The following is a 64,519-nucleotide window of genomic DNA, read 5'->3' on the forward strand; positions in this document are numbered from 1 at the left end:
AGCTGCAGGATCGGCTGGATGGATGAGCCTTCCCTAATGTGGTCACACCCACTGCCCAGTCCCCCAGCTAAGCTCAACTCTCCCAGGCTCTGTGAGTCTTCCCTTCCCTATCCCCGCCGTGCTGTTCCCTGCCACCCAGCCTTACCCATAGACATCTGTGTGTCCTTCCCGAGTGCTCCACCGAGTGTTTCAGCTTCCTCAGCCTCAGTTCCTGAATCTGCCAAATGGGGACAAAGCAGTCAGCCACTCCGCTGTGCTGAGAAGTGGACATCTGCTAAGATTCTTAAGACAGGCAGTAGCCACCCCTGGGAAAGTGGGGTATCAAGCAATTTCACGGCACACATGTGCTGTTGGTTCCCCAGGGCCCAGGTGTGCACTGGTGGTTGGTGGTGAGGCAGGAACACTGGGTGTGGCCACCAGCCAGCGGATGCCTTTTTCCTGTTATGGCTTTGAGGACAACGAGGTAACATGAGTTAGCCCTGTAGAGGCTGCACTGCCGTGACAATTGTGTGCTTTTCTCTTTTTCACATTTATTTTATTTGAAAGGCGGTTATGGGGTGGGGGACAGCGGTGGCACAGAAGAACAGAGAGATCTTTCATCCACTGTTCACTCCCCAGAGGCTCGCCACCACCAGGGCTGGGTCAGGCTGAAGCCAGGAACCATAGGCCTGGAACCTGGAATTCCACCCTGGTCTCCCATGTGGGTGCAGGGGCCCAAGCATTGAGCCACCTTCTCCTACTTTCCCAGACACACTAGCAGGGAGCTGGATTGGAAGTGGAACACCTGGGACTCAATCCGGTGTCTCTGTGGGATGGTGGCACTGCCGGCAGAAGCTTCTGTAGCTGAACCACCACGCTGGCCCCTCATCTGCTTCTTTTAGTTCATAAAAGTCCCATGTCCAGGGCTCCTTCTGGCCTCAGGCCTCCTGGGACTGTGGTCACCTTGATCAAGTTCCAAACCTCAGATCCAGAGGACCGCCCCTTCTCCCCCCTGCCAAAGCCTCTCTCCCCTGGTGTCCAAACTTTGCACTGAGTTTCCTGATGCAGTTCGGCAAGGCTGTGTTAGCCCAAAGGTCTAGAAGACTAAGAAAACCCACCGCCGGTGGTACCGTGAGCAGGAGGACTGGAGCGTGAGCAGGGCTCGGATCTGGGGGGTCCAGAGTCCTGCTGAGAGCCCCTCCTGTGCCAGGCTGCCAGGCCCGCCCATTGGAGCTGGCGGTCTGGGAAGGGAGACAGGAGTGTGGACATGACACCCATGGTCTGGCTGGGGGCCAGCGGAGGGAGGGAGGGAATAACTGGGGGTAGAACCCCTCCTGCTGGCCATGCTGCAACTGACCTCAGGCCTGTCCCCTTCCCACCCCCTCACAAGGCCCTGGAGCTGCTCTCTGAGGGCCATGACTGGGAAGGCGGGAAGCAGTTCTGGGAAACACGGCCTCCAGGGAATGGGCACGAGGGTGAGCAGGGGCGGCCCCAGCCTCACGTGCACAAACAAGGCCTCCTCTTCCCAGGACACCCCTGCCCTGGTGAGCCCAGCTCTTGCCCGACTGCCTCGTCCTTCGGGGCCTGTCCAGGAAGCTGCGCTTGCTGCCTGATTCCTGCAGCTCTCAGGGGCCAGAGCTGGGGCAGCAGGGCCTGGTCCTGGCCCAATCCGCCTCCTCGCACCAATTTCCCCTCTACCAGGGGAGGTGGCGGCCCCGGCTCCTGTGGCCTCAGAGCTACAGCTCTAGAGTTGGTCTGACTGTAGCTCAGGGACCAGGGTCAAGTGCTGAGCCAACAGTGTGCCCACAGGGCAGCCAGATGCTCACCTGAGGCCACTTCAGTCATTCCTGGGCGATGTGGGTTGTTGAACTGGGCATCCGGGCCTGAGTCTGGGACTTGGCTAAAAAGAGAGGGTTTTCCTGGGGAACCCCTTCCCCTAGAAATAATCTCTCTCCCTGACAGCTTTGGTCAAGAGCAACCACCCCAGGCCTGGCCATGGGAGCTGAGAGTTGCCTCTGGATTTTTGCCTCTGGCTTGCTGGTGGTCCCTGAGGGCTCCTGCCAGAGACTGGGCCCCCATTTCCCTTTCCTGGCCCAGACTCACTGGCTTTTGTCCCCATCTCAACACTACCAAGAGGGACCCTACAAGATGGAATCAACTCACTCACCTAGCAGGACCCTGGGGTTTCAAACACTATTGGGCATCCAAAGCCACACAGCAAGTACAGAGGTGCCAGCCTTCCAGGAAGGGCAGGGGTATGGAGGAGATCCGGGCTTACACTGGCGGGGCGCACATGGGCTGTGCTCCCTCCAGGTGGAGTTTAGCTTCCCCTGCTTCAGGACCCCCTGGGCTTTGCAAATTCATTCTCAGACCCACACGCAGGCCTAGGCTGCACCCCTGCTCCGAGGCAGGAACCAGATGCTGCCACTTTGGTGGGTGTTCAGAATTCTGGAGCCTGGAACTCTCCAAGGCAGAGGCGGCTGGAACAAAGAGCTGCCTGGGGGTGGGGCCCCGGCTGAGGGAGGCTCCATGGTGGGAGGACATTCCTGTGGGTGCCTCCCCTCCCCCAAAGTCAACCTGCAGGTGGGAGGCGCAGGTGCACCGGGGCTCGGGTTTCATGCCCGGGGACACTCCTTCAGCACTCTCTCTGGGGACAATAAAAGGCTTCTTTGGGCCTGGAAGTCCCACGTCTATAAAAGAAGCCCTGTGTCCCAACATGTTTGCTCCAACCCGGCTTATAAAAGGGAAGGAATTAACTGACAGATACCCAGACAGGCAACACGGTGGGGGGTGGAGGTTGACCATGTGACCCTCTGGCTGAGGGCCTTCCTGGGTCTGAGGGGTGAGGAGAGAGAGGCAGAGCTGCTGGGGAAGGGTGGTGCTTAGACTGCTGGGATGCAGGCAACCTTGTAAGAGGAATGCGGCCTTGGCGTCAGGCAGTCTGGGTTTATTTATTTAAGATTACATTTTTTAGGGGTTGGAGCTGTGGCATAGTTGGTAAAGTCACCACCTGCAACACTGGCAAACCACATGGGTACCAGCTTGTGTTCGGGCTGCTCCACTTCTGATCCAGTTCCTTGCTAATACTGGGACAGCAACATAAGACGGTTCAAGTGATTGGGTCCCTGCACCCATGTGGGACACCCAGAAGAAGCTCCTGACTCTTGGCTTTGGCCTGACCCAACCCTTGGTCATTGCACTCATTTGGGTAGGGAATCAGCTGATGGAAGATCTTTTCCTCACCCCACCCTGTAATTGTGACTGACTTCCAAATTGATAAATAAATGGTCAGGGCTGGGCCAGGCCCAAGTCAGGGGCCCTGAGTTACACGTGGGTCTTGCATGTGGGTGTGCAGGGGCCCAAGCACTTGGGCCATCACCTACTGTTTCCCCAGCTGCATTAGCAAGGAGCCAGATTGGAAGTAGAGTAGCTGGGACTCCAATATGGGGTACCAATGTTGCCAGCACGGCAGATGCCAGCTTAATCCACTGCGCCATTAGGCCCTGATTGTCTGGATTTAACCCCCCCTCTGACCCTTTGTGGCTTTGTGACTTGGGGCTACAGCTGAAAGCCTTCTGTGCCTTGATTTTTGTCATCCAGAAACTGGAATTGATTGGAAGCTGCCTTACCTCCCTCCCTGCTCATCTGATCTCCGCCTCACAGCAGCAGAGGCCTAACTGCCCAGCCATGCGGTGCTCTTCTGTTACACTCTGCAGCTCATGGCCATCTCAGCAGTGCCCTCCCAACTCAGAGATGAGAAGCTAGGCTTGGCTGGGACTGCAGTGGGGTCGGTGGGACTCCAACGCCCCATCGGACACAGTCCTTGCGGCGATCAAGTCTCCTGTATCCAAGTTAGAGTTGCCCGGATTTGAGCCCTGGCCCCAGCTCTTCAGTCCAGTCGCTACTGCAGAATCTGGCAGGCAGGCAGCAGTGAGGTTCCCTCCCTGCATACCAGCACCAGCTTCAGTCCTGCTGCTGGGCCAGAGAACCAAGGAAATAAATAAATGCAAATAAGAAGAGCCTGCCTTTGTTGGGGGTGGGGGGGCGGATTCAGCACCCTCTCTCAGCCTTCTTTTTTTCCAGGTTTAATTTGTTTGAAAGGCAGGGTTACAGAAAGGCAGACAGACCGAGGTCTACCTGCTAGTTCTCTTTCCAAATGGCTCTAAAGGTCAGAGCTGGACTCATCCAAAGCCAGGAGCCAGGAGCTCTGCTGCTGGTTTTTCTCCAGGCACATTAGCAAGGAGCTGGAGAAGTGGAGCAGCTGGGACTTGAATGAGCAAGTGGGATGCTGACACTACAGGCCGCAGCTTAATCCGTAAAGCCACAGTGCCAGCTCCGGAAATCACCCGACACTGTGTCAGAGCTGGCTAAGGTCCAAAGAGGGGTCCTTTGACCCTCTCAGGGACAGTAGTGCGGCATATCTGCTCTGCCTCATCCCTCCTGATGTGGCCCTGCAGGTTGCATGCGCTCTCAGGGCCTCAGTCTTCTCATCTGTGGAATGGGAACAGTGATCCTGGCTCAGGGGGTATGGGAGGGTGAGGCAACATGTGGCTGGGTGTAGTGGTAGGAGGGCACCAGGTCACAGCAGTTTTGTACCCACACTTGGCAGTGTGCCAGCTGGAGATGAGAAACTGCCTGGCCCCCACTGGGCCACTGGTGGCAGCCGTGGAGCAGGGGGTGTCAGAGAGGAGCTCCCCTGGGCTGCCACGAGTGATATGCTGAGGGACAGGGCAGGGGGGTGGAGAGAGTGGCTGGGAGGCACAGGACTGGTAGTGGGCATTCTCCAAGGGTGAGGTCACCACCTGTTGCTCCCTAGTATGGGCAGCACTGAGCCAGCTCTGGAGGGGCAGTGGCAGGGTCAGGGCCAGGTCATGGGGCCCAGCAGGAGGTCCTCAGCCTGCCACAGCCTGCCACAGCATGGTCCCCTCCCATGGCGGTGGGTGCTGGGAACCTTACCTCAGGAAGCCTGTTGTTTCCTGCCTGGGGCACAGCGACGGGCGGGCAGGAGGTGGGGTCAGGGACCACTTCAGGTAGCCACCTCGGAGGAGCTTTCCAAGGTGCCACTTCGTCACCTGCAGGTGGTACAGCCGGGGCTCATGCTGAGAAACCCTACCCCAGAAGGAAAGCAGCGAAGCTAACAGGCTCTGCAACCAAAGCTCATCCAGCTCACATCTGAGCTCTGGCGCTCGGAGCCTCAGTTTCCCCATCTGTAACACAGGAAGAACATTCACTCCCAGTCCTTCTTACCACCCGTTCTCCTGATGTGAAGACCGAGCCCCACTACGATGAAGCAACCTGCACCAGGTACGCAATGGCAGGTGGCAGAGGCAGGCTCTGAGCCCAGATTCCTGCTGTTCCCACTTGGACATCACTGGACAGTGCCTGGTGGTCAGTCCCCCATGTCAAACGGTCTCTGAGAAGTGGCGAGACTGAACTCCCTGGCATGACCTATGCCCCATTTCCAGGGGAGCCACAGACCCAGCCCTGGGGTGCTGGCAGGGGCCAGGGTCACGCAGTTCCTCTCTATTGCCTGGAATAGCAGCAGTGTGCCTGGAAGCCGACCTGCTGCCAGCATCCTGCCGGCCCGTGGCTGTGGCCCCAGCATTGTTTTCTGGGCCTTTTGCAGCTCAGAGACCTCACTTGAGGGATTTCCGGCAGCCTGGCCAGAACCACCTTCACTTTCCGGTGGCTAGGGGTAGGGATGGGCCCTGGCTGGGAAGGGCAGTGCTTGGTCTGTCGCTGCTGGCCCTCCCAAGAACAAGGGGATAATAGGCTGGTGGGAGGTGAGACACAAGGGTTTGAATCCCACGCCAGCTACAATCCTGCAGTCCTGACTCGGGTGTCCTACGGGGGAGGGGGTGGTGTGTGTATATTAAGTTCCCAGAGGGTGTGGCCAGTTTCTCTCCCATGTCCTGCATAGAAGGGTGCCTACTGGTGCCCACCATGCATTAACCCCAAATGCCTGCACCATCCAGTGGGGAGCCATCCCTGCCTGTAACAGCATTTCAGCCAATCCACGGCTTCCCTTCCCTCAGTGAGCCAGGAAGGACCTGTGCCTGGCAAGGGAAAGGGCAGAGTCCCAGGTGAAGTGAAGAAGCGGCAGGGCAGAGGTGGGCCTGTGTGTGGGTTAGTTTTTGCCCTCTTTCAACACCAGCTCCCTGCTGGCATGTGTCCTGGCAGTCAGCTGACACTGGTGGGAGACCTGGGATACGTTCTGGTCTCTGCCAGGCCTACCTAGCTATTGTGAGGATGGGGTGGGTAGGGGTGTTCGTTCACGTCCCAGCTGCTCCACTTCCCATCCAGCTCCCTGCTTGTGGCCTGGGAAAGCAGTGGATGGCCCAAAGCCTGGGGACCCTGCACCTGCGTGGGAGACCCTGATGAAGTTCCTGGCTCCTGACTTTGGATCCACTCAGCTCTGGTCATTGGGGCAACTTAGATAGTGAACCAGCAGGTAGATGATCTCTCTCCTCTCTGTCATGTCTCTCAAAAGAAATACATCTTATAATAATAATAGGATTAGCAAACTGAAGCTTCTATCCCCATGAGGATGGACGAAGCCAGGTCTGCACCCTGCAGCTAAGGGGGGGTGGAAGCCAGGTTTCCTTGCCCGGATTGGCCATCCCTTGGCTGTTCTGTGCCTTCCCCTGCAACCCCTCCTTCAGGCCTGCAGGCCGGCCCACCATCGACGTTGACAGGGTCACCCCTAGGAAGCTGTGCTGGGGCTAGTGACTCACCTCCCTGAAGGGCCTCATGGCTCAGGGCCTGCCAATGGGGTCGGGGGCGGGACAGTTACAACCTCTGTCAGGGTTCACCTTGGCTCCGTGTGGGGCCTTTTAAGGAGAAGTAGCAGGCTCCTCACGGCCTCAGGCCTGGAGGGGCCTCCGCCTGCTCTTCACACCCACCTGGGGTGGGGCGGCCAGGCCCTCACCTGGCAGGGCCCTTTTTAAGATGTGACCTTGGGCAAGTCAGTATTTCTGGACCAATCACTTCACCTGACAGGGAAACAGTGCTGGCCTCACGGGAGAGGAATGAAGTGAAGTAACGCGTGCAGGCGGTGCTTGGCAAGCTGGCCTTTTAAGGAGTGGCAGTGGGTGCAGTGGGCAGGGCCCACCTCCGACTCCCTGGCAGATGTTTTCTACAGTGATGGGGACAGGAAGAAGGAGGCAACGGGGATGCCCAGTGGCAGATACCAGCTTCTCCTAGCCTTGAACCCCAGCCACCAGGGTGTGGTGACCTTGCACCTGCTGGCAGCATCTCACATGCAGATGCTGGTGCCCCATGATGGCAGGGGGCGGGGAGAGTGGAGCTCTCGTGGGTACTGCTCAGCTAACATGTGGCTCGAGGCTCCTGCAGGGCACTACCAAGGACTTAGTGTATGGGGAGCCACCACTTGCTTCAACAGTGTTCCCAGCAGCTGTCCTGAGGCAGTCTTAGAGATTCTCCCCACCCTGCCAACACCCAGCAAGACACCAGAAGCAGGGCGTCGGTGAGGCCAACACCCATACAGCAGGCATAGCATCCCCGAGGCCCAAGTGCAGCGGTCAGGATGGCCCTGCTGTCAGGGCTGCAAGGCTGGTGGGGAGGCGGCACCTCCTTCGGGCTGCTGAGCCAAAGCAGCAGCTGGGCTCTGGAGAGAAGGCAGGGCCAGGGCCTGGCTTGCCTGCCACTACCCCAGCTGCCAAGGGGGACAGCTGAGCAGCGGGGGTGGAAGCCAGGCCCTGTGGTCATATACAGGCCCTCAAGTCCCAGGCACCTGCTGAGGTGGCCAGGAGTGACAGTGGAGGGCATTCTAGGAGACCTCAGGGAGTCGGATGTGACCGCCATCAGCTTGTTTCTTCAGCTGGGTAACAGGACATACTTTGGCCTTTCTTGGGGACTGAAGGCATCAGGACAGTGGCTGCCACTGATAAAGGTGTCAGTAAGCATAAGGGCTGGGTTCACCAGCGGATGGGGCAGCGTGCACTCAGAGCCCAGACAGAACGCCAGCTGCAGGCAGCGTGGGGCCTGCTTTTCACTGTCTGTCCACAGTTGGCCTTGCAGCCCTCTGGAGACACAATCTTGGCTCCTGCCCCAGCATGGGTTTTTGTGGATGGAGGGCTAAGGGGCTGGGGCCTGGACCTTCACAGCAGGAGGCAGCAGGGATCACATAAAGTCCTTTATTATAGACCTACAAAAACTGAAGAGTGCTGGCGACTAATCTCCCTCCCGGGTCCCAGTCCCTTACATCAACAGCAGCAGAAGACAAATGCAGCAGGTAAGCTAGACTGGGGCGGAGGGGGGCTTCTGCTCAGAAAGGACCAGGGACACCAGGATGAGGCGTCTGCCACCATGGCCTGGGCCTCGTGGTGTGGCCTGGTCACTCTCCAATGGGAGAGCTGCTATGGCAAACTCTACAGGAGCAGACAAGAGAACAGGGCTGGAGGGCGCAGTCCCCACGCCTCCAGCTGCTGCAGTACCACTCCCAACGGCTGCCAGAGCGGTGGGCCAACTAGGGAGCACAGGCCCACAGGGGTCAGTCAGGGAGGATAGGGGCCAGCGAGCAGGACCCCTCCGTGCCTGTCAGCCGATCAGCTTCTTCAGGAAGGCCTCCAGCTGCTCCTCATCCTTGATGCCCACAAACTTGTCCACCACATCCCCATTCTTCATGGCGAGTACGGTGGGCACAGCGGACACCTGGCAGACAGCAGGACAGGGAGCTCATGTTACTGGGAGGTGGCCTCCTCTCTGCCTCTGTTCACCCCATATCTCGGTGTGGGGTGCTGGAGAACACGTCACACTCCACCCCGCGGGCTCCCAGCAGAACCCTTCCCTCCCAACCACACGGCTGAGTCACTGGAGCAGTGGTTTGGCTGCACTGACAGACAGGGCAGATGAAAATAACCCAGGCAGCTGCAGGAAGGGCTGGGCTGGCGGAGATGCAGCCTGAGCCCTCTGCTGCAGGCTGGGCTGCTGAGATCTGCCGGAGCTTTGGGATAGGATCAAAGATGTGCAAGGGAAGCAGGAGTGTGAGGTGGAATAGTCAGGAGCCCAGGCCATCCCGTCACCCCAGCCTCAGGGTCCCCAGAGCAAGCACTGACACCAGGGGCTCTGGAGGCTGCAGGAGTTGCTCCAAATCGTATCTCACCATGACTGTGTGCTGCCGAGTGGAAGGCAACCAGTGGGCCCCAGATGGTGGCCACGGAGGGCTGCAGTAGAAAAGTCGGGCACTGGGCCCCATGTGCGAGCAGTATGGAAAGAACGAGGCACCAAAATAAGCTTGCCTTCAACCTTACTTCCTGCAAACTTATGGAAACGCTCTTGCACCTGCTTGCTACCTGGACAATTAGCAGACCCAGAAATCACTGACTGTGGGGCCGGCCTGGTGGCATGCAGGCTAAGTCCCTGCCTGTAGTGCCGGCATCCCATAGGGGAACCAGTTTAAGTCCTGGTTGCTCCATTTCTGACCCAGCTCCCGGCCAATGCACCTGGGACAGCAGCAGGTCTAAGACCTTGGGCACCTGTACCCACTTGGGAGAACCTGATGAAGCTCCTGGCTTCTGACCAGTCAAGGTCTGACCATCGTGGCCATTTGGGGAGTGAACCAGCAAACAGAAGATCTCTGTCTCTCCTTTTCTGTAATTCTGTCTCCCAAAGAAAAACAAAATTCTAAAAAAGAAAAATCACCAGGTGTTTATGGACAGCGCATGCACGTGTGTGTACGTGTGTGTGTGTGTGTGTGTGTGTGTGTGTGTGAGATGGGGTTCGACAGCCGATGATGATGGGCCAGAGGCAGAAGGGAAAGCTGCATTCCTAGTGGATGAGACAGGCGCCCAACCTCATCAGGGCCCACGTACAGATGACACGGAATGCAGATGGGGCTACAGCCCACGCTGGCACTGCACCCTCCCTGCCACCTGGGCTCCCTGCCTGGCATTCAGGAGCCCGAGAGAAAGCCAGCAAAGCAGAGCTTCATGCGGACGGGGGTCTGCCCATGCACACACAGCTGGAGCACTGGTCTTGGGAAGCCAGACCCAGAACGTCTGTGATTTGTATATCTATCAGAGATGCCCCCAGCCTTAGTGGGCATTCCAGGGACAAACGTGGGGCTGACACCATCCCTGCCCATGTCGGGGCTTTAACTGGTACAGGCCGATGTGCGGTTCCCCATGGGATGCTGTCCTTGAAGTGCCAAGAGACACAAAACCAGCTTGAGACTGCAAGCTGCTGGGTCTCAAAGAGCGGTATCGTCCGCCCCCTAGTGGTCTGTGCACGCAGCTGCGCGCCTCCCTGGGAGAGCTCTCAACTTGGCGCTTGCTGTCCTGTTTCTTTTTTTTTTTTTTTTAAGATTTTATTTTATTTTTATTGGAAAGGCAGATATACAGAGAGGAGAGACAGAGAGGAAGATCTTCCGTCTGATGATTCACTCCCCAAGTGAGCGCAACGGTCGATGCTATGCCGATCTGAAGCCAGGAGCCTCTTCTGGGTCTCCCACACGGGTGCAGGGTCCCAAAGCTTTGGGCCGTCCTTGACTGCTTTCCCGGGTCACAGGCAGGGAGCTGGATGGATTAGAACCGGCGCCCATATGGGATCCCGGGGCATGCAAGGCGAGGACCTTAACCACTGCGCCACCGCGCCGGGCCCCTGTGCCGTTTCTTTATGAAAATAAATGTGTTGGGCCTGGGTTCATATCCCGGCTGCTCTGCTTCCCTTCTAGAATCTCTCTGCTTGTGGCCTGCAAAAGCAGTCGAGGACAGCCCAAAGCCTTGGGACCCTGCACTCGCGAGGAAGACCTGGAAGAAGCTCCTGGCTTTGAATTAGCTCAGCTCTGGCCATTTGTAAGCTTTGGGGAGTGAACCAGTAGATGGAAGATCTTTCTCTGTCTCTCCCTCTCTCTATAAATCTGCCTTTCCAACAAAAATAAATAAATATTTTTTTAAAAAGTGTTATGCTCCTATGCAAGAGGCACTCTTACGGTATGCTAAGCAGGACTCTTGGTTCCCCATGGTGGTTTTCCCTCAAGAACCGTACGTAAGGGAGTGCTTGGCACAGCGGTGTAGCCTCCACGTGAGACGGCCACATTCGGTGTCAGATTGCGTGGGCACACCCCGGCTGCCCTCCAGTCCAGCTCCCTAACGGCCACCCTGGAAGCCAGCGGGAAACGGCTCAGGGATGTCCCGTGGAGACCTGGGCAGAGCGACAGGCTCCTGCTATCAGCTGGGCCTAGTCCTGGCTGTTGAAGGCACCTGAGAAGTAAACCAGCAGACGGAAACACCACACATGAGATGATCCCATGTAAACCTCTGCACATACAAGTACATGTGCAAACTGTGCTGGCAGCAGGTGGGCAGTAGATACGCTGAGAATGGTTTTTTTTTTTAGATTTATTTTCTATTTTTATTGGAAAGTCAGATATACAGAAAGCAAGGTCTTCTGTCTGCTGACTCACTCCCCAAACAGCCACAATGACTGGAGCTGAGCCGATCCGAAGTCAGGAACCTGGAGCCTCTTCTGGGTCTCCCACAGGGGTGCAGGATCCCAAGGCTTTAGGCCATCCTCAATTGATTTCCCAGGCTACAAATAGGGAGTTGGATGGGAAGCAGGGCCGCCGGGATTAGAACCAACATCCATATGGGATCCCAGCGCATATTGGAGATGAGGACTTTAGCCGCTAGGCTATCACACCAGGTCCCAGGAATGTTTTTTTTTTAAACAAAGTCTTTTCTTTGTCTGCTGATTCACTCCCCAAATGGCCCCAACAGCCAGGGTTGGGCAGGCCTGAAACCAGGAGCCAGGAACTCCACCCCCAGGCCTCCCATGTGGACAGCAGGGCCTAAGCAGCTGAGCCATCATCCAATACCTTTCCAGGAGCATTAGCAGGAGCTGGATCAAAGGTGGAACAGCTGGGACTTGAACACCCAACCGGGAGGGTCAATGCTGCGGACAGTAGTTTAACTATGTCACAGCGCCGGGCCCCGGGGGCTGCATTTTCAGGACAACAGAGGTCTAGTCCCCTGTGACTGAGGGGATTCTGTCAAGTTGGAGCTGTAAGTGCGCACGCTCCCAGCCAGAGGCTGGCACGAAGCTGGCTGTTTCAGAATGCTGCAGGGATATCTGGGCTGGGACTGGCTTTCTCCTCCACCCAGGAGGAGCAGGAGGAAAAAGGAAGATGTGGCTTGGTGTGCCTGCCAACACTGCCTTAAACGGAGACACAAGTCTGAGGGCCACGCTCTTCTGCACTGGGGAACAAATTTGGCCTCTTGTCAATTCCTGCTGTGTGTCCTCCTGCTTGGTGAGACCACGGGGCGGCGGCCCCTGGAGACTTCCAGGCAGGAGGCTGGGTGCAACTGTGGTCTCCCCTCACCTTCCCACAGCCCTCGTGACATACCACCAAGCTCCGTGTCCCTGCCAGGTCTCCTCCCATCTCACCCCAGCCCAGGCCACGCATCTACTAGCAGAGGACAAGGACAAGCAGGGCAATGGCACAGCTGCTGGCAGCCTGACCCTCGGCTGACTGCAGAACAGAAAGGCAGCGGTCACGGCCAGTTGGTCGCCTTCACCTGCTGCCTTGGCCTGTTCTTGCCCTGCAGGAGCGTCCCTGAGAGCTGGCCGGTGGGGAGGGCTGGGGTGGGAAAGGCTCAGGCTTTGCCGTCTGTGACGTCACATTGTGCTGCGCCTGCACCCATGGACACAGAGTCGGACACAAGCATGGAGTCCTGGCAGGGTGAGGAGTGTGTACAGCAGCACGAGGAAGATTTCAACACCAAATGTTCGGTGGAAGCTTTCAGGGAGAGGAAGGTTCCTGGGAGACCCACACCTACACAGACTGTGGGCAGCAGTGTCTGCAGGGGCCAGGGTGGCACAGGCATGGGGTGAGCAGGTGGGGCAGCGACAAGAGCTGCGTGTGACTCTGCTGGAGGGGCATGCCAGGAGGCATCTGTCCTAACCCACCGACTGGGCAACACCTAGTGAACCCTAACTGAAGGCTTGGGGTGCCAACTGTATGACACAGGCTCCTCAGCCTTGGAGGGGATGGCTGTGCCCTGATCTGGGCACAGCAGGACGTGGGAAATTTCTGGACTGCCTTCTCAGTTTTGCTGTGACCCCAGAACTACTCTAAGGAAAATGGAATCTTAGGGCCACGGCTGCTGCAGAGCAGATAAAGCCATTGGCAAACCACGTGGCACTGGCAAACCACGTGGGCATGCCTTCAAGTTCTGGCTGCTCCACTTCCCTTCCAGCTCCCTGCTGATAAACCTGGAAAGGCAACTGAGGAAGGCTCAAAGCCTTGGGACCTTGCACCCATGTGGGAGACCTGGAAGAAGCTCCCTCTCTGTATATCTGACTTTGCAATAAAAATAAACAAACATGTAAAAAAAAAATCGTGGGCCTGGCGTGGTAGCTTAGTGACTGAAGTCTTTGCCTTGCACACACAGGGATCCCATGTAAGAGCTAGTTCGTAACCTGGCAGCTCCACTTCCCATCCAGCTCCCTGATTGTGGCCTGGGAAAGCAATAAAGGACCTTGCACCTACATGGGAGAACCAGAAGCAGCTCTGGGCTACGTATCAGTTCAGCCAGCTCTGGCCACTGTGGCTGTTTGGAGAGTGAACCAGCAGACGGAAGGTCTTTCTGTCTTTCAATAAAAATACATAAATCTAAAAAAAACAAACCAGTGCCACATGCTGGGCCCTCCTGCACCAGTGGAACCAATCCGCCGTGGGGAGGGAGGGTCCTGGTGACTCTGTTGCTAGGACATCTGCACAACTGAGAGCCAGCGCAGTGATCCGCTAGGAGGCGCTGTCCCCTGAACTGTTAGCTGCGGCTGTACGCGACAGCATAGCAGAAAATTTCAGTGAAAAAGTCCAGCAGCACTGCCCTATGAGAGGACAGTGGGAGGCCAGGTGACCTTCCCCTGTCACACGGCTACATGTTTGCATCTTAAAGGGCACTCAGACCTCATCTAAGATGGGAGGAAACCAAAGGATTACATTTTTTCCCTTAACAAGCACTGGGATCCCATATGGTGCCGGTTTGTGTCCTGGTTGCTTCACTTCCCATCCCGCTCCCTGCTTGTGGCCTGGGAAAGCAGTGGAGGACAGCCCAAAGCCTTGGGACCATGCACCCGCTTGGGGGACCTGGAGGAAGCTCCTGGCTTCGGATCAGTTCAGCTGTGGCCCCTGTGGTCATTTCGGCAGTGAGCTGGCATTACAGCAGAGTGAGTTAAGCCACTGCCTGATACTGGCATCCCATACTGGAGCACAAGTCCCAGCTGCTGCTCTGCTTCCCATGCAGCTCCCTGCTAACGCACCTGGAAAGGCAGCAGCACACAGTTCAAGTGCTTGGGCCCTGCACCCATATGGGAGGCCCAGATGGGTGGACTGCCTAGCTCTTGGCTTCGGCATGACCCAGCCCTGGCCACTGCAACCATCTGAGAAACAGACCAGTGGATAGATTTCTTTCCCTCTGTCACTTTTTGGAAAAATGAACAAAATCCAGAACAGTTCAAGGCAGGGAATCTGAGTGAGGAAGATGGTGAGGTATGCAGGGGGCCGGGTGGAGGGGAGTTGGCGAGAGGCACTTTACCCCAGCGGTTTAGCTGCCTCCAAGCAAGCACATTCGACCCCTGGAAGGGGTCTGCGGCCTTGGCAGGAGCCATCCAGACTGTTCTGTGGAGGTCGGGGCAGAAATGACCCTCCTGGAAACAGGTATGCAGGAAGCAAGGCAGGGCAGGTGGGGAAGGGGTGGGAAGAGGCCCTGGGGGTATTTTACATGCTTTGCCATGGGGCTGCCGCAGGGCTTGGGCAAGCAAGGAGGCGGAGGCCAGGAGATGCAGTCCAGTGGCCTTCCTGGGAGACATTGCAACAAGTGACCGGTGGACAGGGTGGGTGAACTGCCCTCCCTCCCCAGGCTGGCCACAGGACTTTGGGCCCAGGGCTCACCTCCCTGTTCCCACAGGTAGCTGTGGCCGTGCTCCCAGGGTGGCAGATGGACAAGCAGAGGGCAAGTAAGGGTATCTAGATGGTCAGACTAAACCATCAGCACATTTCTCCCTCTGGGCCTGTGTGACCAAGTCCCCAGGACAGGGGCCCTCAGTGGCCACCAGCAGTGCCACACGTGCTTCTAGTCAGGGCCAGCCCCTGCCCAGCTCCTCCAGGGAGCAGCAAGCCAGGCCTTCCTAAGTCCTTAGAAGACATGGCCCCAAAGGAGGATGGAGGGAGGGGTAGACCAGGGCATGGCAAGGAAGCCGGAAAGCTGGTTTCTCTCGCGAAATCTTGAGTTGCAAATTATTAGCACGTGGTCTCATTTCTTCACAAGGTCCTGGCTTTGAAGAAGGCCTCACTCTGGCCAGGCTATCCTGGACCCCACCCCACCTTTCCCCAACTGCAAAGGTCTCCAAGGCCAGAAGGATGCTCCCACCCCACCCCAGGCTGACATCCCAGCTCCAGGCACCAGCTCCTACTGCTTGAGAGCCAGTGGGCACCCCTCATACAAGTTCAGGGTCTCTGTGTTTCAGTCCGCCCTCCCCGAAGGCTCCTGGACACACCGGCGTGTCCCTCGTCACTCCCCAAAGCTTTCACTCCAACATCAGCTTCTTAGCCATGCCCTCCCCACCCCAGCCCTTACAAATAAGCCATCTTCTTCTGCTTGGAATGTGTGCACAGACTCCACGAAGGCTGAGTACCCCCAAAGCCACAAGTGTGATCTATGAAATGCTTCAAAACCCCAAACTGAGTGTCAGTGCTGCCCAAGCCTTGGGGGCATCAGGCACGTGTTAAGGCACTGCTGGCCACGCCCACATCCCACACTGCACTGCATGGTTCAGGCCCAGGCTAGTCTCCTCATGCCCTCCTAGTGAGAACTGCCTGCTGGGAGGCAGTGGGCGTTGGCTTGAGTGTTAAAGACTACCACCCAAGGGGAGCTTCAGACCGGTTTCTGCACTCTGGCTTGGCACTGCATTGGCTGCTGTAAGTGGACCAGTGGGCGGTGGGGAAAGATCTCCCTGTTTCTCTGTGCCTTCAAATATTTAAAAAAAAAAAAGTTTTGGGACTTCATAGCACTTTGGATGCCGGATTAGGGTCAGTGAGCTGGAGTCCACAGAGAATCAAGCCTGTTTTACTGGCACTCAGTCACACCCTCTCCAGCTGCTCTCTGCTGCCAGGAGTGCCGAGGGGTTGCAGCAGAGGCCACGGCCCTGCAGTCCCTCCTGTCTTGAGCCACCTGGTCCCCGACTGACGGCTGATGTCAGCTACCAGAGGGGAATGGGCAGCTGGTACAGCTGCTGGGAAGCCTGTCTTCTGCATCTGGCGGATGTCCACCCTGGGAGGTGGTGGGTGACAGCTCAAGTAGCGGGGCTCCTGCCATCTACGCTGCAGCTGAGGACTGAGTTCTGGGTCTCGGGCACATGTGCAAAGGGCTCTGGATTCCTCCTGAAGCACTCCCAAAGCCTTCCAGGTTCCCCGTGCTGGCCATCAGCTGGTCCCCGAGACAACAGCTACCTGCGGGCTACCTGGACCCCGCCCCACCGGCTCCCCCTCTGCCCCGTACCTCATACTCGATGGCGAGGTCTGTGTGATCATCTATGTCCACCTTGGCCATCACCACCTTCCCTTGCTGCTTGGCCACCATCTTCTCTAACCTTGGCCCGAGGATCTTGCAGGGGCCACACCACCTGGGAAGGGAAGGGGCATGCAGTCACCAGGGGGCTCTGCCCTCCCTCGGTCCTGTTTGGACATTAACCGGCCATGTCGACATCCCCAGGAGCCACGGGGCAAGGTTCACAGACGCCTGCCTGTGTCCTGTCATTCCCACGGAGGTGTGTCCACTCACTTCTGGTCACAGACAGTGCCCGGCTTAAGAGTGTTCAAGCTGATCTGACAACTCTATGATGATGAAAAAGGAACACACTCTTGCACAAGCCACATTTGATCCCTGCCCTGTTCCTCGGCTAGACACGTGACTGGACGTTGTGGCGCTGGGCTGCGGCAGCAGATGTGGCTCCCAGTCGCGGGAACAGGCCTGACACTCCACAGGACACCGTGCTGCTGAGCCACGCTGCGGGTTAGCCAGAGCCAGTGTGTTTCTGCCTTTGAGATTTTCAACTAATGGGGCCGCCTGTGCCGGCAGCAGGTGGGGCCTCCTCCACTGGTGGCGCCACCATCCCTTGGATGCCGCACTGCTGATCCAACAGCCGGTTACTGTGCCTGGGAATGCTGCAGAGGCTGGCTCACGTCCTGGGGCCCCTGCAGCCAATGGGAGATCTCTGCCTTCCTCTCTGTGTAATTCAGGCTTAAAAAACAAAAAACACTATTTTCTTGGAAAGAGGAATCGGGGCGGGGGGAGGGGGCTGGCGCGGTGTTGCAGTAGGCTAATCTTTTGCCCTGTAGCGCAAGCATCCCATATGGGTGCCAATTTGAGTCCCGGCTGCTCCACTCCTGAGCCAACTCCTTGATAATGGTCTGGGAAAGCAGCAGAGTGCTTGGGACTGGACACTCGCTTGGGAGACCCGGAAGAAGCTTCTGGCTTCAGCTTGGCCCAGTTACGGCTATTATAGCCATTTGGGGAGTGAACCAGCAGGTGGAGGATCTCTGCCTCTCCTTCTATCTGTAATCTTGCTTTTCAAATAAACACAAATAAATCTTTAGAACAAAAACAAACACTCCAGCATGCAAGGCCACAGGTCCTACTCCAGCAAGGAAAGGAAACACAAGGACACACAGCAGGCTGCCGAGGGGACCCGGTGAGAAAGAAACGAAGGCTGGAGGAGTTGTCAGAGACTCTGCCCAGACAGTCCCCCAGTTGCTCACTCAGGCCACGCTACGCTGGCTCCCCTCGGGGGACCTCATCCTAAGGGCTCCGGTCAACATTTTGGCAGCCAGGTCCATAGAGACTAGAACCAAAGGCCAGGCTAAACAAACCACAAGGTCATCAGCTAAAGAGAAGCTTTTGCCTGCCTGCTCGGTCACCACTGCTGTGACACCCATCACGCTGTGCCAGTGAGTTCATGCAGGTCTGGGGGCGACAGGCGAAAGTAAAATCCACTCATTCATAGCGCCAGGTGTTGGTACCCGCTGACACCCAGGTGGGCCTTGGGAAGTGCCAGAGAAATGCCCCCTAGCAGGGACTGGGGGCATAGTCAGTGCTGAGTGAAGCTGACAGCAGGTGGGGCCTCGGGAAGGGCCAGAGAACAGAAACACCCCCAGCAGGGACTGGGGGCACAGCCAGTGCCGAGAGTGAGGACTGGGTCTCGACGCCTTTGTAACGGGTCTCTGTATAAAAAGCATCAACCAGGAGTTGGCGCAGTGGCATACCCAGCAAAGCTGCCGCCTGCAATACCAGCATCCCATACGGTCACCAGTCCTGGCAGCTCCACTTAGATCCAGCTCCCTATTAACGTGTCTGGAAAAGCAGCAGAGGGAGCCCAGGTTCTTGAGCTCCTGCACCCACATGGGAGACTTGGAAGACGCCCTGGGCTCCTGGGTTTTGAATGACATAGTCCTGGCTGTTGGGGGAATTTGGGAAGTGAACAGTGGAGAGATCTCTGTGTCCCCTCAAACACCTCCAAAAACTCTGCCTTTCAAATCAACAAAAAGTAAATCTTTTTTTAAAAATTATTTTGGAGAATGAATCTATCTGCTGATTTAATCTTTTTTTTTTTTTTTAAGATTTATTCTATCTTTATTGGAAAGTCAGATATATAGAGAGGAGGAGAGACAGAAAGGAAGATCCTCCTTCCAATGGTTTGCTCCCCAAGCGGTGGCAATGGCCGGAGCTGAGTCAATCTGAAGCCAGGAGCCAGGAGTCTCCTCTGGGTCTTCCACACCCATGCAGGATACGAGGGCCCTAGCCATCCTTGACCACTCTCCCAGGCCACAAGCAGGGAGCTGGATGGGAAGTGGAGCTGCCAGGATAAGAACCAGCATCTACATGGGATCCCGGTGCATTCAAGGCGAGGACCCCAGCTGCCAGGCCATTGCACCGGGACCAATAAAAATAAATCTTTAAAGCTCCCTAGCGGGCACTCAGTAAACACACGAGTCCGATGCCGGACTCCCGCAGGGCCCAGTACTCACTGGGCATGGAAATCCACCACCACGGGTGTCTCGCTGTTGACCACTCGGTCTTGGAAGTCAGATCCATCCTGGATGTTAAAGGTGGTGGCGCAGACACGGCTGGTGTGGAGCGCTCGGGTGTGGCTGGGGGTTACTGTGTAGCTACCACCAGGTCTGCACGGTGGGCTGTGCAGTACGCCCAAGGTGAGGGACACCTGCCCACTCTGAGGGGGCCTCCTGGGGGTGACAGAAGCCAGGAGCCTCCTCAGGAGAAGTCGCTGAGCCATCTGTAAGGACAAGAGGCAGGCGGAGACAATGTTACCGGAGAAGGATGGGACGGCCCTGGGTGGGGGCTAGGGAGGGCGCAGAGCTGAGGGCAAAAGGCAGGGAAGTCACAGGTTTCTGGAATTCAGGGAGGATGGAAAACAGCAAGCAACCCGGAAGCACAGAAACACGGAGCTGGCAGCCCAAAAGGACTCAGCTGGCATGGCCGGGGCGGCCCCACGGCACCTGTCCCTACTACAGGGACGAATTCGAGGTTCAGTGGGCCCCGGGCCAACCCAACTAGTATATGACAGTCAACACTGGACCCCAAGGCCGGTTCTACGGACCGCTCTTTTAAAAGTGCCTCAGTGGGGGAAATCTAGTAAGTTAACAAGAGGTTGTCGGAGGATCAGAAACCGGGAACCTCAACCATTCCAGGAGGAACTAAGAGGCTCAGGAGTCGGAGTGTGGCGGGAATCAAAACACAAGGCACACGTGCGTGGAGGAAACTGGGCTGGCTCGGACTGCCTCAGGGGCCCGAACGCCCCGGAAGGCCGGGTTCCCCCACCCGGGGCCGCTTCCCGTGCCCCGCCGGCCGCCGCTTCGGGCCTTCCCCGGGACTCCTACCTCCTCGGGGCAGCGCGAGCGGAGGGACGCCCTGCCCAGCCCACCCCGCCCGCCAAGGGCACGCAGACGTCACTTCCCTGGGCGGAGCTTCACGTCACTTCCGCGAACAGAAGACACCCTTCTTCCGGGAGCACGGCCTTGGCAGGGCGAGTGATTTTTTTTTCCCGCCCAAGGAGGCGGGGACTCTAAGAGGAACGTACCAGGGGCAGGGCTTCAGGGACACGCCGGAAGAGGCGGCCGGAGCGGACCGGGGTGGGACCGGAAGAGGGCCGGAAGAGGGAGAGGGGAGAGGAGGAGGACCAAGAGGAGGCGAGAATCGAAGGTAGTTGGTGGGGCCGAGTGTGGGAGGACGGCTTGGACTTAGGGCTGCGACTTCGATGTCCCCATGCCCAGAGCCAAGCTGGATCCCAGAGGATGTCCAGGAGATAAGCGTCACACCGAGTGTCTTCGTCGAACATTCTGGGGAGAAGTCAGAGAATTTCATACGTCAGAGTTGAATGGCCGAGGACACAGAGGGCTGGCTGTCTGCGAGGCTGGTATCCCCCGTCAGCACTGATTTGGTGTCCCAGCTGCTCTGCTCACGATCCAGCTCCCTGCTAATGTGCCTGGGAAAGGCAGTGAAAAACGGCCACGTGGGAGACCCAGATGGAGTTCCAGGCTCCTGGCGTCGACCTGACCCCAGTCCTAGCTGCTGCGGTCACTTGAGGAGTGAACCAGCAGATGGAATCCATCCTCTCTGTGTCTCTACCTTTCTTTCTTTGTAACAATGCCATTCAGATAAATAAATGGTTTGAAACAGAGAGTCCACCTGACAGGCCGAGTGCACCCCCCAGGAAGGAATTGAAAGCTGTGCACAGCCTGTTTTCAGACCGGGGCTACTGAGGAAATAGGGGGCTCGGGTCTTCCTGCCACTGCTGCTGCACGCCACCCTCTTCTGGAAGGAGGGGCTTGCTGGGTGGGAACTAGGTGAGATTCCTCCTGGCAGAGAGGGTTCTGCTGGGCGAGTGGGTGCACCTCCTGAAGGTTACTGTGGTGTAAGCGGAACTGTAATTCCAAGTCACTGCATCCCTTGCTTTCGTGGGTGCCTCATTTGTCTTAGAAGTGCATCCACATGCATTTCTAGCTTCCTACCGGACAAGTGTGCCTTGCACTTCCGTTTCCACTGCTATGCCAGTCTGCGGGTATCCGCTCTAAAGTTGGCAGCAATGGCTCTCACATCCCTGCCTTTCTATTTGTGGCTCCCGTGCTTGGGAGGGCTCCCCCTCTGACCTCCAGCTGAGAAGGGTCTCTGGTGACTCAGCTACCTTTAAAACCAAGTTGTGTTTATCTCATTAGTTACATTTTATCTGAAAGGAGGCAGAATCAGAGAAGGGAAGATCTTCCATTTGTTGCTTCTGTTGCCACAGGCCCCTGAGTGCCAGGTCTGGACCAGGCTATGTCCAGGCAGAGGGGCTGGCCGGGACCCCAGGACTTAAGATGCCATCACCTGCTCCCTCCTGGGGTGTGCAGTAGCAAGAAGTGAGATCAGAAGCAGACTAGCAGGACCCCAGCATCTCAAGTGGTACCCTAACTGCTGCAGGGAAGCCTGCCTTCCCTCGTGGGGGTGGACCCGTCTCTGTAGCCTGTTAGTCACTGCACTCATTACGGGGTATTGATCCTGTCTGCCCCTTTATTATTGGTGCTTTGTTGTACCACAAGTCCCTGGAGTCTATCTCTGTCTTGTTCCCTCCAGGGCCTGCTGTAGCCCTGTAAGGGGTTCTGTGTTTATTATTATTTTCACAAATGAAGAACAGTGACTCAGATAGAATCTTCTGATGGCAAATTCCATTTTCTCCATCACGTGGCATGGCCCTGTTGTGGCCTGAGTTACTGCTAGGGTTGCTTTCAGTGTAGCTTGGCTACGTGGTGCTGCGAGCTGGTCCCTGCCCAAATGGCCTCTTCACAGCATGCTGCTGGGCTGCTCTGCTGGAATGGGGTGAGGGGAACCCTCAGAACAGGCTGCCATGTCAACCTTCTGCTTTTATTATTGAGTGACCATTGCAGGCAGAATAGAGGGCAGAGCTGGACAAATGTGTGGCCCCTACACCCTGCCTGTGCCCTGCCTAGGACTGGAACCCAGAGTGCGGTTGCAGTTTCCCTGATGGCTCTCTTGGTGTATCTGGGCCTGGCACAGTCAGATGCCAGCTGGTGAGGCTGCTGCCACCCTGCAGGTTTTTATATCCACTTTCCAGTGGATCTGGGATTTCCTGCCCGCCACCCACCCATCCATCCTTTTGAGTCTCACCCAGCTGTGGTTTTACTTCAGCTGGCCTCAGACTTCCGACCTGAGAAGTGGGAAGAATAATACCCACTTCCTAGTGAGTCTGTGAGGTGCAGGCAGGGCTCAATCCACCTCATCTGTGGAGATCCTTGGCCTCCTGTGGATGGGGGGATAGTCTGTCAGAGGGGTACATGGAGAGCCCAGTGTGGTTTCCTAGTGGCCTTGCACGTGCCAGGATTTCATTTGGGTGCTGGTTTGTATCCTGGCTGGTCCATTTTCCATCCAGTTCCCTGCTTGTGGCCTGGGGAAGCAGTCGAGGACAGCCCAAAGCCTCAGGACCCATGTGGGAGACCTGGAAGAAGCTCCTGGTTCTTGGCTTTGGGTCAGCTCAGCTCTGGCTGTTGTGGCCACCTGGGGAGTGAATCAACAGAAGCTCAAGAGCCCCTTCCAGGTCTCCCACATGGGTGCTGGATGGGAAGTGAAGCAGCTGGGACATGAACCAGCGCCCATATGGGATCCTGGTGTGTGCAAGGCAAGGACTTTATTTACTAGGCTATCACATCGGGCCCTAAATAAATCTTTAAAAAGAAAAAGGAGGGGTTCATGGAGAAGGCCGGGCCCTCAGCATCCTGCAGGGGCTCCCCACCAGGAGGCAGTGGCACTTCTGTGCAGTCCGTGCTCACCTGGCCTGGCTCTGGATCCATCAGGCACAGGTGCCCGACAAAGGGAGGGAAGTCAGGCTGACTGAGGATTAAGTGTCTATTGCTTCATCTTGCCAGTAAGGCTCATTGCAGTTTTTTAATTTTTTTTTTTCCAGAAGTGGGCCAGGAGCCATCACAGATTCACAGTCAGTTTAGTAGGTTGTAAATCAGCTTTTCTAAAACCCCCACGGGCAATTGAAGCCATCTGGGTGTGCTGGAACAGTACGGCCTGGAGCAGCACCTGTCACTAATGTGTCTGCATGTCCCAGGCCAGGATAGGAAGCGCGTATCTCACCGTGGCCACTGCTGTATTGTACCAGGCGGTGACTCTGGCTCTGTGGAACCTACAGCCCTATGGAAGGCTGTGACCATACACTCTCCCTCTTGCCAAGGGGAAATTGCAGCCCTGAGAAGTAGCTCATCAGGATCACTCAACCAGTAGAGGAGGCCAAATCTGAATGGCTCTGTGCTGTTCCCAGCCCCCAGCATCTGAGCCACACACGCTGCTGCCTCGCCAGCGAGAGCAGATGGATGACCCCATTGCAGGCAGGTGCAAACCCTGTGATCTGGGCAACTGGTGGGCAGCGGCTATCAGCCGAAGTGCCACATGGTGGCGCTGTGGCTCTCGCAGCCTGCTGGCAACCTTAGGTTGGCCCCAGGCGTCATAAGGAAAAAGAAGGGATGGCCCGAGGTCCTAAGGTGGCTTTTCCACCTTGAGAGTCATTTACGGACTATCGTATTATTTTTTAAAAAGATTTATTTATTTGAATGATAGAGTTACAGAGAAAGAGCTCGTTCTTTTGCAGATTCACTCCCCAAGTGTCTGCAGTGGCCCGAGACGGGCTAGTCAGGAGCTTCATTCTGGTCTCACACCAGGTGCAGAGGCCCAAGGCCTTGAGCCATCCTCTGCTGGTTTTCATATCCCAAGCCAAGGCAGTGAGCCTGATCGAAAGTGGAGCAGTTGTCACAGGATGTGATTAAGAACTTGCATTTTCTAATATATTGGTCACTCAATACCATGTCAATTAACTCCATAATGTTGTAAATTGTTGTTGAGGTTATGTTGTGGCTTTTCATTGGAGAGGGTGATATTCTGCCAGCTCTATTTTTAGACCAGGAATGGTCTCCCAAGGAAACTGTTGAAATTATCTGGACAATAAGAGGCTGGACTCTATGCATGGTTCATGCTTGCAATGAAGGAATCATGACTGGATATGAACTGTAATACTGCAACAAGGTAGAGGAATGCAACATGGGGGGAGGAGTTGGGGGAATCCCAGAGCCTATGAAACCATGTCATAAAGTGAAATTTTAAAAATAAATAAATAAACAAAAATAAAGTGGAGCAGTTGGAACTTGAGCCAGTCCCCATCACTGCAGGCAATGGCTTAGGCTGACACACCACAGCACCAGCCCCATGGGGTTGTTTTATTTTGCACTGTTGCAGAACAGTGAGAAGAATGGTTTGCATTTCCAGTTCCAAAAACTGACTCCCCCCCTTGCTGGTGTGTATCAGACAATCACATCACGTCCCCTTGATGGGCAGGGCTGTGAGGTGGGGGCAGGTGTGAGGGTGAGGATGAATCGTGGCCCTCCCGCCCACCTTGGTCCCCAGATACCCTCAAGCTGGGGCTCCCCAGGCATGATCAGAATCAGCTTGTGTCTACCTGGGGCTAGAAAACCAGGCGGGGACCCCTGCAGGCCAGGTGGTGGCTCCCCTCCACTTTGTGAGAACTCCAGGCCTCATACAGGGCCCAGGCCCACTCTGCCTCTTCCCCAGGTCTGGCTTTAATTCTGCTGAGCAAGTTGACTGACGAACTCTCTGGCTTCATTCCTTGCCCGTATGTGGTTCTAACAGCTATACACTAGTTCAAAAAATTTTTGCACCAAAACATGCTTCTTAAAAACATTTGGAGCCGGCACAATGGCTCAGTTGGCTAACCCTCCGCCTGCAAGCACTGGCATTTCATATGACCACTTATGATCCAGCTGTCTGCTTATAGCCTGCGAATGCAGTAGAAGGTGGCTCAGAAACTTGTGACCCTGCAACCACATGGGAGACCCAGAGGAAGCTCCTGGAACAGGGAAAATCATCAAACTGTGACTGTTCTGTGACTTGGGAGCCTTTGGAAATGCAGAACCAAAGAAACAGGGAAATCCGCGTGTTCCTCACGATCGATCGAATGGTCATGAACTAGGAGGAACTTAGCAACGCCTGTTTGTTCAGATTCTTCCTGGTGTCCTTGAATGTCCTCCGCTCCAGAGAGGGGGCAGGGTCTTTGGGGAAGGGAGAGGGAAGCTCAGCTAGAACTTCCTCCTTCTGATGTTGGCTCAGTTTCCAATGTGCCATGCTCTGGGGTGGCACATTCTCTTGCTTGGAGTTCAGTGAGACTGTGTAAACTAACATATGTCTTTTTCTGTTTAAAAGTGTGGTTATAGGCCCAGCACAATAGCCTAGCAGCTGAAGTCCTCACCTTGAAAGTGCCGGTTCTCATATAGGTGCTGGTTCTAATCCCGGAAGTCCCAATTCCCATCCAGCTCCCTGCTTGTGGCCTGGGAAAGCAGTCGAGGACGGCCCAAGGCCTGGGACCCTGCACCCACATGGGAGACCTGGAAGAGACTCCTGGCTCCTGCTTTAGATCAACTCAGCTCAGGCCAATGCAGCCGCTTGGGGAGTAAACCAGCAGACAGAAGACCTTGCTCACTCTCTCCTCTTGTTTGTATATCTGACTTTGCAATAAAAAATAAAATATATCTCTTTAAAAAAAGTATGTGGTTACTCCATTTGCAATGGAGAAAGACAGAGGGAGAGAGTGAAAGATCTTTCCTCTTCTGGTTCATCCTCTAAATGCCCGAAATAGCTGTGGGTTAGACTAAGGCAAGGCCAGGAGCTGCAGCGGGGTCCCCCCACGTGGTGGCAGGAATCCAGGTGTTGGGGCCTTCCTCTGCTCCCTCCCAGGGTGCCTTAGCAGGAAACTGAATCAAACCAGCTCCACCCCTCCACAGTGGGGTGCGGTGTCCCCAGTGGTGGCTCACTGTGCTGGGCACACACACCTGCTCCTCACAGTGGTCGCTTTCACAAAACGTGGGAAAATTGAAGATGTTATTTCCCCAAAAGACTTTTCCATGACCTCTGTGGTCTTCGGAAACGCGGCTTACACATGGGAGGCATCTGCTTATGGTCTCCCACCTCTGAGGCCCTCACTTCCCAAAGTTTTTACTCACATTGCATCGTTTTTATTGATCTGTATTCAAATGTATTGCAGTCTTTCTCTGTCATCCGCAATATGGTGTTGTACCCATCTAGGGAAAATGTTAATTTCAGATATTGCAGTTTTTAAATTCTGGAATTTCCATTATTTAGATGTTTGTTTTTGGGGAAGATTATTTGCATTTATTTGAAAGGTAGAGTTACAGAGAGAACGGGAAAGGCAGAGACAGAAGACCTTCCATCCACTGGTTCACTGTCCACTCCTGAAACAAGGAGAGAGAAAGATGTTCCATCCGCTGGATCACTCCCAAATGGTCACAATAGCTGGAGCTGAGCCGACCTGAAGCCGGGAGCCAGGAGCTTCTTCCAGGTCTCCCACTTGGGTGCAGGGGCCCAAAGTTTTGGGCCATCCTCAACTGCTTTTCCAGGCCACAAGCAGGGAGCTGGATGGGAAGCTGTGCCCATATGGGATCCTGGTGGATGCAAGGCGAGAACTTTAGCCACTAGGCTAATGTGCTGGGCCCACCTGTCCAGTTTCTGCCCCATTTGGTCCTCCCATTGCTTTACCATTTGTACCCATTTAGGTTGGAAGATAGATGCATGCTTATCCAGGGTTGTTCTTGATGAGAAAGCTTGCTCTGGTGCAGTTCCATGGGGTAGCGCCCCCTTATGAGAAGCAGAAACTGGGTGCCTGGCAGCGCTCAGCACAGGTGTTTGAGTGGCCTGAGAACTTCCTCAGCACGTGCAGGGCACTCCCTGATGTCACAGCAGATGGCACGTCCCCAGCTTGGTGCCACAGGAAGCAGAAGTTGGCAGCAAGTTTCATGTCCTTTATTTTTTGCTTCCTGTTCCCTCACACATGCATGATCTGTTGCCTAAACTTAATGTTCCCTGCAGCTCATAGCTTTTAAGACATGAAGTTGTCTCTTGCTGAGAATTTGATGAACTCTTTATATATCTGGACAAAAGTGATTGCTCTCTGGAATTTCCCTCAGACTTTTTGGCTGAGCCAGGTGGAGGCTGGCCCCTCGGCTGAGCCAGGTGGATGCCGGCCCCTCGGCTGAGCCAGGTGGAGGCCAGCCGCTCAGCTGAGCCAGGTAGAGGCCGGCCCCTCAGCTGAGCCAGGTGGAGGCCAGCCCCTCGGCTGAGCCAGGTGGAGGCCGGCCCCTCGGCTGAGCCAGGTGGAGGCCGGCCCCTCGGCTGAGCCAGGTGGAGGCCGGCCCCTCGGCTGAGCCAGGTGGAGGCCGGCCCCTCGGCTGAGCCATGCCTGTGCAGCGCAGTGCTGGGAAGGAGCAGCGGCTTTGGGGGGCAGTGGCAGGCATGCGTTTGTCATAGAGCGTTGGCCTGGGTGAGTAGATACCCAGGACTGTCCTCAAAGGGAAGAGTGGTCACCTTGTCAGGAGCGCATTTGACTTCTGTTCTAGAATCCAGGGTTCGTATAGTTGTTCTCATGTTCATAAGGGTTTCTTGGCCCACTCTGTGCAAGGCTGAGAGCTTTCCCAGAGCAGAAACAGACCTATGTAAGAGCAGGTGCCGGTACTGGGCTGTACGTACCCAGCTGTTATAGTTGGTAAAATCAGAGCTCTACCGTAGTTTAGACTGCAAGATTACTGAATAGGCTATTTCTCTCTCTCTTTTTTAAAGATTTATTTGATTTTTATTGGATAGGCAGATTAGAAGAGAGAAGGAGAGACAAAGAGAAAGGTCCTCTGTTCTCTGATTCACTCTCCAACTGGCCACAAGGGCTGAGGCTGAGCCGATCTGAAATCAGGAGCCTGGAGCTTCTTCTGGGTCTCCCATGCAGGTGCAGGGTCCCAAGTTTTGGGCCATCCTCTGTTACTTCCCCAGGCCACAAACAGGAAGCTGGATGGAAAGTGGAGCAACCTGGACATGATCCCATCTGGGATCCCAGGGTTTGCGAGGTGAGGATTTAGTCACTAGGCCATTGTGCCAGGCCCTATTTTGTCTTTGTATTCTTGCTTTTTTTTTTTTTTTTAATGTGTAGAGTTCAAAATTTCAGTCTTTCACTGGAATTTGTCAACATAAATTTGCAAAAATTCTTCGCCCATAATAGACGTACACTAAAGGAGCTTTCAAAACATAAGTTCTTTTTAAAAATTATTTTATTACTTTATTTATTTGAAAGGTAGAATTACAGAAGAGGTAAGGGGAGGAGAAAGAGAAAGAGGTCTCCATCTGCTTGTTCATTCCAAAACAGCTGCAATAGCCAGGGCTGGGCCAGGCTGAAGCCAGAGGCCAGGAGCTTCTTCCAGATCTCCCACATGGGTGGCAGGGGCCCAAGCACCTGGATCATCCTCTGCTGCTTTTCCAGGCACGTTAGAAGCGGCTGAAGTGGAGAAGCTGGGACTTGAAGTGCTGCCCATACAGGATATCGGTGTCACAGGTGGCAGCTTCACATGCTGTGCTGCAATGCTAGCTCCCCAAAGGAATGTTTTTGGTCATGACATGAACCCAGCGAAAGGAGCTTGCATGTTAAGGGTTTGATCCAGGAGTCTGACGCAGGTGGTTAATGCAGGACTTAGTGTCAGGGCTCTCAAGCAGCTTTTCTGCCAATTCCTGATGGTCACCCCTTAGCTCTCTTGTCTCAAAGACAGTGCCATGGCCACAAGCGTCGTCCAGTGCATCTGCAGCCCAACGAGTGTCTGCCTGCATCAGCTTGTCTGCCTCAAGTCACAGGACAACCTTGTCTCCCTCCCTCCTTCCCTCCCTTCCTTCTTTCCTTTTTGAAAATTTATTTATTTTGAAATCAGAGTTTCAGAGAGAAATGGATGGAGAAACAGAGAAGAAAGATCTTCCATCCTATAGTTCATTCCCCAGATGGTCACAACGGCCAGGACTGGGCCATGTTGAATCCCAGAACTTCATCCAGGTTACCCACGTGGGTAGTAGAGGCCCAAGACTTTGAGACTTCCTCCACTGCTCTCCCAGGTCACAAGCAGGGAGCTGGATGGGTGGTGGAGCAGCCGGCACACAAACTGGTACCCATATGGGAAGTCAGCACTGCAATGTGGAGGATTGGTCCATTGAGCCATTGCACTGGCTGGGGCTGCTTTATTTCATAACTACAAAGAGAGACTGATGCCCACTGAACATTCTGAGATATTCCAGCGTCACAGCTCCTCTTGGTAGGGCTTGGTCTGCATTCTATGCACGTTCTGATGGAGTAGACCAACTTGAGACTGGATCTGGGACGGTAACGCCTTGGGTGAGAATGTGAAGGCAGGTGACAACCCTTTTGGCAGATTTTTCCATGAGCACTGGGCCTGGAACTTTCTTCAGCAAACCAGTCTTCTCTACGCAGAATGCAGGAGGCAGTGAGAGAAGGTAGCCGGCTGCCCCGCCCACCGCCTTACTGACGCCCAGCGGCACCTTCTGTGTCTTCGCTTCAGGGTTGATGGGTTGGTGGTGTGTTGGGGTGACGGGCTGAAGCAGTTCCTATATTTGCCCATCAACTTCACTTTGGAGACTTACATCCTGTCTGGGCTGCCAGATTGAATTAAACGCTTTCTGAAAGCCCGCAGTCTGGTAAGACGTCAGTATTTTTATCATCGTTAAAAAAGCAGCAGCTGCAGAGAGAGGGTGCAGCCTGTGGCTTGCTCCCCAGGGAAAGATCTGATTGGCTCTGGGACTTCTCTGGGAATGGCAGAGGACCGAGGGTCTGAGGCTGAAGCCCTGCAGGGGTCAGCCCTGCCCTACTGCCACATATCAGGATATGGACCAGGCTCTGTTTCTGGGGCCCTTGTCATGTGTAACTAGCATGTCATTTCCCAACTTCTGTCTTTCTGGTGACCATCACACATCTATATAAATCTAAGGATTTTCTGATTTCTTATTTTTTAAAAAAAAAATATTTGTTCTTATTGGAAAGGCAGATCTTACAGAAATAAGGAGCTATATAGAGAAAGATTTTTCCATCCACTGGCTCACTCCCCAAAATGGCTACAATGGCTGGAGCTGAGCTGAGCTGAAACCAGGAGCCAGGTACTTCTTTGGGGTCTCCCATGTGGGTGAAGGGTTCCAAGACCTTGGGTCATCCTCAACTGCCTTCCCAGGCCACAGAGAACTGGATGAGAAATTGAGCAGCCAGGATATAAACTGGTGCCAACATGGGATCCTGACACCTGCAAGTGGAGGAGTAACCAATTGAGCCATTGCCCTGGACCTTTAAACAAAGAAAGATATTCATGGGCCCAGCACCGTGGTTTAGTGGCTAAAGTCCTCGCCTTGAATATGCCGGTATCCCATATGGGCGCCGGTTCTGATCCCAGCAGTTCCACTTCCCATCCAGTTCCCTGCTTGTAGCCTGAGAAAGCAGTTGAGGACAGCCCAAAGCCTTGGGACCCTGCACCCGTGTGGGAGACCTGGAAGAAGTTCCTGGCTCCTGGCTTTGGATCGGCGCAGCACTGGCCATTGCAGCCGCTTGTGGAGTGAATCATTGGATGGAATATCTTCCTTTCTGTCTCTCCTCCTCTCTGTATATCTGACTTTGTGATAAAAATAAAATAAATCTTAAAAAATAAAAAGATATTTATTTGAAAAGCATGGTTACAGAGAGGGGAGAAGGAACAGATAAACAGATCTTTCTCCAGCTGATTAATTCCTCAAATCTGGGTGCCAGGAAATCAAGGATTTGAACCATTCTTAGTTGTCTCACATTAGCAGGGAGCTGGGTTGGAAGTGGAGCAGCCAGCACAAAAACTAGGGGCTCATAGGAGGTGCTGGCTTTGCAGGTGATGGTCTAACCAGCTGTACCCCAATGCCAGCACTTCTTGTCACCTGGGGTCTGAAGGATGGAGACCCACAGGGCCGTGGTGATGCTCATGACTGCCACCTAGAGGATGGTGAGATGACTGCACTTCCTAAGGATCGCACCCCTGTCTTCCTGGGTCCTGGCGGTGAAATGGGGGTTATAATACCCACCTGTAGTGAGGATTTGGGTAGGACAGTTACATAGCGCATGTATTAGTGATCTATTGCTGTGTGGCAAGCTCCCCTGCCCCCCAACAAGCCTTATCTCATAGTTCAGCTGGCTGATTCTGCCCCAGGGTCTCTGGCAGGGCTGTGTTAAAGGTGCTGATGGGGGAGGGAGGGTGGTCACCTCGGGTCTGTCCCTGCCAGCTGGGCCCCCCTGCAGTATGTGTCACTTCACCTCCCTGTATGTGGCTCTGCTGTTTTCATAACCTCCCTTGGAGCAGCTGGGGCATCCCTTCTGCTGCCATCACGGTTGAGAATTGAGTCCATAGCAACCAGACGGGGACCCGGCTCCTCCCCCTAAGGCGGAGATGTCAAAGCCTGTGTGCTTGCATCTTAGGACACTCACGGCATCCGGTTCTCGGCACACAGTAGGTGTGCAGCGTTGGATGTCAGGCAGACATGCTGGCCTCCCGGGTTGCCAATTTCCAGGCTCCTGATGTTATGATGGACTGGAGAGAACACCCAGATTTACACACACACACACACCTTCCACTTAAAATTTTTTTATTTTTATTGGAAAGCATATAGAGGAGGAGAGACAGAGAAGAAGAACTTCTGTCCGATGATTCACTCCCCAAGTGACTGCAACAGCCAGAGCTGAGCCGATCCGAAGGCAGGAACCCAGAGCTTCCTCGAGGTCTCTCACGTGGGTGCAGGGTCCCAAGGCTTTAGGCCATCCTCAACTGCCCTCCCGGGCCACAAGCAGGGAGCTGAGTGGAAAGTGGGGCTGCTGGGATTCAAACTAGTGTCCATATAGGATCCCGGCGCATTCAAGGCGAACACTTTAGTCACTAGGCCACTGTGCTGGGCCCACCTTCCACTTTTTATCACTTGGGAGGGAGGATTTTTTCAGAGACCTTGGCTGTGCTGGATTGGTCGACCTAGGACAGGCATACATGTGGTTTCAAATCCACTTCTTCAGCGGGGGCAGTTGCTGCCTCCCTGCCGGGGAGGAGAGTAGTGACCTGGGAGGTGACAGTGTGTGAGTAGCAAGGACCAAGCAAGCACAGCACAGCTCCTGGCAGGAATCCCCAGCCCACTTCCAGAGATGTGAAAGTTGCAAGAGATTACTTTTTAAAAATAAATGCATTTATTGTACCAGAGAGTAATCACACATTTTGACAAAAGTGTAAAAGGAAACAAGGACATAGCCATTGTTGACATCTTGTGACATTTCCTTTCCAGTTGCCCCAACAGTTTCCTATTTTTAAAAAATCTAAGATTTTATTCTTATTTGAAAGAGTTTCAGAGAGGAGAGACAGATGAAGATCTTCCACTCACTAGTTCACCCCCCAAATGGTCTCAATAGCTGGGGCTGAACCGACTGGAAGCCAGGAGACAGCAGCTTCCTCCAGGTCTCCCACGCGGGTGCAGGGTTCCAGGGCTTTGGGCCGTCCTTTACTGCTTTCCCAGGCCACAAGCAGGGAGATGGATGGGAAGCAGGGCAGCTGGGCACTCAGAGGGATGCTGTCACCATAGGCAGCAGCTTAGTGCACTGCACCGTGGCACTGGCCTGTGGTTCCCCGTTTTTACAGGGTTGCACTTAATCCAAGTAATGGCAAGTACAACTTCGTGTCCTGCCCTTAGCCTGACTTCCCTCCCCCCTGCACACAGGTGTCACAGCCATTCACCAGGCATTGTAGAGCCATGTAACCATCCCTCAGGAGACAGTTAACTAATTTTCACTTAAAAATTCTTTCAATCAGTCCTTTTTTTAAAAAGCATCTGTGTGTCATACTTTCAAAGTTTCTTTATCTGAAAGGCAAAAAGAGTAAGACTGAGACTTCCATCTGCTGCTTCATTTCCCAAATGTCTTCACATCTGGTTCTGGGACAGGCAGAAACCAAGTGCCAGAAACTCTGTCCGGGTGCTTGAGCTCAAGCCCCCAGGGTGAGCCTGAGCAGGGAGCTTGGTCAGACGCCAAGGTGGGACTGGATCGCACCCGGCCCTCATTTGGTGCTTTGCAGAATAAGTATTCCTTTGTTTATTCTGCAATTACTTCCATCCATGCAGCTTAAAAATGAATCTTTTTCATTGAACTCGTCCTACCAGTCCCATGTGGGGGCAGCTGGGTGCGCCTGCAAAGGCTGATCCTGCTGCCCGGGAACCTTGTTGAAGCTTAGCAAGTCCTCCTCCTCGGCCTCAGTGTCACGCGGCTTCAGGTGACCCCCTGCAACTAAGGCTGTTGTCCAAAGCACACAGCTAGTTCTCTTTTCCCCGGTTGCTTCTTTCCCATCGTATGCGATTTCATTTTAATACTCGCCTGGTTCACTCAAGTCTCCCTCACACCATCACTGTGTGAAGCTGACAGGAGCAGGAATTCCTGAAATCTGGCTATGGCTGGGAGAGGAACTGGTCCAGCTGTGGTGCAGAGGTCAGCGTGACTCATTGTTCACAGACAGTATGGCCTGGGCACAGGGAGGCTGGCCCTGAGGCAGTTTCAGGGGAAACTGCTCCAGGTGGAACAGTACGTGGAGGTTGCTGGCAGCTCCAAGCCAGGGGCACTGGTAGGAAAACATGGGAAGGACCACCTGGAGGGCACTTGGCTAAGGCAGCAATGATCTTCATGGGAAAAGGGAGTTCTCTGAAACCAGCTAAGTCAGGTGAAGGAGAGCAGGGCTGGCCTCTTGTCTCAGCCCAGAGAGGTTGGGAACACACCTTGCATCTGCTCCGGGCTTGTGAGGGCTCTGCGGGGCAGGCGGAGGCCACCTGCTCTAGTGGCAGCACCTCAAACTCTGACAGTAACAGGTGTGTGGGAGGGCTTAAGTTGTGGGTGCAGTCCTAACTAAGAACTGTATTAAGCGATGCTTTACCTTTGGTAAAGGTAGGTTGGGGCAGCAGCATGCGGTTTGGCCTCTAATTGGCCTCTAATCTGCTCACGGCGGGCAGTTTAGTAGTCGGGGATCAGGGCGGAACATTTAACTGTAGAAGTGCAGCCTTGGGCACATTAGACCAGGCCAGAATGTGACACTGAAGACTCCCACCCCACACGGCATGGCTGGGGGGGGGAGCTGCAAGGTTTCCATTCCCCACAGCTGTAGGGAAGGAGAGCAGGGGTGCTCCCAGTAGAGTGTGGGGCCCAGGAAGCCTGCCTGTGTGCGGAGAATTCCCAGCAGATAAAAGGGCCGGAGGGTAGCAGTCACCTTTCACCCAGAGCCCCGGGAAATCAGTGGCTCTGACCATCTTGTGTATAGAAGTGCTCCCCCCTGGCCTCCTCAGAGGAGACACAGACATGCTGGGAGCCAAGGGCCTGGGGTCAGGTTCACCGTTGCTGTCCATGTGGTCCCCCGTGTCTCCTTGCCCCCGGATAGTGCACACTGAGGCCAGCGCACACCAAGGAAAAGCAGCAGGAAAGCTGTTCAGAGTGCTGGGCGGAGCAGGTGGGACGCAAGGCCTGGCCAGGGATGGCAGGTTGCAGGGGAAGTGCAGGGAACCCAAGACGCCGCAGACAAGGTGGTGTGGGGTGGGTAGGTGTGATCCTGGGGACATGGCAGCTCCGAGCTCCACTGCTCAGGGAGAAAGCTGCTGAGAGGAGACCACAGTCAGGACTGTGTGACAGCCATGGGCCCCACGATCAGCTGCACAGCCCCCTGGGCACCACAGCTTAGTCCAGGCCCTGTCAAGTCCAGCAGAGGGAGGACCAGCTGCCCACCACGACCATCTTGGGTGAAGCTTTGCTTTCCAAGGGCCTGCCAGCGATCCTTGTGATGAAGAGCGTGTCCACCTGTGAAAGGCTGCAAGCGGAATCAAGGCCATCTGGAGAGAAGGGGAGGAGCGGGCAGGCCCTGGGAGGGCACAGGACGGAGGAAGGCCAGCCTGCTGCATGGCACCAGTTCAGCAGGTGGTGTGCAGGCTGTGGAAAGCAGGCAGCCCACACCTAGCACAGGTGCTTTCCTCCCATAATCCCCAGGGCTGGGGAAGGCAGGGGAGCCCGCTGCATGGCCTTGTCCCAGCCCTTACGTGCCCTGTAGGCTGCTGGGTGCAGGTGCAGCAGGCGGTGTGTGGTCTTCAGCCATCACACCTCGGTGGGTGGTGCAGGGAGCTGTGGGGGAAAAAGGGTTGGCTGTGGGCCTGGCTGCAGAGCCCAAGGCCAGGGAAGGGACAGTCAGAGCTCCTCCTTGTTGCTGTGAAGGGATTGGACCAGCGTCCCTGCAGTCAAGGAATGACCTACTGGCCCGGGGTTGGCAGGCTGCTGACCATGGTCCTTCAGGTGCTGGCTGGCAGTGGCATAGTCCCGCAGCAGCCCGCTCTCCACTCCGTGCCGCCGGAGGCTCTCGGTGACCATGAGCCCCTGCTTTCTCATGTACCCCTGCTGGCAAAAGGGCGGCAACTTCTGGCGCGTGAGGGCAAACAGGAAACATGACTCTGGAGGAAAGCCAAAGAGGAGAGAGAGAAGGGACCGTGTCAGCCTGGGGTGCGGGAAAGAGGAGCTGCTGCCACTGGGGCAGGGGTCGCCAGGGGTCACTTCATCCAGGACCCTCCAGCTCTCAGGAAGCAGGAGCTCACTACCCCGTATGTCTCCTGCCTAACCTCAGGTCGTCATGGGTCATGAACCTCCACAAGGCTCCAAAAACAGGAAGCTGGCTGGCTGGGCATGTTGAAAGTGAAAGTCAAGGATCCAAAGGTGAGCCGATGGCATCGGTGATTCTCAGAGACCAGGGACCCGCGTGAAGGCCGGGCACAGAGCCTGGGGTGCGGGCCCCAGGAAGCCAGCACTCTCCCACTGGAGCACGCCGCCTCTCCCTGCCAGGTCTCTGGGTCTAGCTGTCAGATCTCTTCCACTCTGCCAACTGTCTTTTCATCTTTGTCTTATGTCTTCGCTGATCTTGACACCGAGTTTCTAATTTCTAGTTCTTTAAATAGTTTCCAGAAGTTGTATCTTTTTCCGAAACTACCTCATTTTGGTAGTTTCTGTTCCTTCATTTTCAATAATCTTTTTAAATTTCAACGGCTACATCAAACATACTTATATGGAAACAAACGCACATTGTGAAAAAACTGCATGGATTTCAAATGTTTTACGTGAAAATAAATTTCTCTTTAAATACTATTTTTCCATGAATCTCAAAACATGTTTCAGAGGCAGACACAGAGGAATCTATCTATCTATGGGTTTACCCCTCAGATGCCCATGACAGCTGGAGCTGGGCCAGGCGGAAGCCAGGAGCCAGGAGCTTCTTCCAGGTCTCCCACCTGGGTGCAGGGGCCCAAGCACTTGGGCTGTCCTCTGCTGCCTTGTAGCAAGGAGCTGATGTAGAAGCAGAGAACTGGGACTCTGGTGCCCTGCTGTGGGATGCTGGTGTCCCGAGGAGCATCTTAACCGGCTGCAGCACAATACCCACGCCCGGACCTGTGTCTAAAGGTCAGTTATCCAGAGAAGTCTTCATTTGCTTCTGGGAATGCCTCCCCTGAGCAGGGTGAAGACTGGCCCCAGATGTGCACAAGTTGTGGCTGGAAATCCTCCCCCTGATTTTCTCCCTGCTCTCCCCAGGGCCTATCAGCCTTCACCCAGCCTCCTCCTGTGGAGGTTTTCTGCCTCCATGTTTGCCAAACGGCAGGCAAGCTTTATTTCAGGGCCTCCCATCAGATCTCCCAGGCTGCGGCTTCATCTTCTGATGCCAGGGGCTGACCGATGAAAACTCAGGCGAGGGGGGGTCAATGGTGTGGCGCCACAGGTTAAGCTGCTGCTTATGACACAGGCATCCTATATCTCAGGCGAGGGGGACTGCTTGTGACACAGTCATCCTATGTCAGAGTATGCGTTTGAGTTCCCAGCTGCTCTGCTTCCGATCCTGCTCCCTGCTGATGATCCTGGGAAGGTAGCAGAAGATGCTCCAAGTGTTGGGGACCCTACCAGCCACATGGGAGAGCAGGATGGAGTTTTCAGCTTGTGGCTTTGGCCTGGCCTGGCACTGGTTGTTGTAGCCACTGGCAGAGTGAACCAGAGGAAGAAGAGCTCTCCTGTCTCCTCCCCTCCTACTCTGCATCAAACCATCTCCTAGGTTCTAGCCTCCAGGCAGGTCCAGCCTTGGCTGCACATTTTAGCTCCCTGCAGTTCTTTAAGAGGGCCCACTGTTCAGCAGTGGGTCCCTAGGCTGGCCTAGAACCAACTGTCTGCACATCTAGTGCTCCACCTTGCAGGAAACAGCAGGTGGAGTTGCACTTCTGGAAACAGGTCCCAAGATGCAATGGGGCTCAGCCTCTGGCTCAGGGGTTTCTGTTACCTGCATAGAAACTTCGGAGATCCGTGTCCAAACAGTTCTCCAGGAAGCGCCTCAAGGGCAGGACATGGCCAATGGGGGCTGTCCAGTCAGTCAGGAAGTCCTCCACGACGTGGTGGATGGCTGTGGGTCGCGGCAGGGGCCACTGCGCAGGGCGGAACCTCACCTCTTGCTCTGTTGGGGGACAGGGGAAGGACACAGGGAGCAGATCACCGCCCAGGGGCTCGGCTTCCCATCCTGGAAGCCCCTGGGTCTCAGGTCCACCCAGGGCAGCTCCTGCATCCTGCACGGGCTGTGGTCAGCTTGTTCAAGGGCTATGCACTATGAGAAAGAGGAAGTAGGCTTGTTTCTGGTGGTTCAGGGCTGCTGTCCAGCTGATCCCCAGGCTGAACGCTCTGGCCCTGCACTGTGGTGTCTGAGCTGAAACACCCTTTGGCTGGCATTTTCCAGTAGGGTGGCCTCCTACCCACGGTCTGACGATCCCTGCACTGGGACAGCAGACTCTGGCGGCCGCTGTGACTCTGGTGAGGTGCCCTTTCCCGGGGGAGCCCCTGTGGAGACCACGCCCTCCCACCCAGCAGCCTGGCCAGCTCCAAGGTCAGAGTCCTGCTCCCTAGGCTACAGCCCGTGTGCATGATCACGCTGATCCTGACAATCCTGCAGTCAGCCCCACCGTACAGCTGAGACTCCTAAAGACGAAGTCGTGATCCTGGGTTATTTTGAGATCAGCAGCTCCATTCCTATCAGCGTCAGTGTTCCAGCCACCTGTCCCCAACCACCCACTGAGGTCAGCCCCCTGTGGGGATGTCACAACACGGCAGTCCTGAGGGCGACCACGACACCACGCTGGACAACACCTGGATGCAGCAGTGGGCTGGAACCAGCTCTCTCCACAGCCAGGGCAGGCTGGCTTACCAGTGGGAAGATGTCTGTAGTAGTAGACCACGGGGTGGAGGAAGTTGGACTGCCAGGCGTCCTCCGTGTGACCCACGGAGCGGTCATAGAAGAAGACGTCCTTCTCGGGGCCAGAGAAGTTCCTGCCATACTCCATGGTGACGACGAACAGCCCATGCCTCGCCTGCCTGCCCGTCAGGCTCTCCAGCTGCGCCAACATCTGCACAGGTATCTCCTCCAGGTATTCAAAGGCTGTGGCATTCCTGCAGGGAACAGGGAGGGTCAGGCCCAGGCGCGAGGCAGGCAGGCAAAGGCAGAGCTGGGCATGTGGCATCTCGCCCTCCCAGAAGTGCCCGTGGAGTTGGGCCAGTGCGGACTTGCATGGGCTCCATGTAACTCCCTTGACTGCTCTGTGGTAAGCCTGGCCCTCTCTGACCCATGTGTGACAGCTTCCAGAAAATTCTGTGTGGCTTGAAATAGAGACCTGGGCAAGAGTGTGTTGGGGGGGGGGGAGCTGAGGACTGCAAAAGAACCCCTAGGGAAGCTGGGGATTTAGAGGGCACAATTAGCACTTGGGGTCTGGCCTGGAGTTAGAAGTGATGCTGCAGGTGCTGGGAGCTGAGTAGGGCGATCTCAGTGACATTTGTGATGTCATTGCACCCCTCTGGTTGCTGGGGAGAGCAAGACCACCGGTCATAGGTGTCACACACGAGCAGACAGCAGATGCCCAGCGTTGGGAGCAAGGCAAAGAGTGGGGCTAGCAAGGACTGCTCCTGTTCTAGGCGTTACTAAAGGGGTAACCTCATGACCTGCCTGGTCCGCAGGTCTGAGTGTCCAACAGGCCCTCAGGGCTGAGCCCTGTGGTGGGGCTCACACATCCCTGGGCTTGGTGTACCGCAGCCTCAGGTCAGGCCGTTCCCTGCTCTTGCTGCCACTTGCCCCCGAGGTCCTCACAGATCTCTACCTCCAACCCTCTTCCCTGGGGCTGTGCGCTGTGCCCTTCTTGGGCACGGCCTGTCCTGTGTGCTCTGCTGGTTATTGCTGGAGTGATAAACATCGTGAGCAAACCGGTGCTGGCCCGAGTGGCTCAGTCCCTTCTGCCTGGCAGTCTCCCAAGTGCTTGTTCTCCTTGCTTTCTGCAAGGCGGACCTTGTTACTCCACTTTGCTGATGATGTCAGAGAGGCGTACTAACCTTTCTGGGGTCGCACAGTAGGACACTCATGGCCAGGACTCTGCCTGCAGACCGGGTGGTATTGCCCTACCCCACCTCCCCAGAAGGAACCACCAGGCTGTTTTACACTGGGCAGGGGGTGTGCCAAGGCTGGGCAGGGACAGGTTACTCACTCTGTCAGCAAGATGACGTCGGCCAGCACCCCAAACATCTGGTACAGGCCGGATGCCTCGTTCATGCGCCGGAGCAGGGAGCTGGTCAGCTGTGTGATGGGGAGTCGGGTGGCGGGCCAGGCCACGCCGTGGTGGCGCTGCTCCAGGAGTCGGTGCACAGCACGTGCTGAAAAGGCCGGAGACAGGGAGAGGCCACCCTTCAGAGCTGCCTTTTGTTAATCAGTGGGTTTAGGGCCTCCTCACCTTCCCCCACACCGGCACTTTCTTGGAGATTGGTGAGAGAGGGCAGGGAGAGCAGAGACTGTCCCCAGAGCAGGACTCGGACACTGTTTTGTGTCAAGGAAGGACCAAAAGGGTAAACACGAGGATGCTTCATGAAAAGATGCAGCTGCAAAATGAACCCTGGGGCCTGGATGGTGTCCCAGAGGGTTAGGCAGACCATGGTGCCAGCATCCCACGTGAGTGCAGATTCAAGTCCAGCTGCTCTGCTTCCAATCCTGCTAAGGCACCTGGGAAAGCTGCAGAAGACGGTTCAAGTGCTTAGCTCCCTGCACCTGCATGGGAGATCCAGAGGGAGTTCCTGGCTCCTGGCTGGCCCTTGCAGCCATTTGGGGAGTAAACCAGAGATGGAAAGTCTGTTTCTCTCTCTGTGACTCTACCTTTTAAGTAAGTAGTTTGTTTTTGTTTTTTTTTAAGAGGCAAGTTTTGGTGTGGGCATTTGGGGTTAGCACACCCCTTTTGCAACAGGGGCACCCCGTATCTGAGAACCTGGGATTGAATCTGGGCCTCACTTCGGTTCCAGCTTCCTACTGATGTGCACCCCGGCAGGCAGCAGGGGGCGCTCATGTGGGAGCCCTGGATGGAGCTCACAGCTACCAGCCATCTGGGAACTGAATGGGTGGTTAGGACCTCTCTCTGTGTCTTGGGGAGGGGAAGGGGGTGAAAGAGAGGGGGTCAAAAACAAAACATAAATGAAAACCAAGAGAGGATACTTTTTTTTGGATGCATGGAAAGTTGAAATGCATGCACAGCTTTTCCAGAGTGTGCATTCCTAGAAACTTTTGCAGGGCCCTGTGTACTCCTTGCTTCAGGAACCATGCATCACTCCAATTTGCCGCTGGCATGGAAGCAGGTGTGGACAACAGGTGCATGAATGGGGATTTAGGACTCAGGCCAGACTCGCCCACCCTGCCCAAACCAGCCATGCGGCCTTGCTCCAAGATCTGGTCTCACAGTCCCTGCTTCTCCTGGAATCTCCCATGTTGCAAGTCTTTGATCGCTTCCTCTTTCACAGCCTGGGCCCCATCTGCTGTGAGATGCTCTGTATGTCCAAGCAAGGATATTAAAGTTGCTGCCACCTAAAGCCATATCGCAAGAGGGCTTTCTTCGTAGCTGGGGCTGCCACAGACAGCTGCGGGATCGGAGTACTGCCTGCAAATGCTGGATCCCCTCCCCAAATTCAGCAGCAACACCCCAAGCTCTCCAAAGGCAGCTCACAGGAGGGAGCATCCAGCAGGCCCCTGCTGCCTGGAGATGTGCACACCCCGGGGGCAGCAGGAGTAAAGCTGTGGCTGATGGCAGGTGTGGAGACAAAGGAGAGGACGGAGGAGGTCTCAAGTGCACCTGATATGCTTTGGAAAGCAGAGAAGAGACGCTGGGGCAGGAGACGGGGAGGGGAGTGGAAGCCACAGAGGAAGGGCCAGCAGGGGAAGGGAAGGGGCTATGTGTCAAGGACAGTGGCTTTGACAGGGGCCGTGGCAAAGGCAAGAGGAGCAGCCAGCTCCGGGGAAGTGAGGCATGGCTGCCAAGGGACTTAGGAGGGGCAGGGCGTGGCTTCTATCTCTGACTTTTTCTCCTGTCACTTTTCTCTGCCAGGTGATCCTGGGTCCCTCTTTCCTTGGGACTTTCTCAACTGACGGTTGAGTAAGACACAGGTACAGCTCACTGTGTGTGTCCCCTGTCCTTCTGCACACACAGCCCACAGGCAGCCTGGACTTAGAACTTTCCCAGCAAACCTTCAGGAAAACTCCCTATCGCCAGCCCCTGTTACCCAGATGCCTGCATCTGCCCAGCACTGTTGCTTGATCCCTCTCATGTCCTTAGAACTTGGCTGCTTGTTTCCGGGCCCCAGTAACAACACAGGTCATTCTCTGTGTGGCCAGTGGCTGTCCCAGCCCACTCACCTGTGTACCGGAACCCATGGATGAAGCCCCCGGCTGACTTCCGGTAATCTACAGAGTGGCTGGCGGTGCCTAGGACGAAGAGCCCGCGGCTGCCTTTGGCCTCGTAGCTGGCTCTGATCAGGGGGTACTTCTTGCTGAACTCACCCCCCGAGGACAGTCTCAGGGACCTGGGAATGACATGGTCACTAAGAATGGTCATCAGTCCCTCTGTCCTCTACACCTCAGCAGGTGGCACCGTCAGCTCCACTGAGCCCAGGACGGAACTGGGGCTTGGGTCAAGGTCGTGGCAGGGCACAGCCAGGACTGCAGCCTGACTCAGGGTTGGGCTCAGCGTGGTCCCGCTGCTGAAAAGAGGAAGTGGGCTGCTCCTTGTCTACCTGTGTCCTGGCCCCAGGGTGAGTGAGAAGCTTGGAGGGCAGTGTTGACAGCAAGCCTCACTCGCTCAAGACCAGGCCCCTAGAGAGCAGGTCTTCAAAACAGAAATGATAAATAGTCTTAGCACCTAATGTTTCCCTGAGCAGGTAGCATACACCAGGCACTTTTCTCTGTGCCTGCTCACACATACCTGTGAAGCACGCATGGCCAGCCCCCATTGTAGAAATGAGGAATGTGGGACACAGCGTGCTGGAGCCCCTGGGGTGTGGTGAGCATGCACTCTGGGCTGGCCCTGGGCTGCCATGCCTGCCTCTGCACCTGTCTGAGCATGCTCGCCTGGCACATCAATGGAGACTCAAGAGGTGGCTACTGCCCATGGTCAGTACCAGATGGAGCAGCTGCAGTGGACAGGAGTCCCTATCCCAGGCGGGAAACTGTCCCTCCATGTCCTGCTGCCATCTGCTGATCAGCCACCCTGCCACCCTCCTCCAGAGAAGGCAGAAGGGGTGGCCAGCGCTCCCCGCCCCGCCTCACCCAGCTGGACTCACTTATTGAAAATGGAGAAGTCAAAGTTCCAGCCCAAGCATCGGATGACTCGGTCGTAGGCAACGCGCATGGCGAAGTTGTCGTTGTCATCCTGGGGGAGGGTGATGGAGTCGGCAGTCTCGTTGGCATCGGCTTCCTCCACAAAGAACCTCAGGGTCACGTGAAACTTGCCCTTGTGGTCCTTCAGGATGGCCAGGTCCGTGAGGTCCGACTCCAGCAGCCCGTCCAGGGACTTGAGCTGGTAGGTGTCCAGCAGGCCGTTGTTGATGGCTCTGGGGGTGCATGGGAAGGCAAGGGGGGCGGCCTCAGAGGACGGCAGCGTCAGCGGGCAGGTGGAAAGCCCCGGCAGAGCGGGCCCTACCTGAGGTCCCCGACGTAGTGGGTGGCCCAGGAGAGGCGCACGCGGGAGCGGCTGAGCATGTGGATGAAGTTCGTGACCCCCAGGATGTTCTCGGCTGTCTCGAAGGCCGCATTCCCACGGCCCAGGATCAGCACGTTCTGCCCGGCAAAGTCCTCGGGGTCCACCGAAACTGACTCGTAGCCCTCCAGGTGTTCTGAGCCAGGGAAGTCCACCTGGTTGGGGACCGACAAGCCGGTGGCCACGAATAGGACTCTGCAGGCGGGCACACAGGAACAGTGGGCAGCTCAGGAGGGGAGCGTCACCTTTTGGAGCTCCCCACACAGGAGAACATTCATGCATTCAATCACTGGCTGACCCCAGAGTACCCTCTCTATCTGGTGAATCCTTTTCCTTCATACTTCCCTGGGCTCATGCTCGCTGCAGGTGGGCAGAGGAGGGAGGACAATTCTCATAGAGCAGGTGGTGAGACAATGAGCCAACTCTCCACCTAGTGTCGCCCCAGGGCAGACAGTGCCATTCTGGCTGGCTGGGCAGAGGCACACAGCTGCTGGTCACGTGTCCTGAGTGCCTTGTGGACCGCCTCATTTACACCTCCTCCTGCTAAAGCCACCCTGATTTGGTGTTATGGGATCTGGCAAAGCCATGCTCTGAGCACAGGCAGGCTGGCATTCTAGGGCTTGCCCTTATATCTCTGGTGAGGGTGACAATCTGGTGAATGGCATGTCCACAAGGTGGCTTTAAACTAGAATAGGCTGTGGGCATTGGGCACAGCAGTTACAGGGATATCTGTGCCCCATCTCCAAGTGCCTGGGTTTGAGTCTCGGCTCCACTTCCGATTCCAGCTTCCTGCTAATGTGCACCCTGAGAGGCAGCAGGTGATGGCACAAATATTTAGGTTCCTGCTACTCATTGTGGGAGACCTGGCTTTGACCCAGCTCCAGCTATTGCAGACATCTGAGGAGTGAACCAGCAGATAGACAATCTCTTCTCTCCCTCTGCCTTGCAAAAAAACAAAAAGACCTGGCTGGCTTTCTACACAAGGGCACTTGTTCCTACCAGCCCCACCAATGCTTGTTTTCTGTCCCTGGGCCACTGTGCCCCCATCCGAGGGTCTTCCATTGCAGCCCAGCAGCCTATAGCTGACATGGACCTTCTTTCTCCGAGCTGTAACAGAGCAAGGCCAGGAGCAAGGCATTTGGTTAAGGGTTTGAGAAGATGAGCTTGAGCCAAGCCATGTGTGTAGCTAGTGCAGGGCTAAAGGTCAGGAGCGAGGACAGTCGGCCATGTGGTACAGTCAGGACAGACTCAGATCACAGCCCTGCCTAGTCTTTGCTGGGCAGCCACAGCCCTGCCCCGTCCTCGCTGAGCAGCCACACTACAGTCCTGCCCCATCTTTGCTGGGTGGTCACTAGGTGACCAGAGTCCTACTCCATCCTTGCTGGGTGGCCACAGCCCCAGTTACTCAACTTGTCAGAGCCCCAGGCTCCACCAGTAAAACAGGGCGGGGGGGGGGAGGGGCTGGCAGGCCTCCTCCACAGGTTCCGAGTGACAGTCACACAAGTTTGGGAGTTGGGGGGTGACCACACACTGTTAAGCCATCTTCCGAGTCAAAGAAAGCAGAAACTGCTGGCTGGAAGCACGCTGCGGGCTGAGGCTGGAGGGCTGGAGCTGGTGGGGGTGGGGCTCTCCTTCCCCAGCTCTGGTCTGAAATTCAACCAGCCCAGCCCCCCTTTGACCCAAATTTCCCAGAATGCACACTGGGGAACACGAGTTACAGGGGCTGCTCCAGGGCAAAGGGAGTTTGGCAGCACATAAACTATGCTTACACAGAATGCTCTACCCAACGCTGGGTGCAGCAAAAGAAGACAGGAGAGACAGACAAATCCTGCAGGAAACAAATAGCTGGCAAACATCCCAACCCACCTGACCCTGAGGGTTGAAGAACACCCTGGGAAGGGACAGCTGCGGCTGAGTTGAACCTCTAAGCAGGAACCTGGAGTGGGAGTCAAGGGTGGTACAAACACCCTTTCCCTTGGGTGGGGGAGGCCCCACCTTGAGCAGATGGGCTTCTGAGCAGGCTCCTTACCTGCACCGGTATGTCTGGTGCTTGTGGTCGGTCAGGACGAAGTAGTGGCCATTCCAGGCGCGTGGGTCCTTATCCAAGGTGACGTGCACAATAGTGGTGTTGTACTGCACGTGGAGCCTCAGGTGGCTGGCGAAGTCGCCCAGGTAGCGCAACATGTCGTCGGCGTCAGGAAAGTAGGCGGTGGAGTAGTGCCGGAAGAGCAGCCGGGGGTCGTGGCTGAGCAGGGAGTTCCAGTCGTGGCGGAGGTTGAACTCAGCGTTGGCCTTGCCCGTGTACCGCTTGTTGATGCTGATGAGCTTGCGGTGCCGCGGGTAGCGTGTGAAGAAGCTACCCGGGCCCGGGGCGCGCTCCAACACCGTGTAGTCCCTCCCTGCCCGGTGCAGGAAGTAAGCCATCTGCAGGCCCGCGGGCCCCGCGCCCAGCACACAGTAGTCCCGAGCGGGGGGCGCCAGGGCGAGTGCTGGGTGCAGCGTGATGGCCAGCAGCAACCCCAGGGTGCCCCACATCCTGCAGGCTGGGGAGCTCAGGCCTCGCACTGTCGACGGCCCGCACAGCCGGGAGCAGTAGCTTCTTCCAGAGGACTGGGGTCCCGCAAGAAGCAGCGGCTCGCCTGAGCTCTCACTGCAGCTTAGGGCAGAGCCAGCGCTTGTACCCGGAGACCTTGGAGCTCATTTGTCTCGGCTGGAATGCGGGGTTCCCCGCACGAGCCCTCAATCCCTGCATCTCGTCTCCTCCAGGGCATCCCTTCCCAGGGCAGAGAGCCCCCTCCTTGTAACCACGGTAACCACCACCATAGGGGAAGGACAACTCGCGACCCAACTTCACCCCAATTTGAGAGGCACTCCACAGCTCTCCCGCGAAGGTGCAGTTCGCTCTGGCTCCGGTCCTCTCGCCCGAGGCGTGGTCTGCATGGGCCCCGCCTCCTGACAGGTGCCGCGCGTTCCAGCCTCCTCTGCCACGCGATGGATGTCCCGGCACACCTGCCGCCCTCGCGCGCGCGCTCCCGGGGTCGGGGTCGGGCGGCTGCCTGCGCGCGCGTGGTGTCCTCGGCGGCCGCTCCCGCAGCGGCCCGCCGCAGAGCCGGGTCTTGTCCGTCTGCGCCGGTGGCCCGCACACCAGCGAGGCCAGCTCGTCCTGCTCTCGCCGCGGCGGCCCCGCCCAGACCCGGGGCAGGGGGCGGGATCACGCGCGGCGCGCGGCACGCCGGGAGAGGGGCCCACGTGCGGTGCGCGATGTGCGGGGTTAGCGGGATCTGCACTGCTGAGGGAAAGGAACATGTGTGTTTTGGCCATGACCCCAGTTTGGTGGACTAGAAACCAGGCCAGTGAATCGTCGCACTCCACAGCAGACAGCGACCACCAGAACCTCGCCAAGGACTACGTGCCCACCGTTTTGTAGCCAACTGCTTGTGTGTGTGGGGTGGGGGAGTGGTTTTTCAATATCACACGGCTGGGAAGAATTCCCCATGATTGCATGTGGCTGTTACATGTGGCATAAGAAGGAAGTGGGGCCAGGATGGAGGTTGACCTCTTGGGAATGGGTGGTGTGGCCCTGCCCGAGGCCTGATGGGCACCTCACAGGGCACTGCCAGGTCGTGTGACACGGGGATAAGGCAGCGTGGAGAGTACTCGGTGCTCTGCCAGCTTCGCATGGCTGAAATCTCCTCCCACAGAAAAGCCCCAGGGAGGGCAACCTTTGCTACCCTCCTGTGTCGAGGTGTGCCTAGCTAAATGCTTCCTTGGTTTTGGTTTTCCCACAGCCCGTATCCACTTGAAAACCTCTGGGGGAGGGGCAGGGAAGATCTGGCTCTTGTCTACAGGTGACCAGTCCAGGTGTTTAGCCACACAGGTGAGGTAGTCCCTCTCTGCTTTTCACTGGTTAATTAAGGCTGTAAGGATGACTGGGGTGGCCTGCTGCTATGGCACGTAGTGGGGTTAGAGGTCTGCAGGGTCCAGATGCCAGGGCTGGGTTGGATATGTGCGAGGCATGTTGCTCCCTCAGTGCCTGTTTGGCCTTCTGGCCTCATACCAACAGCTAACGTGGTGGAAGGTAACGTAACTCGCTTTAGAGAATGCCTGAAGTCATTCCCACCTGCCCATATGCTCAGTTAATCCTATAGGATCAGGCCACGGCCTTACAAGGGCTGATTCAGAGCACACTGGTCCAGCCTTGAAAATACCCACCCCACCATTTGAATGTTCTAACGCTGTTGACCTGTCATATTCGGTAGGCATACTTTCTGCTCTTTCCAGTATCAATGACAATAAAGACCAGCCTATCTTACGAGTGCCCAAGCACCCCCCATGCCCTTGCTGTTGTGGCGGGTAGATGGACAGCCAGGTAGGTAGCAGGACCCTAGCTACTCCAGTTACCATGGTTACCTGTCAGAGTTCTTAGTAGGACGCTGGAACCAAGAGCTCCAGGCAGGAGCTGAACCCTGGCCCTCTGCTGGATTAAATGGCCAAGGCTCTAGACTTGCTACTCTAGGCTCACCCATCTGCACAGCAGCCTGACTCGCGCCACTTGGATGCTCACAGGAAGCAGGTCGTTATTTCCAGTGTCCACTTACAGCGGTGGTTTACCCTGAAGTTCCGGACTGCTCCCGACACTTGGCTAGCTGTGCTTGTCGTGGACATTGGGCTTGACAACATACCATCCCAACCCCTGGCCAGCGGGCAGTGTCTCAAACAGCTCTGAGGCAGTGACACGGCCTGCACCACATGCCCTTCAGGGTTACAAGTGATCCAGGTCCCACTGCTTCTGAGACAGGAAGCTGAGGGAGCAGCCCTGGCTCCTGATGCTCCCTGGAGAGTGCAGGCAGATGACAAGCAAGGGGCTGTGACACTTGGGCTTTATTACACCTTTCCATCCTGTCCAGCACCAGGAAGCAGGCGCCAGAGCCCCGTTCCTGCACACACGAAGGCCCTTTAGGCCTGGGGAGTTGGCCTCCAGGCCCACGTCACTGGTTCAAGCTTCTTCCTCTGAAAGACACAAAGGTGATGGAAATGAGCCATGCGTGTGCAGTGACAGCCTCCTTTCTTTACAAACCCTGGGTGCTCTGCATCCCTGCCCCCCACCCCGAGCTAATAAACCTCAGCTGGCTGATCAGGGTTCAGGTGCGGCAGCTCTTAGGCTGGGCAACACCTAGCTAAACTCAGGACCTGCCAGTGTCCTTCCCGGATGCCACCTTATTCTAGAAGTGTCTGTAAAGCACACCCCCACATCTCTGCTGTCATCCAAGGCTCTGCAGGAGCTCCAGGGGCCCGAGGTAAAGCTGCTCTCACACCTCGGCACAGCCGGTCTTGGTGCACTGGGTCATGGTGCTTGGTGCCCATAGTGCTTGCTCCCCTGCCAGCCATAGATTGCCCTAGACCCCAAGAGGAGGTCACTGCACACCTTCCTCTTCCTCCTCCTCCTCTTCCTCCTCTTCATCGTCCTCGTCGGAGCTGAAGGTGCCGTCGGGCAGGCTGTAGACACGGATGACCTGCTTGTTGGGGTCCTTGAGGATGAGGTACTTGCCCTCCTCCAGCTTCATGCAGATGTCGATGACGCAGCGCAGGATGCCCCAGGCGTTCTCCACGCTCAGGTTGATCTGGCTGGCGAACTCGTTGGGCTTGAACTGCTGTGTGCCCAGGATGACGTGGCGTGAGGAGTCTTTCACATGGTAGCGGGACACATAGCTAGTGGGGAAGGGAGTGTGAGTGGTGGCGGTGGGGCAGGACCAGATCTCCCTTCTCTGCCCAGCCCCTCCCCGCCAGATGCTCACCCAAGCTTGAGGTACTCGGAGCCCGCCAGCAGGGCGCAGCAGGTCCACCGTGCCAACTTATAGCTGTTGTTCTTCAGCTCGGTGGCAATGACGGCCCCGCGCTGGGAGTCCAGCTTCTGACGCCAGTCGACGCCATTGCAATGCTACGGAAGGAGAGCCCTGGTCACGGTGCGAAGGCAGGGCCAGAAGGCCTAGAAGGAACTGCATCTGCTAGTCTAAAACTGGGAGATGCTTTAGGGACCAAGACTGGCTCCCTGCCCTCGCACAGCCCTCCATGGCCAGTATGCCCATGGCAGCCCTCTGTCAGAGCTTGCCTACTCGGGGAGGTCACCACATGTTAGCTACAGTGCCACATGGCGAGCACAGGCGAGTGTCTCCCAAGTGTTGAGGCAGGCATGGCTGCACAGACATGAGCAGTCAACCAAGGACAGGTCAGTGGCGACAGAAATCCTGGTAGCAAGGACAGGCAGGGTCAGCCAGGGAGGGGCAGCAGCACTGACACTGTGCGCAGCTGGGGCAGACACCTGAGTGAGGGGACAGTGGGGATGTACAGCAGAGGCCCCTGAACTTGGGTTCCTGGTAGCCTGAAGCCAAAGGAACTGCGCAGAGTCCCTTTGGTGAGGCAGTTCAGTCCACACCCAGCAGGTGTGTTCTGACAGCCGCCTCCACCTCTTTCCACATTTAATGTGCTCTGTAGTGCCGGTGTGAACCACATGGCAGTCTTCCACCAAACCAGGCTGCACGACAGAAGTCGTGCTCGGGACAAGTAGAGGAAGTGAATCAGGGTGTGACAGGAGACTAATGAATGGGGTCATGAGCGTGGGTGAGGATGGTGGTGACCTCCAGGACCGATAGGACTGTACCTCACAGCAAGACAGCAGAGCACAGGAGGCCGAGAGGCTGGGAGCTCTGGGCCGACACGGGCAGCAATGACAAGAGTGGGACGCTGGGCGGGAAGGGGTGTGGCAGGCCATCCATGGCTGCGGGTCAGAGGTCAGCTGCTGAGTCCTTGTATAGCTGAGGGCAGACAGAATGTGGCCCTTGCCCTTGTGGAATCCCTCCCATAGGCAGTGGATGGAGCCTGTGGCCTGAGGGGCTGCTGCTTCCACGATAGGACAGGTAGGCCCCAAATCAGGTCACATTCAGATTAATACTGGGAGGTCTGCGCTCCCCCACAAGCCTGAAGCCCAGCTGTGAGGTCAGAAGCAGAACACCCCAGATCCCATGAGCTGCTGCCTGGCCACAAACGCAATGGCCTGTGGGGGCCGGGTGACACTCTGACAACAACAGAAAGATCCTGGAAGTGGGTTTTCTTCCAGAATATCCAGATGAGAATTCAATTCTGACACCTTGCCAAAAGCTTCTGCCACGGCAGAGAATCCGGCCACAATGCATAGAGCTCAGGCCTACACAGCTACGGGAGCCATGGGAGCTACAGGAACTACAAGCCAGTGGAGGTCACAGTGTCATCCAGAGCAGCTGTTTCTGCTATGAAGCAAAGCTAACTTAACGAGGCTGTATAAAGAAACAATAAAAAAAGAAACTCTCCTAAGCTATTTCCAAAAAACCAAAGAAATGACAAGAAATGCTTCTGGCAGGGAGAATTGGGCAGGGGCAGACATGGCGCCAAAGGGGGGGGTGGTGTGGTGTGTGTGTGTAGGAGCAGACATGGCGCCAAGGTAGGTGTGTGTAGAGGTGTGTGTGTGTGTGTGTGTGTGTGTGTGTGTGTGTGTGTGTGTGTGTGTGTGTGTGTGTGTGTTGGGGGGGGGAGCCCAAAGACAGGACACAGAGCGGCAGCAAATCCTGCTGTTTTCTGGGTGCTCAGGGCGGAAGGACTCGCTTGGTAGGACTCACTGGGCCTGGGCCTCAAGGCTGCCCTCCCCATGGGAAGCATCAGCAGCACCCAGGGCCGGGGCAGCCTGAGGAGCGAGGGTCCCACAGTCCAGAGCCCAGCCTGAGGGAGGACACTCGGAGCAACAGCTCTTGGCAAGGGGCCCCTCAGGAGCCCTTCTGAGTTGAGCAAGTGAAGGAGCCAGACAGGGTGCAGGGTGGAAGCAAGGGCTGCTGGGCTTCCGGGGGACAGAAGCCACCAGGAGGATGAAGGGAGCAGAGGAGAAGGGAGGAGGGGTTACAGCTTCTGATGTGCCAGACCACAGGAAAGTTCTTGAGACTGAAGGTGGTTCTACACATGTCCTACCTTGGCAAGGACCTGACTGGAGAAAAAGCTCAAAGGCCAGCAAACAAACAAAAACAAAACCTGGACAATGAGGGCAGAAGCAGCGGCTCTCACAGCTGCCCAAGGCTCCATAGGGAGCATAGCTGCAGTGGCGGCAGGAGGGTAGCGACGTCGGGGGCCTCACCCTGGAATCCCACTCGTTGAGTGTCTTGATGTTGATGAAGGACACCTCCCCATTGGCTCCTGTCATGACACCATCGTGCTCACATCGGACGATAAGGTCAATGTCATCTCCAAGCTTCCACCTGCGGTAGCTACAAGACAGCAGAAAGCATGGGGTCACGTGAGAGCCCGTATCTGAGAGCCAGCACCCCGGCCAGGACACAGCCTGTGCTCTTGCTCAGAGGGCCATACCGGTAAGCCACAGAAGCGATCTCATTCTTGTCCATGTCGTCCTCCACAAACGGGTTCGGGTTGGGGAAGTTGTATCTCTCCTTCCCCTGCAGAGGCAGGGAAGGTGTCAGGAGGAAGGGCCGGCCTTGTGGCCTGTCACAGCTCCCATTGCAGGTCTGGGGTGACTGGCACCCAGTCAACACTAGAGCATAGACGAGCACCTGACACAATGGGCTCCTAGGGAAGGGATGCCCGTGTGTGTTTCCAACTCATCCACATGAGACAAGTCCAACTAGTACAAGGGAACCTCAAATTAAAAGGTAAGTCTATTTTGGTGCAAAAAGTTGAAATCCATGCATACAAGGGGTCTTCAAGACATGTGTGGAAAATACGTGTTGAGAATGCATCAACTTCAATTTTTTCTGGCACCAAAATAAACATTGTTTAGATAATTTTCCACAACCCTCTTCAAGTCTTGTGTGCTGTAATTTTATAGGAAACATGCTGGAGGGCACAAAATTGTTGACTGGTGGAACGTGGGGTTCAAAGTCAGACTGACTGCACAGCCCACATCTGAAATGCCTCTACTTTGGGGCCAGATCCCACATGTCCTGTGCAGCCCCCCTTTCCCTGGACCCCAGCCCAAACACAAGCTCCAGCAGGCCACATGTGAGTGGGTGCCTGGGTGCTCACCATCCGCAGGCACTGCTGGGAGAAGTTGTGGTTGATGTAAGTCGCTTCCATGGCCAGGTTGCGGGGTGAGTTGAAGGAGTTTCCTTCATCCTGAGGTGGCTCGTTGGCTGTTTCGCTCACGGTCAGCAGGTCTGCAAAAGTGGTGGCCCTGTCACCCACCTGGGCAAAGGCATTCCTAGCAACATGCACAGCACCCTGGGGAGACGTGGAAAGCCACAGCACACAGGCTGTGTCTTCCGAGAGCTGCCGGCTCTGTGACAGTGGGACAATGGGACAAGCTCCTCACCGAAGTCCGAGTTGTCCCGCTTGTCAAAGAAGAGCTTGGAGCCGACTCGCTGGACCACAATGTCCCAGGAGTACACAGAGCGGGTGCAGCTCATGAGTGTAGCCAGGATGGCATCTGTGGCGAACACGTTCCCCTGGGTTTTTGCCAGCTGCAATGAAGACAAGGAGTGTGAAGTCTAACTGCTCATTCCCACTGACCAAAAAAAACCCCTTTGCTCACGACATGGGTCCCTGCCTGTCACAAGCCCTGCCTCTCCCAGGTAAAGTCAGCTGACAGGCCAGGCAGACCGCAGCTGCCTGGAGCACCTGCCAGAGCAATGGCTTCACAATGCATTAACCCATGCCCGTTGGGAGGCATGGCACATACAAGTTGCCCCTTCTGGAGACGGGAAAGCTAAGGCACCAGAGATGAAGTGCGGCAGGGCCTGAGCCAGGCACTGCTTCACACACCTATGTCCCAGCTGCCGCCACCTTTATTGTACATGATGGCTCCAGTTCACAGCCACAGTCCCGATCCCGGGGAGGGGCCCACCTTGCGGATGACAGGGTCGTCTGTGGTGGTGACGGTGTGGAAGATGCGTTTGATGCTGCGCAGTGGCTTCTCGCTCCGCGTGGTGATGCGGTCGAAGGCTTTGTCGTAGTACTCCAGGGCCCCACAACACTCGCTGCGGGAGAGCAGCCACAGTCAGGGTGAAGCCGGGGAGGACTCTGCCCTCAGAACCATGGAACATGGGGGCTTATCCAGCAGCAAGGGCATAGCAGAGCAGAGCCGTGTGTGAGAGCACCCAGAGGGCTGCCTTCTGCCGCTCCGGCTTCTCCCTGAGCTAGTTCTAGCTCCTTGCCCTGTGAGCCAAGGGCTCTTTCCCAGGGATTCCTCAAGTCAGCTTCCTAACTTAACCTTACTGAGCTTTGCTCAGGATGCCAGGGAACTGGCAGAAACCTGGAGCTTAGCTTTGGCCAATCTTGTTCTGTTTTCTTCCTTACCCTTTTGTGTCCAAAAGCAAGGTATCTTGCTTACTGTTACTCCTCCTCTGCTCAGGGGAACAGGGACATGAAGGAAACCTGAGGTTTCATGTCAGCCAGTGTCGTTCCGCTCTCTCCAATGGTCTTACTCCCATGTGGCGTCTGCATGAATGCTTTGGAAGTGCTCACCCCTACTACGGAGCCACGCTCAAGGGCTGACCACGCACCAGAGTGCGCAGCGGGGAGAGGACAGGATGCAACTCACATGTCCTGTGGCTCAGACACTTCCAAGTAGCGCATCTTCATCAACTGAGGGAAGTCCATCTCCTCCTTCACTTCCCAGTCACTGCGGACTTCCACCGACGAGTCTCGGGGTTTCTGTGGACAACCCATCCACGGAAAGTTATTACACACAGCTCATGTGACACACAAGCCAAAGACAGGTGGAGAGCCTGAGGGCTCTCATGCATGACACTTAGTGCTGGCTATTTCAGAAGACAGAACTCCTTAATCCTGGCCTCCACAGGACAGTTCAAAAATAATGGGACTATACCCATATGGGCACGCGCAGCAGCTTCTTTGTGGTATTCTTTACGAATGTATTTATTTGAAAAGTAGAGAAAGACACATTTCCCTGCTGGCTGCAACAGCCAGGCTGTGAGAGTGCAGTGCTATGTAACAACAGAAAGGAATAAAACACCTGCACAGGCTACAGTGTGGATGGACCTTGGAAACATGTTAACCAGAAGGCACTGGTCACATAAACATTACACTGTCTCATACTGTGGGACTCAAGCCTGGCACCTTAGCCAATGGCTAAATCATGGCCTTGCAAGCAAGGGATCCCAGATGGGCTTCAGTTCGTGTCCCACCTGTTCCGCTTCCCATCCAACTCCCTGCTTGGGCCTGTAGAGGATGGCCCAAAGCCTTGGCACCCTGAACCCACGTGGCGATCTGGAAGAAGCTTTTGGCTTCAGATCACCTCAGCTCAGTTCTAGCCATTGAGGCCACTTGGGGAGTGAACCAGCACATGGAAGATGTTTCTCTCTGTGTCTCCTTCTCTCTGTATATCTGGCTTTCTAACAAAAATAAGTAAATCTTCAAGAAACATCCAGAACAGGAAAACCTAGCGTCAGAAGATGGACCAAGCTGCCCAAGGCTGGGGAAGGAACAGGTAACTGCTGTGACGTACAGGCTTTCATCAGGATACGGAAGGGGGCTGAACAGTAGCAAAACTTTGAAAACAGGAAAAAAAACTCAATATATCTCCATAAAGTATTTCAAAAAGCAAACAGAACCAAATCCAGTCTTGGTATGCAAAGACTACCTGTGATTTTTGGTCCCATTTCTGTCTCACTCCAAATTGCTTCTGGAACTTCTTCTGCAGCCGTATTCGTTCTCTGAAAGACAGAAGGTGTGATCTCAAGACAGCTGCTCAAGGGCACGGCCTTCTCTGCTCTGAGGCAGAGCAAAGCTGTGACCTTACTGTGGGCTTCTCTCAACTCCCAGAAATGGGCGTTCTGCAAAAGGTGCACGCCAGCCAGGTCCCCTTACTCATCTATAGTGACTGCCCAGAGCTGCCCCACCTGGGGACAGTGGCTCCTGTGCCACTCAGTCCCAAGGGCCTCCACTTCCTTTCAGCATGTACACCTATGCGCACTTAGTTCTGGGCCTCAGGCAGCAGCCTGAGCTGGCTCGTGGGGAAAGGCAAGCTGGACAAGTGGTGTTACTGGCTCAGGAAGTCTTGTGGGTGCACCGGGAAGAGACACCGTCTGCTGTTCTGCCCCGGGGTTTGGGGGAGGGTGGCGGGTGCTCACCTCTCTTTCTGCTTGGCACTCTTAGGCAGGGTCTGCAGGTTAAACTGCAGCATGTTCCGCCGATCCTTGTCTCTGCGGAGGTTGCGCTGCATGGAGGAAACAACAGGCGAGGTCAGATTTCAGCCATGCGCAAACAAGGGGCCCAGCCTCAGGTCTGACACCTGGCACATGTGCCAGTGTACCCTAGGGACTAAACTGAGGGGGCTTCCGCATGAGGAGGTACTTGGGCTTCGCTCAGATGGGTGTTCCCACCACAGAATCTTCACCAAAGCACACACACTGGATTTTACTAGCATGTCAGGTTTGGCTCTTTATGTACTGAGATGCGGCCCAACTGGACTGGCTACATAATAAAGCCTGAGTGCAGCTATGAAGCGAGGCTGCAGGCACACTTCAGGAGTTCAGACAGAGCGCACCTTGTCTACCAGGGAGCAGAGCTAAGACGTCCTATCGCCCAACCTACGACAAGCTGAACTGCGCCTTGGGCAGAGCACAGGTGTCACTGAGCAGCGACAAGGGGCTGCCCTTTCTTTAGAATCCTGTTTAGCAGCAGGTGCCAGCTGCTGGTCTCGGCCCACCTGTGCGAAGCGCATCCGGTTCCGCTGGTAGGCAGTCTTCTGCGTGCGCGCCGTGTCCACCAGCTGGAAGCTGGTCTCGTCTTCCTCGTGGAAGTAGGCATACTGACTGCCACCCCCAAACTGAGACGAGTACTTATCTGAAGGCAGAGGGAACAGCATGTCGGCTGAGCTGAAACTTCTCTCCAAGCGGCCTGAGCCCTGCTGCGCAGGCCCCTCAAACTACAACTAGCAATTCAGCAACAACAGCCTCAAGCGGCTCACACGCACATGCATGTCTGGAAAGCTCTGGTCTGCAGAAGGCACCATGGCCTATTCACCCTCCCCAGGTGGGAAGCCAGAAGGGCACACACCCCTCAGGGGTGCGGTGCCACCACTGGGCAAGGGGCAGCCCCACTGCAGGGACCACACCACATTCTCCTCCCACTGGCACCCACTCGTGACCAGGGAAGAAACCTTTCCATCGTGCCTTACTTCCCCACCCCCTCCCTCCACGGGCCTGAAAATCAGAGACTGAGCCTGGAGTTCACAGACCGCCTTCAGACTCCCAAGCAACGGAATGCAAAGTGGTGGTGTATTTTCACAGGGCTAAAAAGTGTGTGTGCATGTGTGACTGCACCACAGCAGGCCAGCTCTTGCTCTTGTTCAACAGCCCCTGGGTGGGGCTCCTTCCTCAGATATGCTTACTGTTCTCAGCACATCCCTAAGAAGCAGGACTTGTTGGCATTTCATCCCCATTCCAGAATGCTCTAGAACGTCACCCGAGTTCTGCTGTGGAGGGAAGAACACTTACTCGTGTACCGCTTGTCTTGGTAGGTGGCCCCTGTCCAGTCTGCGACCTGTGAGGGCAGACAGGAAGGAGAGTGCTCAGGCCAAGCGCAGCCCCCAGGAGCAGCCCAGGGAAAGCATCAGGCGGGGCTCACAGTGCCCTTGGAGGTTGCTGGCTTTCCTGTGCCTGTGCTTCCCTGGCTCACGACCCCTCTGCAAGACCCCCAGGAGCGGCCCCAGCGTGGGGACTCCAACTCTGGCCGTCAGGCACACACATACCTTTCCAAGCCGGTCCCCCTTGCTGAAGGGCTGGTAGGGCATGTCCCGAAATTGCTCGGGCACAGCGCAGGGACCCCAGCCCGAGGGGTTGTCCTGGATCACCGGTGTCATGAACTTTGCCATCTTCTAAGACCTTCAAAAACACAAATAACGTTCAACACAGGCACACAGATGCAAGAAGGAAAAACACTCCTGACAAACCGGGCTCCTCCACTGGGGGGTACCTGTGGCTTCAAGGTTTCCAAAACTCACCAAGCCTGCTGACTCACCCTCTATCACGAGAGACACCTCTGGGGCAGCTGCGAGTACCATGACAGGGCAGCCAATGGCAGCTGGTGGGACAAGTGTCTTGTGCAGTAATGGTGTTTCCTGAACTCAGTATCTCCCAGAGCTAAGACTAACATCGTTTCACTTACAACAATCACTCTGGCACACATGGCAGCTTCCCTCAGCCCCACTCCCTTCAGGTACAAGATGAGCAAGAATCCGCTGTCAGGTGACCTGTGTCCAGGTCTTGTCCATTCACACACAGAAACGCACCACGACTATTCTGATTCGCATACACTGAGGTTCAAGTCCCCGCTTCCTGTCCTTCCGATTTTCTGTCATGGCGCAATGCTTGTGTGCTGGGCAGGTTGCCAGAGCCCGGCATCACACCCGTGTGATGGCCCGGGGTTCAGCACAGACCTCAGGCCCGAGCTAGCTGAGCGCTTCACTCACCAACACCAGCATGTAGCAACCCACCGCGGAGTAACCCACTGAATCCTTCCACCAGCCAGGGAGACGGTGGGGGGGGGGGGCTGGCACCACCCCACTTTCCAGACAAGAAACTGCCTGAAGCCACCATATAGCTCGAGCAGCCAGAAGCCATAGGCTCCCTGACGCTGCAGCTCCTCACAGGACAGTGACAACCAAGGGCTCTGTGGACGCACGCCCCCACCCCAAAGTCTGAACTTAACATCAGCTACTGGAGGAAGGTAGAAAAGGGGTAGTGGGCTCAGCGCATTTACAGAGAGAGACCCTTTAGCACGCAAGCTCCCCTGGCCCCCCAACATTTTTTAGCTCAGCCAAATCCAGCAGACCAAGTCCAGGTCTCCAGGACTGTCCACCATAAATCCAGCTTTCTTTCCACTGCGTGACAGCTGGCGATAAGCACCCCAGACATGACCCCACAACCATGCCCCCAAACACAGTCTTTGAAGAACTTCGGCTCCGTCAGCTTTACAAGCCAACAGACCCAGGGGGCAGAGGTGGCCCGCCTGCAGCGCACACAGATCAGGGGAATCATGGGGTCCTGGGGCTAACAGGATGCTGTGCCCCCAAGTCACTGCGACAACTAGGCGGCAGGCACCCGATCGGAGGTAAACCCACCCCGCCCTCGCCTCCCACCTCGGGCTGTGGAGTCCTCCTAGCAGGCACCGAACCCCGCTAAACTTAACAATCCCCCAATACTCTGGGAGAAAGATCCTGGGGCCCATCTGGGTTAAAGCGATAGAATCAGATCCGTCCAGCTCGTGATCACTGAGAGGGGCCTCGTATCCGAGACCTCACGCATCAAACCATACCCCGCACCCCCTAAACCGCGCCGGGCCTGGGGACCCCCCGAAATCCAGACTGCTGCCCCGCCCAGTGGAAGAGCAGCGACGGTAAGAGAGGACGCAAGACCCCTCTTCCGGGAGGACCCCAAAGTCCGAGACTAGCTCGAGCGGGCTCCAAAGCTCCGCAGGACTCCATGAGACGCACCGCTCACCTGCAACGGCCTCCACCGGCCCGGATGGTGACAGATGATCCGGGCCGGACACAGCAAAAGCAGCCGCGCTCGGAGAAGCCGAGAAAGGAGGGAACCTGCGCGCGCAGCTACCGGCGCCGTAAACACGGGCGCCACTGTCGTAAAGTGTGCTCCGGCTTTCCCAGGATCCGGCGGAAGAGCGCCGAGCCGTAAACGGAAGCACACCGGACGTGCGTCACTGCTCTAGGGGCGGAGGCCTAGGCTGCCGCTAGGCACGGTGACGTCAGGCGGCGTCCGGGGGCGTCCACGGAGCGGTGTTCGCGGAGGAGACGTGGCGTGCGGAGCGTGGGGAGCGGCTGACAGCCTCGCCGAGGCCCCGTGGCCCGCCGTCCAGCGCCGGGCCCGGGCGCTCGGGCAGCTGGGGCGTCTTCGGCTGACTTGGTCACTCCCACCTGTTTCACAGCCGGGACCTGAGCGGCTCAGACCGCTGCTTTACGGGGTGGCCGCCAGGTTAGAGTAAAGTTGATTCAGATTTTTCCAGCTCTAACTTAAATAAATAAATAAATAATCCCCAAATTCCCGGTTTCATATCCATCGGTGGTTAATCAGATTCGTCTTGGCTGGAGCGCAGAATTCTGTATTTTAGTAGCTGATTTTAAGGAACCTCCGAGTCCCACAGTGGACAGTCACGCGGACTGCTAGGGACTCTCCCTCCCGAGTATCTTTCCTGGGATTTTTTCCCCTTTTCTTTCTTTCCTCCCTCCCTTTCATTTGTTTATTTGAAAGGCAGAGAGGGGTAGAAAAGTTCTCCATTGGCTGGTTCCCTCCCCAAGGAGCTGTGACGGAGGAGGTTGCGGCAGACCCCATTCTGGTCTCCCGCTTGGGGCCCCAGGACTAGCGGCCGTGCTCTGCTGCTTTCCCAGATGTATTAGCGGGGAGCTAGATCGCACGTGGAGCAGTTGGGGCCAGTACTGGTGTTTATGTAGGATGCTGCCTTCAAGTGGCAGTCCAACCTGCCATGCCACAGCAGCAGTCCTGGGGGATTTGCAGACCTAGAAAGAGAGTCTGGGGGGCCTGATTTTAGTTCACCCCCAGATCTGCTGTACTTAGCCTCCTAGGTTTCATGGTTAGGGTCTCGGTCTGTCGCCTTCATCGGACGGTAACTGTTAGGAGGCAGATCTAATGTCTAGGCCCTGCCACTCCCTGGCTGATGACTTCAGATTCTCCTGTAAGCTGCAGATGGCAGATGTGGTTGTGTGGTTGTCAGTGTAGGAAGGGGGCTGGCGCCACACATTTAACCACCCGCTTGGGAAGCTGGGGTGCCATGTCAGTGCTAGTTCAGCTAGCAGCTCCACTTCCCATCCAGCTCCCTGCTCATGTGCCTGGCTAGAAAGGTCCATGTGTGTGGACCCTGCCATCCATGTGCCCAGTTGGAGCTCCAGGCTGCTGGCTTCGTTACAGTCCTGAGATGGCTGGTGTGGCCGTTTGGGGAGTGAACTGTTGCAGGGAAGACTTTTTTCTCTTTCCAATAAATAAATCTTTTTTGAAAACAGGTGTGGAAATAAATTCCACCCTGGTGGTTTCACTTTGTCAGCGTGGTGAACTTGGCCTGGTTGTTTGACCTTTCGGCACCTGCTTATTCATCTGTGAATTGAGAATGATTAAGTAGCTGGTTGAGTAAGGCTGCGTCTTGTTACATAAACAGGCGAACTCAGCAACTCTAAGACCCAGTAAAACACACCAGTTTCCGTGCATTCTCTCCCACTCTGCTCATCTTTCAGTCTTTCTGAGGTGTGCCGAGGGTCTGGGCTCACTGCCGAGCCTTGGGGTCCTCAGCCATGGAGCCCTTTCTCTCTCCCCACTTTGTGCTCTCTGCTGTGTCCTCTCTGTTGTACTGCTGTAGACCCCATTCCATCTCACGCCTGGCCACACTTGCTCTTCTAGGGTACCTGCTGCACATAGTGGTCAGAACAGCCTGTGGAACCTTCTAGTCCCTTCTAGCAGCTTCCTGTTACTACGCCTGGTGTGAGACATGGATGTCTTCCTGTGGTCTCCCTCTGCCTGCCATTGATATCTTGTCCCGAGCTCGTTTCCCTCTTAGGAGAGCCCCCTACCAACTTATAGTTTCTTTTTTCTGGAACACTCTCCCCACAGAGATTGAGCCAGGGCCGGTCCGGTCCCATCATCTGGGTCTCTCCAAAACAGGAGTCTTCAGACCCTTGTACCTGGTGCATCTGCTCCTGTCCCTTCCTGTTCTCTCAATCCGTCTCCTTGGTACTCATCACTCTGTGGGATGGTTTTCTGGGCTGGGTCTCTGCCTTCGTCTGTGGAGTGTCAGCTCTCTGAGGATAGGACTTCCTGGTACCTGGAGCAGCACCTGGTGGCATGTATCTGTTGTGGAATAAGCAGAGTTCTGTGAGAGATGCGGAAATGAGTTGAGCCCGCTCTCCTGGGCGCCTCACTGCATTCAGTTAGGATGAGCTCAGTAGTGAATTTTGGAGATGCGTTTCTGCTGACTTGCTTGGCATGTGTTTCTGTTTTGCTCTGGACCCACAGGCCATCTGCTGCAGCCTCTCTTGGGTCGGAGTTTAATCATCTTTCCCATTTTTTGGCCCAGATGTGCCTGCCCATCCCCCAGAGAGTGAGAGATTCTTTTCTCAGGTGCAGGTTCCTTGGGCTTGGGTAGATGTCTTCCTCCCAGCTGACATCCTCGCTCCCTCTTTTTGCAGTTCATGCAGTAGCCAAAATCTTTCGCCTTTATGTTAAAGCAAAGCATGCGCCCCCCACCCCACTACCCCCGAGTTCCGTGAGGGCATTTGTTTGGCATAGCGGGTTAGCTGCTGCATGGTTTGCTTGTGTCCCTGGTTGGGTTGCCTGGGTGCCAGTCTTGGCTGTGGTATGAATCCTAGCTTCCTGCCAGTGTAGACCCTGGGAGGTGGCGATGATGACCCAAGATCTTGGGTCTCTGCCGCTCACATGAGAGACCCCCATGGAGTGGCTTGCTCCTGGACTCAGCCGGATGCTGTCCCTGTCATTGTGGGCATTGTGGGATGAGCCAGAAGAGGGATGTATGTTCTTTCAATCACGGCCTCTCAGCATTTTTTTTTTTTAAGGTGAAGACACAGGAATTGAACACACATCCTCAGTGGCTCACCTCCACACCAAGAATGATCCCATCATTGGCCCTGCTGGACTGTGGGGAAGCTCCTCTTGTGGTCTGAGCATAAGTCTTCCTTACGCAGCCACTTCCTGCCCTCCAGCCGCACCCTTGCCCAGGCTTCCAGCAGCCTCACTCTGCCCTCCTTCCCTTGGCTGAGCTGGCCATGTGCCTGGAGCTGTGCTGAGGACATGAAGCAGCTCGGCGCCTTCTCTCTGGCGCTGTGGTGCTATCCTCCCCTTTCAGTCCTGAGAGGGGAGCTGGTCTGGGTCAAGCCCCTGGGTAGCCATTGGGCTCCCAAGTGACCTGCGTGACCCATTCATGTTTTCCTCGCTTGAACATCATTTGGCTGGTTGGTCTGCTTGTCTCTTGATGGTGGAATCTTCCATGTCTTGTTCCCTGTTGTGTCACCAGCACCGGCAATGGTGCTTGCCATAGGAGAGTGCTTGGAATTTGGGTGTGGGAGGCATGAGTGCCCTTTGAGGCCAGGTCTCCTCGTCCGTGTGTCCTTGGTATCTGCTACCCCACCTTCATCTGTTACCCAGTTCCCCACCATCCCTGACCCACACTCTGGGTATCCACAGCGTGGGTCTCTATGACTGCTGGGTGAACCGTACACAGTACTCAGTGTGCAGAACATGCCCAGGAGGTTCTGAGAGGATGCAGGGCGTTGGAAGTGTCAAATCTGAAATGTGACACTCCAGCCGGAAAAGCTCTTCTGCCCTTTCCCCTACAGTCTGCTCCTTCTAGTGTGTAGCTGCACAAAAGGATAACTTTTTAAAAGAGTATCCCTTATTGTTGCCTTGTATCTAGGCAAGTGTTACAATGTCGGGGGAAAGGCAGCCAGTAGCTGGTGGCATTCTTGGCCTGCTTAAAGCCAAAGTTGTGTTAATTATACCGGTATGCCAGCATAGTTGCTTTTTCTTATTCTTCACCTTAATTTGTTAAAGAGTATGTGAGGAAGACAGGGAATGCTGGGCTGGGACATGCCGCCCCGGCCCCCAGGTGCTGGAGTCCGTGTGATGGGGGTGGAAGACAGGAAGGTGTGAAGAGCATGGCTCCATTGCAGGCAAGGTTGCAAGGAACTCCCCGCTGTGTGGCAAGGCCTGGCGGATGTCTCTACAACACCTGAATGCGGCTCTGCCTCCCTTTGCATGGACACCAGACAACCCCACTGAGAATTCTGTAATCTATTCAGGCATTGTCTGCCTCTGCGGAGTTACTGTTAAACGTCAGTAGGAACTTAGAAGCTAATGTCGCTAGTGGCTAGTTTTCAGCCAAAGAGCTATTATCGCTGTTAGGGCTGCGTCCTGTGGCAATATGTTAATCAAGAGTGTTAACTCCCCCTTTTGATCCTATGCTAATCTTTTAGGTCCCTTCCTTCCTTGACTGTCTCAAGACCTAGCTGTAAAGTAATTGTGGTAGGAATGTGCTACTGACTGATATGCATCATCTATTGAAAACCTTTTCCTAGCCAGGCACCAGTTGGTTAACATTCTAGCCTTAGGTGAAACAAATGGCAGAGTTATCTTTGGAAACACCCACTTGACCATGACGTAAAAAGTCTGAGCCAGAGTTTGACTGATTTTGTATAAATAAAGCGGACAGCTTTTGTGCGTGGTCCATTATGATGATGAAGAGTTACTAGTGGTCCGTCTCTTTCTTTGCGCCTCATCCATGCACCCTTCGCGAGTTCCGAACTCAGCTGGAGCTGGACTCCGGCAAGTGGCGCCTGAACAGGGACTCGATGAAGGTAGGTCTTTTCTTTCTCTTTGCGGCGTGGATAGGACTTCACCCAGGGTGCTGCAGGCCCCCTGACAGAAGGTCAGGTTAGGAGGGGTGAATAGTCAGAACTTATATTGAGAAGTTGTGTACCCTCTGTGCTGTAAAAATGGGCCAGAGCGATTCTAGTGAAAGAAGTTTATATGCTGATATTATTAAACATACCTTACATAGGAAGGGCATTAAAGTTAGCAAGAAGCAATTATTAGAATTTTTACAATTTGTACAAAAAGTTAGCCCGTGGTTTATTGAGCAGGGCACTTTAGAATTAAACACATGGGACCAGGTAGGAAATGATATGAAAAGGTGGTATCGGAGTAATGGACGAGTGGGCATGCCATCCTCTGCATATGCCATTTGGAACATTTTACGGCAGGCACTAGATGTGGGTCCTGAGCCTTATCCCGCGCCTTCAGCTCAGCAGGGAGAACATATTCCCCTTCTTGATCCTGAGAAGGGAAGCTTAGGCCTTAGTTATAGCTCAATGGAAAGTGTCTGTCCTGAAGATAATGTAAAATATTGTAAAACTGATCATGGAAGTTTAACAGATGAGGAAGAAGATTTTTTAAAACCAGAAATATTTAGATCAGGAGTTAGAGATTGTGAAAAGGGGCAAATGGCTGAGTTACATGATAATAGGTCTCCTGCTGTTGATGATAAGCCTTCAAGGTATTCTGCTAAGCCTTGTGAGCCCCTTCCACCTAGACCAGATCCAGCAAAGATTGGCTTTAATGGGGCAATGCAGCAGGCACATAAGGAAGGTGATTTTTTCTGTTTTCCTGTTGTTTATGAATGCGATGATCCTGAATGGGAACCGTTGCCTCATAAGCTTATTAAAGAACTAAAGCATGCTGTCTCTGACTACGGGCCAAACTCCCCGTACACTATGACAATAGTGAAGAGCCTAGCAGCAAAGTGGATGACTCCTTATGATTGGTTTCAGGTTGCTAAGGCTTGCCTCACAGGAGGAAACTTCCTTTTGTGGAAAATGGAATATGAGGAATTAGCTAAAGCAGAAGTAAAGTCTCAGAGATCTGTGAGGCATGGCAAATTTCCTTTTA

General features: G+C 55.5%; 3 protein-coding genes across 6 annotated transcripts; all 3 read right to left on the reverse strand.

Annotated features, from left to right (window-relative positions):
- Positions 1 to 8,121: 8,121 nt before the first annotated feature.
- On the reverse strand, positions 8,122 to 19,930 carry TXN2 (thioredoxin 2). Of its 2 annotated transcripts, none has more exons than XM_040985427.1 (4): positions 19,898 to 19,930; positions 19,028 to 19,293; positions 16,503 to 16,626; positions 8,122 to 8,652 (listed from the first exon to the last, which is right to left on the reverse strand). In XM_040985427.1, exons 2-4 carry the CDS (start codon positions 19,291 to 19,293, stop codon positions 8,539 to 8,541), a joined length of 504 nt encoding a protein of 167 aa, XP_040841361.1. In that variant the 5' UTR covers positions 19,898 to 19,930; the 3' UTR covers positions 8,122 to 8,538. The 2 variants fall into 2 exon arrangements, with proteins under 2 accessions (XP_040841361.1, XP_040841352.1); XM_040985418.1 differs by lacking the exon at positions 19,898 to 19,930 and adding an exon at positions 19,695 to 19,789.
- A 13,126-nt stretch (positions 19,931 to 33,056) lies between these two features.
- FOXRED2 (FAD dependent oxidoreductase domain containing 2) lies at positions 33,057 to 46,726 on the reverse strand. The gene is made up of 10 exons (XM_040988084.1): positions 46,654 to 46,726; positions 46,056 to 46,335; positions 45,076 to 45,735; positions 42,990 to 43,241; positions 42,631 to 42,900; positions 41,708 to 41,874; positions 39,525 to 39,690; positions 38,201 to 38,442; positions 37,289 to 37,459; positions 33,057 to 35,429 (listed from the first exon to the last, which is right to left on the reverse strand). The coding sequence occupies exons 1-10, from the start codon at positions 46,724 to 46,726 to the stop codon at positions 35,170 to 35,172; spliced, it is 2,541 nt and encodes an 846-aa protein (XP_040844018.1). The 3' UTR covers positions 33,057 to 35,169.
- A 1,189-nt stretch (positions 46,727 to 47,915) lies between these two features.
- EIF3D (eukaryotic translation initiation factor 3 subunit D) lies at positions 47,916 to 58,646 on the reverse strand. Of its 3 annotated transcripts, XM_040985449.1 has the most exons (16): positions 58,541 to 58,626; positions 57,060 to 57,122; positions 56,791 to 56,923; positions 56,537 to 56,582; positions 55,747 to 55,883; positions 55,169 to 55,254; positions 54,679 to 54,751; positions 53,617 to 53,729; positions 52,921 to 53,053; positions 52,390 to 52,537; positions 52,104 to 52,234; positions 51,432 to 51,517; positions 51,202 to 51,331; positions 48,842 to 48,984; positions 48,472 to 48,755; positions 47,916 to 48,056 (listed from the first exon to the last, which is right to left on the reverse strand). In XM_040985449.1, the coding sequence occupies exons 3-16, from the start codon at positions 56,911 to 56,913 to the stop codon at positions 48,043 to 48,045; spliced, it is 1,647 nt and encodes a 548-aa protein (XP_040841383.1). In that variant the 5' UTR covers positions 56,914 to 56,923; positions 57,060 to 57,122; positions 58,541 to 58,626; the 3' UTR covers positions 47,916 to 48,042. The 3 variants fall into 3 exon arrangements, with proteins under 3 accessions (XP_040841383.1, XP_040841392.1, XP_040841374.1); XM_040985458.1 differs by lacking the exon at positions 57,060 to 57,122 and having other exon boundaries at positions 47,916 to 48,050; positions 58,541 to 58,646; XM_040985440.1 differs by lacking the exon at positions 57,060 to 57,122 and having other exon boundaries at positions 58,541 to 58,646.
- Between the last annotated feature and the right edge of the window lie 5,873 nt (positions 58,647 to 64,519).

The sequence above is a fragment of the Ochotona curzoniae genome, unplaced genomic scaffold, assembly GCF_017591425.1.
Source record: "Ochotona curzoniae isolate NIBS_2020 unplaced genomic scaffold, NIBS_Ocur_1.0 contig_1014, whole genome shotgun sequence".
Lineage (NCBI taxonomy): Eukaryota > Metazoa > Chordata > Mammalia > Lagomorpha > Ochotonidae > Ochotona > Ochotona curzoniae.

Bases quoted from the DNA above. Each gene is read 5' to 3' on its own strand.
- EIF3D (XM_040985440.1), bottom strand. From the start codon at position 56,913: ATGGCAAAGTTCATGACACCGGTGATCCAGGACAACCCCTCGGGCTGG. The intron at 52,235-52,389 runs GTGAGGAGCTTG...CCACTTTTGCAG, and splicing joins GCGGGACAACTCGGACTTCG to ACCTGCTGACCGTGAGCGAA. The intron at 51,518-52,103 runs GTGAGCACCCAG...CTGCCTCTGCAG, and splicing joins CCCAGCAGTGCCTGCGGATG to GGGAAGGAGAGATACAACTT.
- FOXRED2 (XM_040988084.1), bottom strand. From the start codon at position 46,726: ATGCGAAGCTGGCAGAGCACCGAGTACTCTCCACGCTGCCTTATCCCC. The intron at 43,242-45,075 runs GTAAGGAGCCTG...GCCCGCCTGCAG, and splicing joins CACCAGACATACCGGTGCAG to AGTCCTATTCGTGGCCACCG. The intron at 37,460-38,200 runs GTAAGCCAGCCT...GTCCCCCAACAG, and splicing joins CTACAGACATCTTCCCACTG to AGCAAGAGGTGAGGTTCCGC.
- TXN2 (XM_040985418.1), bottom strand. The intron at 16,627-19,027 runs GTGAGTACTGGG...TTCCCTTCCCAG, and splicing joins GTGGTGGATTTCCATGCCCA to GTGGTGTGGCCCCTGCAAGA. The intron at 8,653-16,502 runs GTACGGGGCAGA...GCTGTCTGCCAG, and splicing joins ACCTCGCCATCGAGTATGAG to GTGTCCGCTGTGCCCACCGT.